This window comes from Limanda limanda, chromosome 23, assembly GCF_963576545.1.
Source record: "Limanda limanda chromosome 23, fLimLim1.1, whole genome shotgun sequence".
Taxonomy (NCBI): Eukaryota; Metazoa; Chordata; class Actinopteri; order Pleuronectiformes; family Pleuronectidae; genus Limanda; species Limanda limanda.
In genome coordinates, this window is record NC_083658.1 from 3,299,585 (window position 1) to 3,357,316 (window position 57,732).

Consider the following 57,732-nt stretch of genomic DNA (forward strand, 5'->3'; position numbering starts at 1 on the left):
GGAGTTTAGGTTTTTCAATTTTTGCAAATTTTTTTCATTGTGTTACTCCTCCAATTGTTTTATACCAACGTGAGTCTCGTTATCATTATTATTATGTCCACTCTGACAATGGGACACCACAACGTCGACCTTCACCGAATGAGACACTGGCAAAACAAAAGACTATCCAGGCCCCAGTGTTCCCTGGAATCAGGTCAAAGGAAATTGACTTCATGAAGCAGTCACACACAAGCATTTCAAATATTTGATCTGTTAACTGAAGTTTATCTGGGAAGCTTTTCACAAAACTTCCAGAAAGTTTGGTCGGCTGCTTTCAGACCTGGAATGAGCCCACGTGAGAAGACAACAGGAAACATTCACAGGGTTGATGTTTATAACAAGCGAGAGACGCAAAACTGAAAAACAGAAATAGAATTCAAATATCTCCGGATGAAAAATGTGTCATTTGTAAAAGTATAATTGTTTTGGGGCTTGAAAACTCTATGATGCATTTTAAAACTAAAACGTATTATTGTGGCTGTAGCCCAACAGCCTGCAGATTAAATCTTCAAATCTGTCTCAGCATTTGTCTCAAACTCCTCCTTTAACCAAACCAGAGGCAGGTGTGACACACACACACACACACACACACACACACACACACACACACACACACACACACACACACACACACACACACACACACACACACACACTCACACACACACACATTCACATTCCTCCCAGCCAGCCATTCAGTCCCTGGCTTCCCCCTGTGGTGTGAGGTGGGACCAGGGAAGCATGGAGTTATTCACTGTCTGCCTACTTGGTTCTAATCGTCTGGCACAGCGTGACTGACGCTGCCGCTCTCAGCCGCGATTGAGTGTATTGATCCTGAGCCGCTGCCGCCGGCGTGCTCCCTGGACGCCAGGCGGGAGGAAACCAACAATCAGATCTTTCACTGAGGGAAAAAGCCCTCCTCATCTGCCTTAATCATCCGATCGATGATTAGCATGCCGGCCCACTCGTGTCTTTCTCTCACTGACAGAGACGTCTCCTCGGCGCTGCGTTTGGCTGAGTTGTGTGAAATAACACTCAGGGAAAAAAAGGCCTTGATGCTGATGGTGTAATTCTTGGAGTGAATGTGGGGAAAGACTTGATTAGAAGGAGACGAGCAGAGGCACGTACTCTATAAAAGGTAAAGATGGGGACAGTCTGACTGCCGTTGTCGGTCGCCGTTGATTGGACAGCAAATGTCTCCCATCACCTGGCAATAGTCCAGGTCTCACCAGTCGAAGCTTTTAATCTGATCATCATCCCGGTGCTAAGCGGCCGCGGCGCAGCTTCTGTTTGCTGGAGCAAGACATTGTGGCAGATTGATCGCAGCGGCCGGCGAGAGAATCTCAGCTCCGTCGCTGTCGAAGCGTTTAAATGTGAGGATTATCAGAACTGGATCGGGTGACCTCTGCTTCTCAGGCAGCTCCCGTCTCTGTCTCTCTTCCTTTAGTTTCTTCTTCCTCAACCCAGGTCGCCTCCACTGCCAAGGTTACCCCCTGTAAAAATATGCTTTACATCTGCATCCCCTCATAGAACACAATGGAATCTAATAACGCTGCCATTCAGCGCAATTCTGACCATTTCTCATCATTTTCCGGGCAAACATGTCCTTCAGAGAGGTGATTAAACCTCAAGCTCAACATCTTCTTAAGAGTTTGTTCTTTGCCTTTCAATTCACACAAATGGAACAAGGACTTCTCTCGCATGAGTCGTCCACTGTACGCCTGTGACGAGTGTTCAAATCCATCTGAGGGTGGCACGAGCGTGTTAAGGTAGCGGCGCCATTTATCCTGAAAGCTGCGGCCAGAGAGCGCCGCAGGGACGAAGGCAAGACAGAGAGTGAAAGAGAAGGAGTATCGAGGTCGAGGCTCTCTCGGTGAGCCGTCCACTTCACGTCGAGCGGCGGCGCTCGTTGGAATTTTTTTTGTCACGTTTCAGTAAAACTTCTCAAGGCTGCTGCTCTCGACCCAACAGGGACCGAAAGCTGCCAAAGGAATCCTCCAGCAGACCTGACAGGGGCTGGGTTCCTTTTTGTTTTTGTGCGTTTGTCGAACACCGAGAAAATAGATCCTGGCCACGCGGCCCCTTTGCATGTTGAGCACAACGGCGTCTAGCACATGATTACAGCGGCCCTTCAAAATGCAACGATGAAAACGCCCGCCAGCGGCTCCTAAGTGCTCATTTTCAATTATGTTCTATTAGGAATTTCAGCATCTACTGCCCCCTCGCAGAGAAGCCACTCCGGCTGCCCACCCACTAACCTACACACACTCAATCCAGCACCTGAATGGGGCCGAGAGCCTGCAAAAACATACCGGGCGGCGGAACAATGCGTGATGTAAGTTCTGAGAGCGTCGAGAGGCTCTTCACGCAGAGAATCGGGCCGCAGCATCTCTTGAGGCGTAGTGGCGGGGGGGGGAAGACGCGGGGACAAAATGACTGTTTTTAGAAGATCCACTTCTTCCTGATGAAGAGAAAATCGTTCTCTCCCCCCTCTGTGGAAATGGCTCTTGTGGACACTGAGGATAACGAACACTAGAGCCGGGTAGTTATCGCTCGAGTAGCATTCTCTAACTTGCAAATAGCCCCTCAGATCGGCGTGGAGGGCTGTGCTTGAATATATACGCTGGAGTGCTCCCTCAAAGTAATGAAATTAGACAATAGGACCATTTGCAGAGTGCGAGAAGTTAATTCTTCGCTCGCACGAGAGCGTAAACAAAGAACTTGTGGTTCATTTTGTTTTAGGATAATTGTGGAAGTTGCTGCTCAGACGCGGGAGCAGCCGGCCACGCCCCCTGTACGTGACTAATGACTGACATCAGTCTTCACTAACGTCCGACTGACAGCCGGTCTATTCGGTGTGACACCAAACAACCACCCTGTTGTTTCACTTCCCGATTTCCGGAGGAGTTGATGGAGGGTGTTGATTGTTGTGTCGTTCCCATGACAAACAGGAGGCAGGGGAACCAATTAGTTGCAGCGGCTTTTAACATTCCCCTCCAACCAGGGGGAGACGCCGAGGTTCGTGCTAAGGTTTCCTCTGCCCGTGGCTTAATTATAAAGATGTTCTCCCAAGGCCAGCACATGCAGACATATTACTAATTCATTCTCCCAGCTTGGATACATTGAGTTTTTGCATGCAGCGGGGTTGTTGTCGGATGCATTTCCAGCCACATTTATTTGCACTGATGACCACGCACTCTGTGTACAGGCAGGACAGGAAAAACAAGAGCGAGCCCACAGAAAATCTGATAACAGGAGAATAAGAATAAAGATTTAAAACTAACAGGAACATAAAGTTGTATGACAATAGTTGCACGACTCCTTCTCTTGGTGTAATCTTCTCCTGTCCAGGAGGCTGAGGTCTGAATCAGCATATTTTCTGCTGCCAGCAGGAAAACCCCCCCCATGTCGTCAGCGTGTCACAGGGTCAGTGACAACTCTATTCACTTCAGATCTATTTAAAACCAAAGGACCAACCCTGGTACTATCTAAAACTGTTATAACGCTGATGATCCACAAACACCTCATCTAACACTTTGTCTATAAAAGCAATGTGTTTTTATGTCTTTGATATTTCAAATAACAAGTGTATGAAAAGTGTTAATTAAGTCGTGTTTCATGGATTTCCAGTTTCCTCAGCTGCTGAACCGGTGCCGTAAAGTCTAGAAAAGCTTTGCTGGTTGAAATAGAAACTCTCCCATATTTTTCTATGATTTATTAATTATATGGACGTGTTTCACGGTCCAGTAAAAATGTTTTCTTATTTGTCAGCTTTCACGAGGACTGAATGCAGGATTAATTCTGTCCGTCGATCATCTACATCCTCAGCCAGTTGTTTACCAATGTATTTATTCATTATCCGCCAACTTGGCTGCTTTTCTTTAGAGGGGAACTATTATTCTTATTTCCAGCTCTATATTTTATTCTGGGACTTGAGCAACTTTGCTTGATTCACAGTTTTATTTATCTCAAAGTGTTATGCAACCTCTCAGCTCAGCCTCTGACTGGAACAATATGAGCTCCGGGCTCTTTAAGACCGTCGACCCACCCCTACCCAGCAGCCTCTCTGGTTGGTCATCTTTTCTCAGGGATAACTAATATATACATTTGAGTCATCATAAGTACATTGTGTGTTCTTTGATTTAAACATTTTAATTCCAGTGTTAGAAAATGTCAGATGCACAATAAAATCAAGACTGAAACGTCTGGATCTTGTTGAATAGAGCTAATTATCATCAGATTAATAAAACGATCCCACGTTGTTTTGAAGAATCCACTTGATTCTGACTGATCCACAGCCTCGGCTCCCTTTGGCAACTTTACCACGTAGCATCAGCAATACAATGGAAAAATAAAATTATAAAGTAAAGACAGGGTTCTCTAAGTTTTCAGTTTGGTGGATTTTTCTCTCAGAAATCTTCTGCCGCTGACACGTTGGACTTGGCTGTGGAAAAGCTTCACCACATACGGCAGCTGCAAGCTTTCGGGCCAACTTGTTGAATTTGATGGAAACTGAAAAGGCCTTTGGGCTGCATGTGTCGGCCCCCCCCCGCCCCGTGCTTCTCTCCCTCTGTCTGCCTTTGTTTCGCCCTTCTCCGACTTAGTCTCTGTGCCTATTGATTATCAGAACTCCCTCTCAGTGCTCAGATATATTACCTCCTCTCCTCGGCGTGGCTCCGCCGCTCTGAGTGTTGGAGGTTCTCCAGCTCTCTGCGAACCCGCCTGCTCCTCAGCAGAGGTGAGCGGCTGCAGCTCGCCGGGTTCCAGCCGAGCCGAGGTGAACCACAGAGCTGCGTGGCCCTGGCACACGGTTCCTTCAGCAGGCTGCCACCTCCCTTCAACTCTCCCCTCCTCTGATGTTACCTGACAGGTGAGGGTGTGTGTGTGTGGGTGGGTGTGTGTGTGTTTTGTTTCATACAACCCCAACAACAGGATGTGGATGGAGAGGGGGGGGGGGGGGGGATGCTAGAAAGAAAAATAGGTGGGAGGTAAGTAAGAAGGAGACAAGGGGGAGCTGGGTGTATATGTGCATTGTGGATTTATGTGTGTCTGTAAGTATGTGGGCATCTGTGTGTGTGTCTATTGATTTGTGTGTGTTTGTGTGTGTGTGTGTGTGTGTGTGTGTGTGTGTGTGTGTGTGTGTGTGCCATGGACAGGGAGGGTGTGTGATGGCAGTGCCTTCAGGCTCCTCCAGGCGTAAGAATCCGTGAGCAGGTGGAGAGCACCGGCAGCGCTGTCTTCTGACGGGTCCCCGCCGTCTCCTGTTTTGTCAGGACCCCTGGAGCGAAGACTGGGGAGTGTGTGTTAGTGTGTGCGTGTGTGCGTGCATGTGTGTGTGTGTTGAGCGGTTGGGATGCACTGTGATCATTAGGATTCACAATGGCTTTGACAGCGTGGCTCTGGAGCAGCGGACACAGCATATGCCCATGGAGATAACCGGTTGGCTGACTGGTTATCTCGCCGGCTGGCCGCTGCTCTAACCGCGTCCGCCGCGCTGCTGCATCCAAACGCTTTAATTCAAACAGACGCAGCTCTGGACATTAGGCCCGACCTGCAGCCGACTGGCTCTCTGTGTGCATCACTGCATCAGATGGGACCACCAGTCTGAATTATTTGTTTGCTCTCCGAGTTGTGATTAATTTTGCAGAAGTCGTGTTTTTATTCAAGTGGATACAAAGCAGCCGAGAGAGAACGAACACGCTGTTGATTTTGTAATGTGCATATTTGGGAGCTGCAAAATGAGGCTTGTCTGCAGTAATAATTCTGAAGATGAATAACACAAAAGCATAATTTGTTCTTAGGAGCAGGCGCTGTTGACCGAGGAAGATATAAATGTACGTGTGTGTGTCGGTGTGTGTGTGTGTGTGTGTGTGTGTGACTATCCTAAGTGTGTAAGTGGCTCAGGTGGTAAAGAAAGGACGTCCTAATAATAGGCCCCTGTCTCCACACCGGTCCACAGGCTGTAGCCGTATCGATTCTGCCTCTCCATCTTCCACGTAGCCCAGCATCGTTATAGAGCAGATACTGAGGTTTAGTTTGGAGTCTTGTGCAGCGCAGAGCAGCGATCTCTCCAACCCGAGCGGGATGAAGCCCAGCGCCCCGGGGGTAGGCAGCAGTGCTTTTTAATTGTTTGTAGTGTTAGTTGGCCACGCTGGAGGCGAGCTCTCCGGGGACGGGCCTGCAGCCGGGGTCCTGACCCCGCGAGTTACACACAAACACCAGCGACAAAATGAACACACCCGTGCACACAGTGTCGGTGCAGGTACGCTGGAGCAACAGTGCCTGGATGCACACAAACACAACAACAGGCACATACTGGGGGGCACCGTGTGTATAATGAGAATCCAAATTAACATTAGTGCTGAGAATTACCCCTGAAGATCCACAGATTTAAAGATAAATCGACAACATTAATCTTTTTACCAACTTGATTTTCAGCGTCGTCCTGCTCGTCACACACTGAATTCAGGTTCAGGAAGTTTTCTGTCTTTACATCTTAGGACAGTAGTTATTATAATTATTATTATTATTATTATTATTATGGAGATTTCAAGTATAAAGTCGTCGTATTAAGATAACAAAGTCGTAAATTGAGGTAATATCAGAAGATCGTCTGTTTTGAAATGAGGAATGTGGAGCATCTTAAGTTTCAACAATAACTAAATCTTCTGTCTCATCAGCTCCACGTTATCGGTTCAGTATTTTTAATCTGGTTCAATATTTTTGAATTTCTTTTAATTTTACTCTTTTATAATAAATTAGAACTTTACTATCAAAATGTTAGATTTTGTTTCTTCAATATGGCCGTAATACTCAGTCCTTAATAAATTACTGAAGCCAAACACATTAATGAATTAACATCTCCACAAGAAGTGTTTGAAATATAATACATGTGCTAAAATACACAATAGCCGTGCTTTGATTTTTTTTTGTGTAAGTGCCTTTTAATCGTTGGTAAAACCAAGACTATGATCTACAGTGTAATTATTTGTGACACCGAGAACCCAAACGCTCTTCCCACAAAGAAAATCTCAAATCCTCTCCGCTCACATTTTTCCCCTTATCTGAAATGGTTGTTTAATACTTTGATCCACGGTACATTAAAGTAATACTGTGGGTTTGAAAAACCATTAGATGGCCTTTTGCAGGTCGGCAGGTCTCTTCTAAAAGCACAGTGAACCTTTGCACGGTTCAGGTTAGAAACTTAGTTAAAGGCACAATAACACATAGTCTCAAATTAGTCTTAAATGGTGTTAGCCCTCAAATAAGACCGTTGACTCCTGACCTGTGCTGCTGCAGTCCAATTACACCTACGGCTTTTTCCTGTTTTCAGCTGTTTAGTGCGAGACGGCGAGTTTCTCAGATCCGGTGGAGATTTAAAATATTCACAAGCTTGTGTCTTTTGTCTTTGCGCCGCCTGTCTCACTGTCCATCATGCTCCGTGTCGGTCCGTCTGTCAGGGTGGCAGGTCTTGTTGAATAGAGAGTGGGTCATCTCCCTGACAGAGCTCAACTGGTAGTTATGGCAGCCTCGCCACGGCTGGCTGGCTTCACACAGTCACCAGGAGACAGAGGATCATCAAGCCTGTCCTCCTGCTCCGCCACACACACACACACACACACACACACACACATCTATGTTACACACTCTCACGCTCGCTTTCTCACAGACACACAACACGCACCGATAACGATAATGGCGAGATAAGATTATTATGACATACCTGTCCATTTCATAACCCTGTTTGCAGCTTACAAATTGCCATACTTTTTAGTTAAACAGTGCAATTATAATATGTTGCGTTGTTATATATTGGCCTCGCAGACCCGTATTAAACCTCATAATATTTATCAGTTTTCAGAAATGCACAGAACGCAGGATATTTTCCTGAAATCTTCCGAGGAGGCTTTTTGTGAGAATGCAAGTCAGAGGTTCCCGACATTTTTCCGAACTTTTCCTGCAAGTCCTCCGGTAAAATGTCTGAGTGAGTGAGTCCATGTGGGATCAGCAAGATGTCAAGAAGACAGGTTTGACGCAGCAGGATTTAAGCGTCATGTCCCGCCTCCACATATGTGAAAACATCCGAACCAAATTAACTGGACATTTTCCAGAGATCATGTTTCAAACCGGCTTATGTGCACAAATAATTTCATGCAGAATAACGTTTGTATTATAAATAATCCATATCTAAAAAAAGAAGAGGGTGCAGTTCAAATCTATTTATTTTTGCATATATTTTTACTACTGAGAACAAGAATAGTTATAGTATATGTGATAAAAAATGAAGGAATAAAAGGCATTATACTCCCAGAGAACGTCCCAGTTATTCCATAAAGCCAACAGTGTTTTAATCTTCTTCGCCACTTAATGTCCCATTTAAATGTTCTGCAGCCTTCAAGTATGAATCATGAATATCTGCACCCGGGGGTTGGCCAGCACAGTCTATTAGAATACATCACTACCCTACCAGGGGAGCACTTTGTGCATCCCTCTAAAATGTATCATATCTCCACTGTAGAGAGGGAGACATGACTTCATGTGTCTTGTGATGTAAGTATTATTACAATTCATGAAATTCAAACACTTATGGCAGGGCCATTAATTTGAACCATAAGCTGTTGGGGAGAGATTTACAGTGGAGTTAAGGGCGATCACACCATTAAAGGACTGGGGAGGAAGACAGAGCGAGACTGCGAGAGATAACTGGTTGGAGCTGGAGCAGCAGCTGTTTGAGTTTTCTTCATGTATAAATGCAGCAATTAATATTTCTGTTTCTCTCTCTCAGGTCAAATTCGCAAACATTTCCTTCCGAATTAGAGGGGGAATAGTGGAGCTCTGAAGGTTCACCAGTTAAAACATAACCCCTGCCTTCTGCCTCGGCTCCATCTCAGTCTACAAAGTGCTGAATTTTGCATGAGCGCCTGAGCGTATAGCAACTGGAACCCTATAGCGTTGTTTACTGATACTTCCTTGAGGCGTCTCACTCCGCACAGCCCATTCTGATAAGAGTGCGAGCAGCTGAGACCTGTCTCCCGTCGCTGCTGTGTGATGGTCTTGTTATACAGCCGAGCATGAAGAAACAACGGGCAGAGGTCAGGACATGCAGACGCACTTCTCTGCTTCAAAATGACCAATCAGGAAGACTGTTCCCAGCCAATGTTCATTTCTCAGACGGAGCTGGAACAAGCTGACATGTGACGCCGATCAGAAATTGTCTGGGTAGCTCCTTTTGCTGCAAGTGCAAGAAAAAATATTTACGGATACGGAGAGATGCACCAATATGAGGAAATATGGAGCTATATCCTGTGGTGAATCCATTTGACAGGTCAATGTAAGGGTCGGACACATTTAGGAACAACCCTGATCCCATATTCTATACAAATGTGGGCCAGTTCAGGCAATGACGCCGCACTTCTTTCCTTATTGTGGTCCGTTCAAAATGGATGTGAGCCCGAATATCCCAGAACAAACATGGGCCTTGTTGGCAAACATGCTGTGCTGCAGGCAAAGTGTGATCTGGATGTGAACTGAGACTAGCCCTAACCCTTTGGCACCTTTGGTAGACATGCGGTATTGCTTTGGCTTACTTTTATTTTTAAAACAATTTAGCAATGTGGGGAGGAATGACCCTGCAAATCTCGGTCGTATCTATTACCACAGAAACTGGCCGATGATGTAAAGTCCTGGATTTACTGGGTTTTGCAGCTATTCAGTGGTTTTGTGAGGATATAACATGTTAAGTTGTGAGATTTGGTGAAAAGCCAGACTACATCTTTATGTTGAACTAAAAAAATTCATATTAAAAAAATTCATATATCTTTATTCATATTTAACAGACAGTCTCCTCTGAATCTGCAAAAAAAAGGAAATAAACATATTTCCCCCAAAAATCACACTAATGTGTAGATTGTAGTTGACTTGAAAAGCTTGTTGCAGAAATACAAATAGGTCGTCGTCCTGGAACTGGGTTAAAAGCTTCCGACCAGGAGAAAAGAAGGGAATAAATCACCTTCTCTGAGTTTCAGTTTAAACTCAGCTGACTGTAATCTTCTACCAGTGGCTCAGGCTCTGTGTTTGCTATCATTTGTCACATGGCCACAGTGTTATGGGTTCAAACTGAAATTTGCAATGGCTCATTGCACTCCAACAGCACAGTTTTCCATCCCCACTCTCCCCTGGCCCACTTTCATTATCCTCAAGGTATTCAAGGAGTAATGGCTTCTAGGGCCAGAAACCTATTGGCCATTTCAAGTCCCTTGGCTGGACCTTATTGTTCAGGAACTGTGTGTGAGTGTTAGCAGAGAGAGGAAAGAATCCTGAAAAGGTTTGTGCGACAAACTGCAGCTGGATTTTCTGACAATCCTTTTTTTTTTTTTTAAAGCTGTACATGTGTTATGAATCAGATTTTAGTGTAAGGTTAAAGAGTTAAATACATTTATTTTCAGTGTAAACTGGATTCTCTTCCACATGAACTGACAACCAGACAGCAATGACATGTGCAAAACATTTCTGTGCCGGTGACAATTAAGCAATTTAGCAGCGTAGCTTCATGTCAATGAGTCAAAACCCCTTTGTTTACATGCTTCAAATCCAGGTACTCTGGTTTGTACAAGGTAATAAAAAAAGAATAGTGTCTTTACATGTAAACATCATCTGAGAACCAGCCCGTCTTTTCTCCGAGGAGCTGCTGTAGTGTAACTTCAGCTCCATTGAACAGCACCCTTCACTGGGTTTGAGGTATCTGATTGAGTCCATCCATGTGGAGCGCTATTGAATCAAAAGAGTAAACCTCAAGGACATGGTCCACCGCACACACTTGTACTGTGTGGAAGCTTTGGAAAAAAGAAAAGAAGAAGAAGAAGAATGCCCAGACCAGCAAACTACGGCACACGCACAAACTGTATTTCCAGCAGGTGCACACACACACACACACGCACACACATACAAAACAACACACGTGTGCAGATGTGGGTGAAGCATGTTTTCTGTTATAAATACGTAAATGAAAATCTAATTTACAATCGAGTCATTGAGATCAGAATCTGTATAATGTAAAATGAAACAGACATTTTACTGTCACAGTTTATTGCATTTGACTCGGAGGCTGTAATGGAGTAGAGCAGTGATTTATCATTTAATCTCAGCATGTGTAGTCTGCTCCTCAGCAACCCTGGTGAGATGTTTTCCCTCATAATTATATTGTTCTTGATTGTCTGATTCCCGACACTGGCGGGAAGGCAGAGTCTGGATCCGTCTGGTTTGAAAGAGCCAGCAGGGAGAGGGACTGGTCAGCAACAATAACCAGTAACCACTGCAGGAGGCTCGGCTGGACGGCTGGAGACTCGGCTGCACCTCTCAAGTGGTTAATTAAATGAGTCCGCGCTCAACGCTTGGTTTACCATAAACAATGTGATTGAAGCGGCCATGGGCCAGCGAGAATGTAGAGTTGAAAAAAAATATTTCAGATCACCATGGAGATGTGTGAGGAAAAGAGGTCTGAATGCAGATAGGGATGTCATTATTACTTTTTATTCATTATTTTCATAATGACTGTCATTATGTGCGCGCTCTGATTGAATTCCATTTTGTTAGTCAGGTTTGAGGCGAGCGGAATAATTATCACTTAAGTGATATTAAGATTCATGCTGAACATTTTCATGGTCAGAGCCTCCACATGTTTGGCAAAAAGGAGAGGCTCGTCTTTGATTCAAAAAAGAAAAGAAAATAATGTTTTTGAGTTCTGCAGAAATGAGTTCCGACTGATTACAACAGGGACGAACCATTTTAAATACTGTTGAGCATTATTTTCATGTGCATGGTCGGTCTTTGCAACTCGGAGCAGGAATATTACACAAATAACACAAATCTAAATCGGCAACATGGAAAATTCGAATGCAGTCACCACACTGTATAAAACGGATGGAACCAGGTGATTGCATCATTGGAAGTGTAATCATCAGCGGACTAATTCGTTTACAACATGTGAAATATAAGCATTGATTAAAATCTGTGCAGCCATTAAAGAGTCTCTTTCCTTTTCCTTTTTTTTGCAAGATGAAGGATAATATGGATTTTAGCTGCAAAGAGACTCATCCCCAACGTGCATGAAATTTGGCCCCGATTCCAGTAGCTGTGATCAGACCTGTTTCCATCACTGCAGCTGGAGCTCGGGAAAACGTGCAGGGATTTGGGTCCAGACATTTTCTGGAATTTTACATGTGAAGAACACAAGCTCCTCGGCATATTGCTCCTCGTTTTCATTTTGACACATTTGTATTCTTTTAGATTTTTTTAACATTTTCCTGGGAACAATTGGTGAAATAGCCTGCTTCGACAATCTTTCTAAAATAATCAGCAGCTGCTGCCACATGACCTGTGTGCATCGTTCCTAGATAATAACAATAATAATACATTTTTATTCCAGAGCACCTTTCAAAATAAGTTACAAGGTGCTTTCAGGTTATAAATGAAATAAAGTAGAATCAGTTAAAAAGCAAACAATGAGAAACAATTTCAAAACAATTTCAAACCAATTAATAAGCCATTCATGTGAGAGAATGGGCAGACAAAGAGAGGCCCCACTGGAACGTTTCAGTGGAGTTCAGTGCATGTGTGAAAGCAGCTTAACTGCCAGTTTCCCAGTGTGACAACACAGCATTTCATCCCAGTGAGAGATGTGAAGCTGCTGTCGCGTCACGAGCACTCACGCACTTTAAAATATAGGGAGTGCAGATTAAACTGTTAAACTTGAGTGTTGTGTTTGGGCTCCTCTTTAACCTCCATGGCCATTTTATGAATCAAACAATTAATACTTTTTTTTGTTTAAATGAACGACAGAAAGTGACCTCTTGCGACCTCTGTTTTTGTTTTCCTCTCTCGTGCATGACTTCTCCAAAAATCCCCAGATCATTGGAGTTTTTTATTTCTTAATATTAATGGGCGACAGGACTAGCCAGATAAAACCTAAGAAATTCAAGACCGATCCAGTATAATTTATAGATTTTGAACAAGCCTATCTCTTTGACTCGTGCGTGTGGATACGTACATGTACTCACACGTGGACGAGTCTGTTTCAGGGTCTCTCTCCTGCTGCCTCTGTGTCTCTGTGCAGCAGCAGCAGCAGCAGCAGCAGCAGCAGCAGGCGGCCTGCAGCCTACCAATGCGTCCAGCGGGGGGATTTGTCCGGCCTCTAATCAATCACTGACAGATTACCTCCAAAGCCACTTCCACAGCCATTAAAGCAGGACAAATGCAGAATTGCAACCGAACAAGTTGGAGTTTTTTAAGCCAACACCAGGACTTCCCGGTTATTTGTCAAAGTCACTGCCGCTGAGCCGCATGAGTGGCTGCGTGAGTGTGTGTGGCTCGGCCGGGCGCTCGCTGTGTGTGTGTGTGTCAGGGAGAATGAGGGAGAGAGCGAGAGCGAGAGACAGTAACAGAGTGACTGAGTTATTGTGACTGTATGTGTGTATGTTTTTTATCCTCCCAGGTGTGTGTGTGTGTGTGTTTCGATGTGTGTGTGTGCACGCCGTCGGCTATGTCGCTCTCGGCCCAGTGGAGCTTACACTGAATCACATTCCCTTTATTGCCAAATTCAGCAGCTTATGCTCAATAGGCTTGAATCGGCGTCAGAGACGACTCATTCCCCTCAACGTTAGTCTCCTTCCTCTTTATCTGAGCAACTGGAAACACTGTGTAATCTTCTCCCCTTTTCCCTCCCACTGGATTTCCTGCTTTGAGGCCCCCCCCCCCCTCAATTGTCCCCCCCCCGTCCACTGGGGCTTTGTTTACATCAGGGCACACTTGATAGACGACACTAAGAAATTGGATATCATCATTTTGCCTGTATTACCAAGGGAGCGCTCTCTGAATGTATCGCACGGTTTATAAAGAGATGGACATTTTCATCCTATAAGCGTCGCTCGGCGCTCAAATTGCTTCTGACGTCCTCGTGTCTACACAGACGCGGCAGGTTAAGTGCTCATAATTATTTGGAGGAGATGAATACAAAATATGAAATGTGTCTGGAAGAGGTGACATCAAAGCGGCGGGCTCCGTCGCATGTTCCCCCCTCTTCCACCGGCGACGTGGAGCATTCGCTACCAGAGGGTTTGATTAGTGTGACGTTCAATAGCTCCTTTGATTAGGCTTTGTTTTTAGCGTGCCACATATTAGAGGAACACGCGTTTTATTTCCATTTAATAAATAACACATGAGCAAAAAAACGTGGAATCCGGCGCCTTTATTTCTCAGAAGTGCATCAGAGGAGATAAGAAAATGCATAAGAAAGTGCAGAGTTGAATGTGATGAGGGCCGACACTCCAGTCCGCAGGCGGTGGAGTTGAAATTTAGCCGATCATGTGACTGTGACTCCCCCCCCCTCCCTACGCCCCCTTTCCCCACCCCCCCAATGACCCCGGAGAGGGAGAGAGAGAAAAACTCCCCATACCAACACAGGAGGCGGGATTGTATTTGTAGGTGTGTGTGTGTGTGTCTTTGTGTGTACATCCTTTTGTGCACCGAGGGGTAGTGTGGGTGTCCATGCTGTGCGATGTGTGTGTGTGTGTGTGTGTGTGTGTGTGTGTGTGTGTGTGTGTGTGTGTGTGTGTGTGTGTGTGTGTGTGTGTGTGTGTGTGTGTGTGTGTGTGTGTGTGTGTGTGTGTGTGTGTGTGTGTGTGTGTGTGCGCGTTTCTCCGCCCCCCTCCTATTCAATTAAGAGCTTAAGCTCATTAGTGGCAGACTTACATCATTACCTCTCCAATGGCTAATGAGTTAAAATCTATTTAGATTTATGTTACCGTTAAATCTCCTCCACCACAAACACACACACAGACACACACACAGACACACACAGACACACATGCAGTTTGAGGCAATCACAAATCAGATAAAAAAAAAAAAGGGGTTGCAAAATTAAATATGAGAGTATCTTATATACATGAGGTTTTCCATATCAATGTGGGAGCCTTTTATAGAAACGCTGCATATTCAACACACTTGAATTATACCTTTGCCGTGCGTATGTAAATGAGCGGAGGAGAAAAAAGCAAACGCTGGGTAATGTATCTGCACACTCATATCACACAAAGCCCTGTTTTCCCCACTTACACATTAAAGACTCTCATTTATGGATTTCCTAATCGCTAACTAATAATTAGCGCGGCAGGACAAAAAAAAGAACGCGTCCCCGTGAAGCTGCCGCGCACGACAATTATTTCAGTTTTCAGTCCGGTTTAATTAACGCAGCCTTGATTGCGTCGCGTTGCAGGGTCGATAAATTTACCCAGTTGATGGAATTGTGAAAAAAAATAAAAAAATAAATAAATGCACAAGACAATTAATTAGGAGACACTTGAGAGTGAAGTTGCAGCTCGGGCCTGCAGGAGTGTGTGCGTGTGCTTGTGTGTGCGTGTGTGTCTCTCTCTGTGCGTGTGTGTGTGTGTGCGTGTGTGTCTCTCTCTGTGTGTGTGTGTGTGTGTGTGTGTGTGTAATGTGCTGCAGCCACTGCTCCAGCAAACAAAGACATGGGAAGAGGAGCAGGTGGAGGAAGGAAGCGCTCCCTCTGCATACGCTGCTCGCTGGTGGTGACTCAAGGACATCATGTTATGTGGAGACGTGTGGGATGCACAGCTGACCCTCCAGTGTGTGTGTGTGTCTGTGTCTGTGTGTGTGTGTGTTTGTGTGTGTCTGTGTGTGTGATTTACTTTTCCTCTCTCCAGCTTTCACACGACAATCCTCCCTTTTTATTTTGCACACTCACACACAGCTTGGCTCCCATTTGACCATATTTCCCATGCAGCATCAACTTGTGGGGTGTGATCAGGAACAATGAACCCATCTTTGATGTCTTGTTTAAACCTGCCCCCCCCCCCACCCCCCACCCCCCCGCTGATGCTTTGATAACGCGCTAACTGGGACATTTTCATTCTAATTAGGGCTTCAATTGCTAATTCCATATCGCCGCTATAATTATCACTGGGAGAGACGCTCTGCAGACACATTTCGCGCAGACGGGGGGGGGGGGGCGGGGCGGGCGGACAGATCTGCCACCACCCCCCCCCCCCCCACCCCCCCCCCCTTCGTCTCCTTCTATAGTGGGCACCCAAACTGGGACCATGCATGGTGATGGGGGGTCTCCCAATGCATTAAAGGGCTGTACGTTAATTGTATCCTTAGAATAAAACATATGCATGTTTGGTTAACACTTAATCTGTATTAACAGATTTTCCCAATCCGACAGATTTGGGGGCCTCCTGGTTTCCTACGGATGTGACGGGCCCCTCTGTGTAAACGGTGGCCCCCTGATTTAGAAAAATCCTTCTTCCGCCCCTGCTGCAGCTGAAAGGTCAGAGGTTAGTTGAGATACTTTATCTGTGCAGTTGTTTTAAGAAGTAAATTCCACATTTGCTGGATCAGAAATAAACTGATTTCACATTGATTTCAAAAATGTATAAGTGTCAACTTTAATAAGTTGTTTATTTCAGTGTAGTTACAGATTTTAAACAACAAAAAGACGTTATGACAAACCAGTGGAGTAAACACACACTTTGCTCCAACACATAAATACACTTCTTCTTCTTCTTCTTCAGGACTGAAATCTAGAATCTTCTTACATTTGATCACCTTTCATTTCTTCCGGTTGGATTCCATCTTTAAAGCCTCACTCCTCCTTCCCTCCTTCACTTCTCCGTGCATCTCTCCATCCCTTCGCCAACTCTCCATATAAACCACACTCATAATAAGCTTATGGGAATAATTGGATTTTTTTTTATTTCTAACACCCAGCCTCTTTCTCTTTTTTCCCCCTCGTGGTGACGCATGCGCAGTGGGGTGCGCACTGGTCAGTCTGAGCAGCAGCTGTTCCAGGGCTGGTGAAATTCCAACATGGCAGTGGCTGTGGTCAGTGCTCGCTGCGAGAACTTGGGATGCTTCCGTGTTGTGCACATCCCGGCGTGACACCCCTCCATCCTCCAGCCCGGGCGTGGATGCGACCCTGAACCCCCCCCCTCACACCCCCCCACCCAGCCATCCTCCCATCCTCCCCAGCAGCACCGGAGAGGTCGACCCGTCGCCAGGAGGAGAGAAGCAGGTAAGGACGGAGAGGAGAGAGTCCGCTGCTGCAACTGGACACAGAGTCAGCTCTGTGCGTGTGCGTGTGCACGCCGGACTCATGCATGCGCAATGTGCAACGTGCAACGTGCAGTTTGGCAAGTTGCGAGGTCCGTGCGCGGATTCCTCTGCGCGTAATTTGGGTTTTTTTTTTCCATCTGATCTGCAAAGAGCGCACCTGCGATCTCAGAGGAGCGCGGGCACGTAGGCTCCTCTCCCGGTGTGTCCGTGCGCGTGCGTGCAGCGTCTCATCGCACGCACGCGCATCATAACGTTAATAATAATGATAATAATACTGAGGATAGTGATAACGTGTAACTTGCAGCAGGAGGCTCCTCCAGCGGCTCGCGGTGCTGCAGCGGCTCGGCTACAACAAGTTGCCCCCCCCCCCGTGCATGCGCTGCGCAGAGCGGATCCACAGCCCCCCCCCACCCCGCCCCCCCCCCACCCCATGCATGTGTGTTCCATGTTTTTAACTTCGACCCCATTGAGCTGCACTAGTTGATTTCAGCCCCCTCCTCCTCCTCCTCCTCCTCCTCCCTCTCCCTCCCTCCCTCCCCCATTCACTCCCCCAGCAGCACCTCCTCTGCTGCCTGACATCCCGGGCTCCACTTCCTAATGAGATGCATGTGGGTGAGACTCCTCTCCCACCTTGATACCGAGCGCTGCTGGACCGGCCGCACATAGAAACAGACAAAGACAAATCGAGCAGAAAAGTATTTAGTCAAGTCAAGTTTTTTTTTTAATTCAGAGGAAAATCCTTCAATTTTTTTCCCTCAAATTAATTCCAATGCTCTCATCTCCTCTTCCTCTCCCTCTTCTTCTCCTTCTCCTTCTTCTTCTTCCTCTTCTCCCTGTTCCAGCACGACATGATCAGCAGCAGCAGCGTCTATGGTGAGTCCACTTTAATATCTTACTTCTGCACTTTGTGCCTTTTTACCTCATGCAGGATGCACAGGGTGTGTTTATTTATATTTCAAACAAATGTTTAAAGTGTTGGTTTTTCATTTATCCATAATATTACTGCAGCCGTCAGATTTCCCATCGTTATTTCAGCAGCCATGGTAAACACACGTCAGTGACAGCACCTATTTATTAATATTTGGTGACTAATAACATTTGAATTACACGTAACACAACATTACACTCGGCTTCACTTGCAGCCCTAATTGGATTTTGCTGTTTTGTTTGTGTTAAATTACAAATCTGTCGAGGAATATTACACCTTTTTTAAATCTGAAGGTTAATGATGTAGATCAGAGTGTTGTTGTTTTTGCTTATTCGTGCACACACACACACACACACACACACACACACACACACACACACTTATACACACAGCTATGTAGAGTTTTTATTTTGATTGAAGCATAAAAATAGATTCCTGAGGATTTGATTGCCCCACAGTGAACGAGGCCACAATTATTTCTTAAAAAATAATATTTCATAGTTTGGATTTTTACTCATTAGTTGCACTTTATAAATATTATAATTTAATTTGATTGAAAATGTACTCTTCGTATGGTTCTGTGAGGGGAAATGTGCGTTAACAACAAGAACAACAACAACGTTAATGACACAAACACACACATACACACACACACACAGATTCCAGGTGTTTACACAACAATCCACGTTCGGCATCGAGAGTGTTGTTGTTATTTTAAAACAGTCGTCCCACCCTGTTGATGTAGTTTTCTAATGAATGACCACGCTGGAGAGACCACGCCGTGCCGCACATACACACACACACACACACACACACACACACACACACACACACACAGAGGCTCAAGTGCCACGGTTGCACATTCTTGGTTTCCATAGCAGTTATTAGTGAGGACTCAACCTTTCACCATTGATCTCTCTCTCTGCTCTCTGATCTCTCTCTCTCTCACACACACACACACACACACAATACACACACACACACACACACACACACACACACAGTTGTTTTTGCTTCACGTCATATACCATTACCTCTTTTCTCCTGCTCGTGCACTTGTGTGTCTGTGTAAATATCTGCCCGTTTTGTGTTTACATGTATGAGTGTGTCCATGCACTCAAACTCCAGCTGTAATGAAAACACACAATAGGAACACACATCCCTGTTGCGCCTTATCTGTGGGAAATGATGTCAAATCACATCGGACCACAGCTTTGCTTTTAATGATCTTACACATTTTATTTCCATTTTTGATATTTTTAATATCATAACAACAATTGTGTCACACGTTTGCAAAATTTGATTTTTATTAGACACACACAATTTTGAGAATTGCATTTTAAAAGCTATTGTTAAAAAAAAAAAGGAAAAGGGGGAGAATTAAGTGAATAGATGAGTTTTGAAATGCAAGCCTGTGTGTGTGTGTGTTTGTGTGAGTGTGAGTGTGAGTGTGTGTGAGTGTGTGTGTGTGTGTGTGTGTGTGTGGGTGTGTGTGTGTGTGTGTGTGTGTGTGTGTGTGTGTGTGTGTGTGTGTGAGTGTGGGTGTGGGTGTGTGTGTGCTAGAGGCGGCCGAGCCCAGGCGCAGCCGCCCGTGCGTGTGTCTGTTTCTGTGTGTAATGTAAATAATGTAGCTACTCAGCGGTTTGTTTATTCCTCTTCGTCTATTTGTTTGCTACAGTCCTCGGCTTAAGATCCGTCCCTCTGCAGCCGCTGTCTGCGCGTGTTGCGGTGACAGTAGCAATAATCCCCCTCATTATACACATAACGTATCGCCTCACATCTCTGGCAGCCCCCCCGATACGGCTAATAGGGACAGAGAGAGGAGGGATAATAGGACGAGAGGAGAGAAGCTGCTTTACAAACAGGCGAAACCCTTTACTCTCCCTTTATTTATCTAAATATGGACTTTTCCCTCAAATGAATAGAGAGAGAGAGAGCCGGTTGTGTGCCTACCAGGGTGGCCGAGCGACTCCCAGCGGGACCGTATAAATAAATTATCCTGACACTTTCTATCAGTCTGTAATGTTTACCATTAAAAGCTGTTTTACCGTCCCGGAGCCACCGGCGTGCGATCCGGGCGCCGGCCCCCGTGGGACCAGATGTAAGGGGAAGTGGGGAAATATTGTGCTTTTTTACACACACACACAGGGAGAGAGAGAGAGAGAGAGAGAGAGAGAGAGAGGGAGGGAGAGAGAGTGTGTTAGTCTGCGGCCGTATCAGTGGGTTTCTCCTGTCGGCGCGGCCTGACAAAGGGCCTCTTCAAACCACATCCAGGCAGGGTTGTCATCTTTTAGCAAATATGTTAAGTGTTATCTTTTGTGCTCTGGGCTCGCCGGGCGGAGCCGGACCCCAGGGGAGCCCGTGCGCATGCAAATAGAACAAATCCCTACTCGGACCTGTCTGTCTGTTTCACTCTCTCCATTTCTCCCCATCTCTCTGTCTTCTCATCTCTCCCACCCCCCCCACCCCCCCCCTTCCCTCCATCACCAGCACTTTCTCCACGTTTGCTCGACAGTGCGTCAGCCTGTCTCTGCTCCTCGCTCTCTCATCTATTTCACTCTTTGTCCACTTATTTCCCCTCCTCTCTCGCTCTCTCTCTCTCTCCATCTATCTCCATCTTCCCCTCTTTCTCTCTCCGTCCCTGTAGACACTGTGTGTGTGTGTGAGTGTGTGTGTGTCAGCTAACTGTACTGGCTGTGTCGTCTTTGTGTGTTTCCCAGCATGCTCGCTGACAGCCCCTCCTCGCCGATCTAAGTTCCTCTCTCTCTCTCCCAGGGACGGCGGGCAGCTGTCGGTACAGCGCCGCTGCCGGAGACGCGTTCCAAGCGAACACGAGCGGACGCCAATTCCTTAAATCCTTGACACCATGATCCACTCAAACCTCCCCTCCTCCTCTTCCTCCTCCTCCTCCTCCTCCCTCTTCCATTGGCTAAAAAGGAGGTTTGGGGGTTTAGTTTTTGACTGACACTTCATCCTCATCACTTCCCTGCTCCCAGTGCTGACTGGTTATTATCCAGTCAAAATCTGATGGGGGTATTTGAGGTGAGGGGCATCCACCCAGGTCTGACTCGGGGGTGAATCCCACTTAGTTCCCTGAACGCTCTGGTGTGATATCCTAGCCAGTGGTCAGGATGTGATTTTTAAAGTTTTCCAGTTAAAAACTAACCGATTAAAAGAAATGGAATGGGAGGTTTTTGGTTGAGTCAGAGGTAAACAAGTAGGGTCAGCTCAGGTCTGTGGGACCGGGTGGAACCAAACACTGATTTGAGATCAGTGTCCACCTCTTGTTCTTCCATCCTTTCTCTTAAATCCATTTCCATGTTAATTCCAACATTATCTCCCTCCCTCTGAACCCTGAACCCCACAAAATGTTTGAAGTTCCTCCGTTTTATGCAACGCGTCATTTTCATAGGTTTTAATCAAATCAAAGCTCTAGTCTTTTTTCCCTCCTCTCCCTCCTTTTTTGCCAGCCGCTGCCCCCTTTTCTGAATTTTAAGCAGACCCCGCTCATCTCCCTTTTACTCTTCAGCGGCAATCTCCGCCACCCATGGCCCGGATCCTCCGCCAGATATTAAAACGTTCAGCGTGTGGAAGCGTTAAATATGCTAAGGACTTAGAAAAAAAAAAAAAAGAAGAAAAATCCAACTTCCACTTTGGAACATTCCGCACCATTAGACCTCGGCAGACATGGCGGCACGCGGCTTATCCTTTACACTGTGCCGTCGAATGAGAAAGCGCCGTTTCTAATTAGGTTATTGCCGTGGAAGTGTTAAGTTAAATTGTGCGTCGGCGTGTGGAGAAGCTCGCCACTCGTCTGGCCGGCTGACGCCAGCGACCAGTTTTGTTTTACAGGGGCCAGAGAAAGTGACAGCTATGAGGGAGGAAGGATCTGACTGTCATCTCTCTCTCTCTCTGGCCGGCTCTGGGCAGATGATCTGATTTTGTTAACAGCGAGCCTTGGCTAGATGGTGGCCGTCTGCCGCCGCCGCCCCTTCCTCCCCCTCTGCCCCCCCCCCCCCCCCCCACACCACCACCACCTCCCCGGCTGCAGCTGAACGTCTTGATTAGCGAGGCATCTTTGCGCCAGAGCCTCAAGTAAGTCTGGGGGACACTTTTTTTTGTGTGTCTGCAAGGCGGCAAAGGTGTGCGTGCACGTTAATGAACAATGGCTCATTGGGTGTGAGGCAGGATGTGTGTGTGTGTGTGCGTGTGTGTGTGTTTAAGCTTGGTGAGCTGCCAGGCCGATGGACACAAAGGGATGTTGAGTGGCTGGGCGTGTGGCACAGCATCACCCGGCTCCCTGTGGCCTCCGGGAGACGGACACAAACCAGGAGCAAGAGCAGAAACACCTGCTGAAGCTGAGCAGAGCTCGCAGAGACAAAATATTTGTTGTTGAAAAGATGATCGATTAGTCGAGTGATTTTTTTTTGAGTTATCAATTTAAAATAAAGTGGAAAAAGTGGAAAAAACGGCAGCCACTAATTCCGAGAGGCCGAGGAACATGAACATTTACAGTATAAGTTTCTCTTTTTTCTGTCGATCGATTGATTAACAAACTTTCCGAGACCGAGAAGCAGATTCAGACTCTTACTGGAGGAGCTGGAAACTGAGAAGTGATGCAGCCGGGCTTGTTGGGAAAGAAAGGTGTTTGTATTCTTAAGTGTGATTATGTCTGCTTATGCTTGTGTGTGTGTGTGTATGTGTATGTGTGTATGTGTGTGTGTGTGTGTATGTGTGTGTGTGTGTGTGTATGTGTGTGTGTGTGTGTTGCGGGCCAAGTTTTCCCCACTGGAAGCAGGCGAGAGCATTAGGATGTTGCGTGTACGACTCTGTTGGCAGGATGGACACATGTGGTAGATAACTAATGATAGCATGCAGCGTATAATGAGATCCTTCTCTCCGTCTGTCTCCCCTACCTGGCATCATGCATTAACCATACAAGAGGAAGAGGAGGCACGCATGGTATTGACTTTTGAGTGGGTGTCTGCTTGTCCGTTGTTGTTTTGTTTAGTACTCAGAGGTCAGCATGGCTGCAAGCGCCGCACATTTATAACAAGTGTTGTTTTTTTGTGTGTTTTACTTTCATGGCAGAAGCTCGTTTTTTTTTGTGTGTTTTGTGTTTTTTGCCGGACGAGCATCTCCCCTCATCAGCGCCCCTTGAGCTCCGTTAAATGGTCGTAAATTGATTTTGGATGTGCTGCAATGTATATGCTTAACAAGCCAAATGGGTTCAGTTTGTGGGTTAGTTTGTGTGCTCAGAAGATTATTCTATTAATGTATTCCACACACTCATGAACCGCAGTGTGCTGCGTGAGGGAGGGAGGCATTGGCAGCGCTCCATCTTCTTGCCCAGTAACATATATTTATCCTCTTCACTCCACAATCCTCTAGGCTGCTCCAATCCCCCAGGGGGTCCCGATGACATGCTTACTAATGTGTGCTTTGGAAACCGAGTGCTATTGTATCCCCTAAATCTCACAAAGCACTGTATGATTTGCCCATTGTCGTGAAATCGCTTTGCTTGTGCCAAGTACTTGCATCTCACAGAGGCTTAATGCTTTGAGGGTTTCAGGGACAGCTTCGAGTTCCTCTTTTGTTGATTTCGGGGAAATGTGCCAAGACCGCTGCGCTGAATATTGTTTTGAGCACGGAGGAGGGAGGGGAAGGAGGGCCATTGCCAAGCGACTCCATTGAGCCCCGTGAATGGGCCATTCATATTTAGGAGAATCACCCAGATGCCATATTGTTGGCTCAACAACGCTAAATATTCTCCAACAAGGATGGGATTGTAGCAGGTTTTTGAATTGTGCCAGTGCAGGAAAGGACATTGGGAAATTGGGGGGAAAATAAGTGTTCAGCCTTCAGTTTGTCTGAAAAGGATGAATAGTGAAGCAACAACCAATACAAGTGTGACATGACAGTGTGGTCTTGCAAGAATTTAAGTGTTTTCTAAAAGAAAATCTTCACAACATGTGCAGTTATTTTTTCTTCAAAACTTCTGCTTTATTGTGCTTTGGATTTCACTCTAATATTATATTTTAGATAATTTATAAGTGCAACTATCAAATAAGTTAAATATATACTTTATTATATAGTATTTATATTTGTATTCCCATTTTTATTCTTACACAATTTCCCCTCACGCTGCTACTTCCTTCATGCTGCTGCGTCATTTCTGAATCCTACGGAGGATCAGTAAATGTTTATCTTATTTATCTTTTCTTTTCTTAACACACAAACATTATAAATGGATTAAATATTGTTAATAAAGGCTAAATAGGGAAGGTCAAATTGAAATGTCCTTTAATTTCTTGGTACAATGACAGCTACAAAACCCTTAACCTTAACTAATACATAAGATAAGATCAACTTTATTGATGTGAAGTCACAGCAGAACAAATGAAAGTATAAAGCTGAATAATATTGTCAATAAAATAGAGAAATGTATATTCAATTAGAATGAACATGAACAATATCTGGAGTTAGTGTCTTAACTGTAGGTTCAGCCTGGTGGGGTCGCAGGCTAAGCTCCTTACTGCCATTAGACTCTGTGTCTTTCCTACAAAGCAGGGCGTGTTGCTCGCCATGGCGCCCTCGGGGACGGCAGGTACTGGTGAGCGTCTAACTCACCGGGGCCGGGGCGGACTGCACGTTGTCGCAGAGGCGCCCGGAATCACTCGGAACTCCGTCGTAGCTCCGGCCGCACCGAACAACCTTGAAAGTGCCTCTGTAAGCACCCGGACTCCTGTGCCCCCCCCGCACCGTCAAAGGGCCTAAGACAGGACTTAGTCAAATGTCATTGTGGTCTTTTATGTCATGCATGCACTGAGTATTAATCACGGCTGGATCTGTGCCTGAGAGGCTGATCAAATTTATTGTTTGGCTGCAAGGGACAGTAATGGGTGTTTAATTACTCAATAAAAGCCCTTTTATAGATTCCCAGGCCTCCTGTGTGTTGAGCAAATGGTATTGATCCGTCTCCGGGCTGCAACATGATAGCCTGTGAAGGAGAATTAGAGCCGTTAGCCTGCTAGCGCTTTCTCATTCATTAGCTGCATTAGCCAGAGGGTGGTTAAGACGCAGCATCGCCGTTAATACCGGAGAGTCTCAGAGGTTTGTGTGTCCGCCTTGTGCTGTAAAGCTCCGTGCACCTCATTTACACAAATATGGATTAGGTGAGCAATGAATAACATTGACCCCAGTAGGAAAGTGTTTCAATAACAATATCCAGGAGGGTTGTTTTTCTTTTTAACATTTCCCTCAGTGCCGCTTTTTCAGCGGAATGACCGACGCGTGATCCACGGGACTAAAAATGATGACGCCGAGCTGTGAGCTGCGTTAGTCAGGCGACCACGTTTAATCCCACCACTTCCCCACCTTCTAATCTGTAATCTGACGACTCCTCCACCTCCTCTTCCTCCTCCTCCTCCTCCTCCTGCTCTTCATCCTCCGAGGCCTAATTCTGGATCTCCATCTGCGAGGGCGATCTCCTCCCAGCGCAGTCTGGAGAGCAGCACTCAGAAGGAGGAAAAGGCTGAATGATAATGACAGTGAGCCTCACCGTGTCTCCGTATGGTTTTCCATTCATGCATTCATGCAGGGATACATGTTCGGTGTTTAAATTCAGGCCTGCACGTCCTCCTCTGTATTTTAGTCTCTCTTTTTTTTTTTTTGACCAACCGCATCTGCCTTGTGTTCATTGTTCTTTTATGTTCAGAGCATATTGCTGTGTCTGTGAACCGGCTCCACTCCTCTTGATGCACGGCACAGCCACGGCGATCTCTCCCTTGATGTGTCTATATCAAATGAATGTGGCCTATTACAGACGTGGCGGAGTCAGTTGGGCGGCTTTGTGGACGGAGGAGGGCCTGCAAGGGACCATGAAAGAGACATTGTCCAATATGGACCGTACAGTTCCTTTGTAGATAAATGGATTTTCATGCTTATCAACGCGCACAGTGACGTGAGTGAAAACTGTGGAAAATGTGGAATTATTCTCACTCCACGGCCGTACACATGGACAACTGTAGTTTGGAGTGTGTGTGGTCTGTCATTGTGCAGCAGAGAGCCTTTTTATATGGGCTTAAGATTCAATTAGGAGCAATGTGCACCGTTAATGTCACAGATGTGCGTCACACACAGAGTCGTGTGTATCTCACTCACTGTATTTATATTACTGCTGCATTTATTCTTAAAGGGTCACATATTAACTACAATAAATATATATTTTAACATTTTATTTATTTATTTATAATAGTTTTTGTTACGGACTAAATTTTTTACAATACGTATAATTGTGTTTATATTAGAAAAACACTGTCACATTTACGAATATACTTTTTTTCATCGCAAAACATTTGTGACTGAAAAACCAAAGCTGGTCGATTATTTCACGTGGATTTTAGATCGTGAGTTCGCAGCTCGGAAGCAAAGCAAACGTTCAGATGACATCGTATCATTATTTTTAATCTCATAACAGTAGCGTCTCTCGGGACCTCCAGCTTTCAGCGCCGCGAATTGGCTCATCCTTTTAGCCTGCTAAGCTAACACAACGTCAGAGCCGCTTAGAGCAATCGTGTTATCGTTAGCTTAGGCAGCTACAGTCGAGAGCTGTCAACTGTATTATCGAGTGTGAATCCGATATTAACACGTTGTCACATGTCGCGCTTCCGCACTTTGTCAATGATGCTGTTATCAATTAAGAAAACACTCAAATGCCAGATTTAAATCCTCTTTAATTGATTTGACAATTCATTGAGGAAATTACTAACTAAGTAAATGATTTTTTATAATTTTTGTAAAATCATATCTTGTAACTATAGTATAACTTGCCTGGAACTGTAAAATAATAAGACAACATGATTTTTAGCTGTAACCAAGCAGACACTTATATATATTTGTTATATTTAGAACATGGCACAATGAAAGATCCACAGATGTACAATAAGTAACAATAATAATTAGAGTAATAATAGCAGCAATGATCTGGACTGTGAAATACCTACAGAAGACGACAGGAGGGGAGAGATGAGAGAGCACTGGACTTCAGGAGAGAGGGGGAACATGTGTGAACGGGATATGAACCGACAGATGGACGTTCAGATGGAGGGAGAGGACGGACCTCAGTGCATCATGGGAAGTCCCCCAGCGGGTCCAGCCCTATAGCTGCTAAAGAGTCGTTTTGAGTCCTAGCTGCGTTGTGGGGAATCCACGACGACCCCCCTAAGGACCCTCCAGAGAGGAGGAAGGAGAGGAAGTAGAGAACAGGGTGGGCGCAGAATCCGAGAACAAAAGAGGAGAGTGAGGATGGCATTTATAGAAATGCTGCAAGAGGGAAGGTTGAGGTGTCATCCTGCCTCTGAAACTCTGCTAGATAGACGACATGAGGGCGCTCCACCATTATTACCCAGCCCTTGGGTCCTCATCCCCAAATAGGAGCATATCACCATTTAGAAAATATAAGCGGGAATAATGCGCGAGTTGAAATATGTGAGTTAGGCCCTTGTTTCCGGTGTGTACATATATATGCACGCTTGCCCCCACACACTCAGGCATTAAACCCAGTTCACATCCCGCTGCCTGTGGGGCGCGAATGAGAAGCGATGTCTACTCGATGCGGAGCCAGTGATCTAGGTAATCTGCCCGTGCAGTGGGACAGGTCTATTGGTCCACAAATCAATTGGCTTCATGTCCGTGCCATTAGGCTAACATGGCGCTGCCGAGGCGCTGAGATGGTAAACAGACTGTTTAATTCCCCTGGACACCGGCCAGGTGGACATTCCTCCTCCTCCTCCTCCTGCTTCGTCCCGATCCCTCCGTTTTATTTTGTTTCTCCCTTCCTCCCCTCGTTCTATCGTCCTCTTCCACTCCTTCCTCCACTCCACTTCAGTCAATGCGGTTAGTCTCAGTGGACGAGTGCTTACAGGAATATTGCTTGGAGGGATTGTTTGTGTGTGTGTGTGTGTGTGTAAAGAGGAGAGATTTTGGCCAATGAACCCTTGTTGTGCTCTGTCCTCCAGTACTGTGTCTATACTGAGTAAGTGATCCCTTGGGATGCAGTACACACATCCAGCATCCTTATCTCGCTCGCTCTCCATTCCTCTGTCTGCCTCTCTCTCCCTCTCTCCCCGGCTCTGTGTGTTTGTCTCGCTCTTTGTTTCTCTCCGTGTGAATCTGTTTCCCATTCTGTTCCTGTCTCTCTCCGTCTCCCTCTTTATATATGTCCTCCACCCTCCCTCTTCCCTCCCTGTCTCCAGACTCAGGCGGCGGACGAGTACAGTAATTTAATGGGCTGCATCAAAAACAAACACACACTCGTGATTAGAAAAAAGGCGGATTTATGTCTGAGCAGCAGGAAGTTTACCACTTCCTCTTTTGCACAGATTCGCCAAATAAAACAACACCTCTGCCCCCCCCCCCACTTCGCTCCGCCGAGCTTTTACTTTCCCTATATGGACGCGACTAATGACTTCGTTTCGTACAACGTCAGCAATGCATCTTGTTTTGTGCACATCTTTTGTGCTACACTATGGTAATTGAGTCTTGACAGATGAGTGTTGTTGGCACTATCGCTGTCGTGTGTCTCATTTCCTGCGTGCCGCTGCCGATTGACTGATAAGATAAGAGGCCCGTCGCCACGTCCGCGGCGCAACTAACAACCTGATGAGCGGCGTGGCGCTAAAGCCTGTGATTAAGCCCCGGGGAAGCAGCCGTGGCTCGGGGGCGCTCGCTGGGGTAATCTGCGCCCAGCGTGTGCTGCACGAGTGACGGGACTTAGGATGACTGTTGGACAGCGAACCATTAGAAATGACACAGTGTGGAGATCGGTGTTGTGCGGCCTCAGAGTCGCTCACCGCGCCGCAACGTTTTTGCTGTTGCTAGGAGACACTGAGGCCCTCGGACACATCTGGTCAGCTGTTAGTACAAGTTGTTGACAAGGGCTGGAGCTGCCGCGACAGCATGATACTGTTGACAAAATGAGGCAGTCTATGGACTCACTGTGGCTTGTTTCAGCTGCAGGGCTGAGGAGCAGGTGAATGGGGTTCTGTAAGGAGATGTAGGAAGTTGTGTTGGTATTACTTGTAGGTTTTAGCACTAAACCGTGACAATTACCACGAGTTTACAAAATGAGAATATCACAGCGTGGTTCTCAAGCCGTTTTGTGAGCTCCCGCCGTCCTCGGCCTTTACTCCGCCCCCTCCTGGGACCCCGGCGCTGGAATGACATTCCCCCTCCATCAGGACAGCACCGTCACTCCTTATCACAACACTCATCACTTCAATAAATACTTCACGCCCTTTTTCCCCCCGGCTGCATCCTTCTCAGCTCCTCCTCTCCTTCCTGCCTGCACCCATATCCGTCACCGAGCAGAATATGTTTATCACCCGGTGTGTCTCTTATGCCGGGGACCCAATCACAGCCTGTTTTCATTCACGAGATTTAGAGAGAGAAGCGGCGCCGAAATATCGCCCTCCTGTCAGCGCCTCCTAACGCTGGACCGTCCTTCTTCCTTTGGAGACAAGCTTTTCTTTTTCCAGGTGACAAACAACCAGAGATGATGTGTTTCCCTCAGGCGCGGAGCTGCGGCCCACACTAATAAATCTGTAATTATTTATTTAGTGGGAGAGTGAAAACAAGACTTTCTCTAACTGCTGCCGCTGTGAGAAATGTTGAGGGGGAGAATATGTGAGAGTGGATGAAGCTGCCGACACACAAACAAACATGCGCAGCAACACTGTTATCAAGGTCACAGTCTTTCTCTCTCCAGATCAGGCTGAACTGGAGGGGAAATGCAGAGCAGAGGAGAGAGAGGTATTAAATATCTGGCGTCTGTTTGCTTCTCACAGCCTCGGTGGCTTTGAGTGGAGATGCTATAGAAGGAAGTGATGTTTACTGCAGATAACGTCTATAAGGTTCTAAACCTGTAGATAAAAAATGAATAAAAGTCGTAGCAGTCTATGTGCTAAGTTTACGATATAATCAGTTTGGATATTTTCCTGACATTTTTTTCATAGTATGAGAGAACGCAAATATCCGAGTCATTTGTTCCGGAAATTTTCCAGGAAACTTCTCCGGAAAGCCCCCCCCCGGAAATTGTCCAGAAATTGTCCGAGTGAGCCCATGTGAGAATACTGCAGGAAAATGGACGTGATGGACGTGAGACAAAGATCTTCTTTATGTGAAAGGCAAACTCCTGAAATGTTCATGTCTGAAATCAGCATAAGAAATGTGATATTAATTAAATTTACCGATGACAGATGTAGTGCATCATGGGTCCAACTATTGGTCGGTCACATTTAATTTCATGCAGTGGGCGTCACTTGTATTTCCTGGATATCTGGTGCAGATAGTAACTCACTGAATATGTAATTAATCCCATCTACCAGCAATCAGAATGCTGTACGCCATCTTCAGGCCCGGGCTGAGACCCTGAGCCTGAGCCTACGCCTAAGTGGCCTCGACGGCAGAGTTCAGACTTTACTTGATAAATAAAGTAAATAGCGTGTTTTATTTTATTACCCTGAGAGCACGGCTGACAGAACGTGTCGGCCGTGGTTGTCATGTTCGCCGTGAAATCCGCAGATAAACCGCTACACGGCGTTCACGGCGCCCGGCCTCCTACCATGTTCATCGCCTGTGAATGTGATTACAGCTATTGATCGATAGACAATGACACAACTCTGGTGGATGTCACCTGAGGAGGGTGTGTGTGTGTGCGTGTGTGTGTGTGAGTGTGAGAGAAAAACAGGCGCACAGAGAGTAAAGAGAGTGTGTGTGTCCATATGTATGTGCTTGTTGGTCCATATGCTGCTCGTACATACAGTGTGTGTGTGTGTGTGTGTGTGTGTGTGTGTGTGTGTGTGTATGTGTGTGTGTGTGTGTGTGTGTGAGTGCACGTGCGTGTGCATGCGTGTTAAAGCCTGATCCAGGGCGGTAATGTGAGATCAGACGTAGCCTGTTAGCCGGAGCCTTACATCTGCTGTCAGCCACTCGCTCTAACTCTGTTAAGGACGTTATTGATTGCTCATTATTACCCCGCTCTCTGAAAGATGAGCGTCCCCTATGATCACATTAAATCTCTCCTCTGTCCAATTCTCCTGAGATGCCTTCTGCTCATCGGTGCCCATCAAATTTCTCCTCTGAGATCTGATATCAAGCAGCCTGACGTGTTTCATTGCCTCTGGTCCTCTGGTTGTTTGATTCACTCCAGATAACCGTCTCTTTTCTTTCTTGTTATTCCTTTTTTCTCTCTTTTGAATGGACGCAGTTTAGCTAATTGATGTCTTTAGTCTGTGTAATGGAAATCAGCAAACACGGATGAGCAACATTTGAAATTGTGATTTGTTTTCTTTTTACCGCACGCATCAGGTTTTCGTGTTAACTTTGTGATCCGTGTTTATTGACTTGATAGGAAACAAGAGCAGCTGACAAGAGAGTCATAATATGTACTTTATTTGTCAGACTGAGGCTATTTTAGCTCCGCGGCGTTTTATTTAAAAGGCGCCGGCGCTCGCCTGTTTGTCTGCAAACTGTCAAGCGTGTTGTCTCATTGAAAACCGACAAATTTGCCTCTGAATTCGCTTACAAGTTCGGTCCCCTGCCCTTTCAAGTTCCCTGCCCTCTCCCCGCCGCCGCACGTTGTCATTTTTGCTGACGATAAACAGTTGTTGAAGGTGTCACGCGTTCCGCCAGCCCCTGTAAAGTTTGGGACTGCTGAAATCCAGCCCTCAGCGAGAGGCCATCTCATCGGCCCCTCGCGTCCCCATGAATAATGCAGAGCTATCGACTGTGTCAGTTGAGCGCGGGGAGACGCGGCGGCAGCCAGCTTGATATTCAGCTGCCGGAGCTGACTGGATGCCCTCACTTTGAGACAAACTGCTGGCAGACTGCTCCCGACTTGCACAGACAGGACCTGAATGTGCTCCTGTGAGATGAGCAGGGCGGCGTTGGTGCGGAGGTAGTTAGTTTTGCCCCAAGGAGCCTGGTGTTGGAGTGGGTAGAGAGGCAGAGAGAAGGAAGACGGCAGCAATGTGTTCATAAATGTGAGATATTTGCAGTTTATACCAGATCCTCTCTCTCTCTTTCTCTCTCTTTATATATACACATGTGTGTGTCTGTGTGCGTCTGTGTGTGCGTCCTCCAGCCGAGAGCTCTAGTGAGAATCTCCTGCCCCCTCGACACGACCAGTTCAGTCTCAATGCCACCGATCGATGGGCGTATTGATCCGCTGTTTGACTGTTTAGACAACCTGTGTGAATTCCAGCATAATGCGAGTTGCACAGTGGATTTAGAAGACGCACGTGAGGGCCCGGCCGCCTCGTGTCCGTGCACCTGCAGGGGCGCGCACGCGTACCTGAGCGGCTGGAGCCGGAGCTGTGCAGAACACAGGCCAGATCACATGGAACTGAAGCAGCTGTAGGACGAGGCTGAGTCTCAGATCACTGCACGGCCTCCCGTTCCCCTCTCAGCTGTTTACTAGACAAATGATTGTGTCTTTAAATCAAATGTATTAAGCTGTGACCTTTAGCCTTCACCCCTGCATATTATTCTGCATATAATACATATTTTGACTCGTCTGTGCTTAATTTAATTTCAAAATTTCTTCAGTTTGCAAAACAACACTTTTTTTACCTTTTTAGCTGTGCCGTTATAATTAGCGTCATATAGAACTAAGTTCTCCACCGACATTTCCCAACCAAATTTCCATAAATCAGTAAATAACTAGTGAATAACTATTGGTGTGAATGTTTGGAGTGATGGAAATAAACAGTTCTCCAGTTTAGGTGGAGAAGAGAAGAAGAAGAGGAAGTGAAGACGTTATTCAAAGAGTCAAACTTCAAATGCGACGGAGATATAGGATTTATGTTTGTTTCTTATCTCAATGTGTGGAAGGTTACAGTCTCATTATTGGTCTGCACATATCGGATGTTTTCATCTTTAATTGGACGCGTATGCTTCATGTGTGTGATGCTTTATTTCTCCCTTGGCCAAGTCTTTTTATTATTTTAATTTCCATACGGTGTTTTTAAGCTAAAAAAGAAGAAGCACATAAAAGGAGGTGGAGAGAAAAGGCGCAGTCCGAGACTAATTCTACTTCCCGTTTTTCATTTTTCACCGGGACACAGTGTGAGAAGGCGAGAGTTGGCAGATCGCTCCAGAATCTATATGAAGTGTGCAGGGTTTGACACTTCAAACATGCACCGTGAAGGATCCTGCAGGTTCACAGGCTGGGGGTAGAGGTTATCCCAGCCAGGGCCTCCTCAGTAATCCACACATAGCCTACCCCACAGGCAGACACACACACACACACACACACACACACACACACACACACACACACACACACACACACACACACACACACACACACACACACACACACAAGCACACGTGCACCACTCGCGGCGGGCGTTAATCTCTAATCTCACTCGCTTGCCAAGTGTTTCATACACTGCAAAAATCTCAGCTTTTTTTTTTAGGTGCTTTTAAAATCCTCCTTTTAATTGTTTGGTTTCATTTTATTAAAAATAGAGAGATTTTTCTCAGAATGAATTTCCATTGGCAGATTTGTTTTTCACTTTTATGAAGAAGAAAAGATTAAGTTTAATTATTAACCTGTAAAGTTGTTCAAATGGTTTTCGCAGTGTAGTTTGTATCATAGGCAGCGAGTTGGTTGTAAACTATGAAGTCGTGGTCCAGTTGACCAAGTGCAGCCCCCCGGCCCCCATCCCTATACACACACACACACACACACACACACACACACACACACACACACACACACACACACACACACACACACACACAGACACACACACACACACACACACACACACACACACACACACACACACACACACACACACACACACACACACACACACACACACACACTCTCACACACAGTCTGCCCACAGCCCAGCGCAGACAGACACACATGCATCCACAGATGGTGACACTCCGGCAGTCACTCCTGGGCTGTCTATTTGCCAGCGATGATAATACACACACACACACACACACACACACACACACACACACACGCACAGCGCCTGGCGGCAAACAACCGCGGCGATGCATCATTGAGCATCGGCTGGTTTGTGTCTAACTGCTGAGGGGAATCAGTGTGGTGTTAAGTAACCATTCATGTGGAGCCGAGACCACACACAAACAAACATCACACCCACACTTCTAAAAATACCTGGGCTGAATAAAATAATATGATTGAATAATATGAAAGTTCTCCCTCTACACGACGTGCATGTAGGAAAATATTGACGGTGGAGCTTTCCAGCGAGTGGGATCATTGATATGTTAATAGACTCCAGCATCTCTGTTTATTCCCATGACAAATATCTCTTGTGAGCTTTCAAACTCTTACTTGGATTGTGATATATTCGTTTGTTGATGCATGGTTAATGCTTCCACTCTGGGCCGGAGTGTGCTGTGGAGGTAATCGCCCACTCTGGCTCCGCGGCGTGGCTGGTTGTGATGTGGATCTTTCCTGAGGATTGCATTTGAATAATGAGGGGGGCTGGAGCCTTCTCTTGTGCAGAGTGTCTCCGCGCCGCCGCAGTAAATGACCTCTGAATAGTTGTTTTGGATTAGCCATCAAAGTCTTCTCTCCAAGTGGCCAATAGATAGGTACTTCCAGAAATGAGTCACTTGAAAATGATCATCGCCGCCGTTGCCGTATAAGATAATGGATAACCATTACACTCCATTTTCCCCGGCTCCTCACCCACACAACGCCTGCTCTTGAAATATGATGCATCCACTGTGCTTAGTGAGCACTTAATGTCCGAAAGCACCGTGTTTGTTGAGATTTACAACTGCGCCGGCGGGGGGGGGGGAGGAGAGAGTGCGTCGTCGGCGTATAATGTTGTTCACTCAATAATTATCTCATTTTATTTACGAAGACAGACAGCTTTAGACGGGGTTAGAGGCTTCCTTTCTATTATCTCCACCTGCCACCCCTCTACCGCCACCCCCCCCCCCCTCCTCTAAATGACGTCCTTCATGTCGCCGACTTCACAAAGTTGGAAGGGGTTGGGCTATGGGGGGGGGTTTGCCCTCGGCTTGCGTGGAAAGAGTGTCGAGGAGAAAATAAAAGAAAGCAGAATTTCAAGCGCAGCTCTGTTCGCAGGATCAATGTCATTTCTAAAAGGATTAGGCCTCCTCTCAGAAATCTATTTTAATTACCGAACACACAGGTAAACAAAGTGGTGGTGGATCGCGGGTATGGATCCGGGCGTCAGAGGAGTATCGATAGTGTGCGGCCCCAAGTTAACCCCGGGGGCCACACGGAGAGATCCTGTCGACGGCCCCTCAGGCCCGAGAGGTGTTTGTGTGACTGCTGTTGTCACCGGACAAATTCTGCAGCTCAATGTTCAGCGGCGGAGCAGGATGTCAGTCCCACCAGGTGTTTACTGGACTTGACTGGTCTCTGTAAGTAGACAAACTTAGGCTGTTGTCACACATGCAGTGCAAACAGTGCTGCAGCTCATAGGGACACTGGGAAATCGCCCCGGGGGCCTGGGGGTCATTTCTGGAGCTAAATAATAAATAGATTGATCAGTCGACACGAGTTGAAATCAGGAAGCGGTGACGTGATTTTGAGTTTCTGATATGACAATGTTCACATCTAATTTAGAGTTGAAGTGATTGACTTTTTCCGCATATTCTGTTTCCTTTCATTTACCTTGAAGTCAACCCGGAATCTCCTCGTCTTTCCACGTCTTTGTTGGCGTCTTCTACGTTTATTTTCATCCTAAGATATTTGTAATCTTCCAGTTTTGCGTTAAGGAAAAGTCATCTGTGAATTTCCTGCTGTATTCTCACATCGTTTTGCAATTTACAGAGATTTTATCAGTGGCTGGCAGGAGACGGTCCGGACAATATCCAAAGCAACTGACTTGGAGATTTACATTCTTACAGACTTAGATGAACCACTCTGTGTCCGGGGTCATTTACAAATTTGAAATAAAAGAAGAAAAGACTTACTCTATATTAGTTTTATAAATGAGCTCCTTATATATAAATAATGAATGACTTTATTGGGTTATGAATCAATGTATTTTACATGATTAATAACTAGTGTATTGTCTTAATAGAACTATTACTTACAACTTCATAAACCCTAATATATTATAATTCATTCATTATTAGTTTTATTTATTTGTAATATATTAGTACATCTATTTATTAACCTGGTTATTATGTTGTAGATATACTAACTACTTAATATGAGTAATATGAACTAATGCATAATATATTAACTTAATCCTGACGTATAATTTAACGCTGTTTTAGGGATTAGTAACAAGTAACAAAAAAACTTTGATTGATAAGAAATTTGAGGGCTTTTATTCATTTTTTATATTATAAAATATGCTGTATAAGTTTGTACAGATGGAATTCATTATATTTTATAAATGTGTTTATTGATGCATAAAATGCAACACAGATACATTAACATCAACACACGTAATTGATTCCTAATGATCTTTGATTTGATAAAAATTAGATACCACAGTGAAAATAAATCAGGACATGTGGTTTGATGACGTCACGCAGGACTTGACCCGTCTCCTCTCTGACGATCTGGATTCCTCTCGGCCTGTGAGAGCTGTTTCTTTTCCCAGTGATGAAAGAGGAGATGTGCAGATGCTGCTCGGGCTGTGACACGGCTCCAGCACGCCGCTGCTCAGGCTCTTTACAGATGTTTTGTTCGCCAGATAAGAATAATCTGTTTGCCTCTGTGGGGCCTGATGTTTCTATGCATGTCGGTGAATCCTGCGTGTGGCCACGTGTGTGTGTGTGTGTGTGTGTGTGTCTGTCTTTGAGGAAGGAACCCGCGTGGAGCCGGGTGATTAGGCACGCTGCGCTAGTCACAGGAAATGGAGTCGCTGACGGACAGGCCGAGTGCATTATAGATGAATGGCGTGCGTTAGCGGCGCCGAGCCCCTGCAGAATATCTCTCAATTTCCTCTCTGAATGACAAAAGAAGCCACGCACAATTTCCTTGATCCGGAGCATTTGTTTAACGGCGCCCTACCCAGTTAACCCGCCCATTCAATCGTCTGTCTAGTAAAAGGAAATTTAGACAGTGTCAATTTATACAGCTCTAAGGGAGATGTGATACTGGCGGGCAGGGGTGACGACGATATGTCTCTGGAATCTACTGAGAGATTTATCACTGGCTTCTTCTGTGAGCTAAATTTAGAGTCGTCATTAAATACACCCTAATATTTTTTAAAAGCCTCGACGGCGAGTTTCTGTTTTTACTCTCGATCTGCAGATTTCAAAGTTTGATGGTCGAAGCTGCGAAAACTTGTCAGGAGGTCAAAGATCGCGGATTACAATGAATATTTGATTTATTTTTTTTAAAGACGCTGTCATTTGTCAAATATCCTTATTCCGCTGCTCCGAGCTGTCATCTTTTACAGATCCAACCCCCCCTCCTCTCTCCTTTACTGTCTTTGAGTTAGTGACAGCTCATCTCTCCCGGTCACTGCTCGCCGTCTAGACTTTGAACTCGGCTCTGTTTACTCCCTTATCTGTTGTTGTTGTTGTTGTTGTTTCTGTCGTTGCTTCGCGACAGACCCGGCGTTGTAATGGCGGATGAACTGAAAGGCTTCAAAGACGCCGATCCGGGCTCGTCGGATCGGCGTCTGGCGGCTTCTCTGCCTGTGACTTGGGCTGAAAGAGGAATTTAGCGATTCTGTTGACACACATTTGTCTTGTTTGTTCATCTCATTTAGTTTTGACTCAAATCGAAATGAATACAGGTTATTAGCGATTTATTTTTTGAATTTTTGATCTGCGATCGCTGACATCAACGCACAGTGAGCGTTTTGATTGTGGTGTGTGCGTTCGTGCGTGTGTGTGTGTGTGTGTGTGTGTGTGTGTGTGACACAAGTTCATGACTAATTTCATAATTAATTGCCTTTTGGAGGACCTAATCACATTATTTGACACTCCACTGTAGGTTGTGTGCCAATACAGCGTAGCCTGTGGCTTAGTCACAGTGTGCTGGACTCATTAACAAGGTGGTCCAGAGGTTGTCAAACACACACACACACAAGGCCGCCATGTGCACAAATGAGAATTCACACACACACACGCACAATAAGACAAAAGCTACATAGGACGCAGATCCAGGCTTTTTTACACGTGCAGTAATTTGGAGTTTAAAAGATGCCCTCTGGTGCATTTGATAAGGATTTGAATAAGCGGCTGGTTAGATTTCCCCAGTGGTGCGTGGAAACAGGTCTCTCTTGATGAAGTTATCGCTTGTCATGCAACTCCTCCTCCTTCAGAGAGAGGCTGGAACAGACTTTTCAAAAAAGGCCGTGACATGGTCGTTTGTTTTTGAAGGTCTTCGGTGTCTGTTTATGTTTGGAAGACAGACGTGCACGTTGGTACGTCTCATCTCAGATTGTGTGTGTGTGTGTGTGTGTGTGTGTGTGTGTGTGTGTGTGTGTGTGTGTGTGTGTGTGCAGGCATGTCGGCGTCAACATGTGAGCCGGCCTCTCTTTCCCAGCGCTCGCACGGCTTAATTATGACGTTACCAAAATGGGCAGTTTGCTCTGACACCCCGTTTGCAGAATCACACAGCGGACAGACTTAAAAGAGCTCATTAGCTCTCTCTAAAGAGCTGTTTACTGCACATACACACTCTGGCAGTAATAGGCAGCTCTGTTGATGCAGATGGACGCCGGGTGTAATGAGAATGATTATGCTTCTCTATGTGGAGGCTGGAGGAGAAGACAGAAAAAAAAAATACAAAAAAGTGCCGGCAGACTTGACGCTTCGGAAGGTGGAGAAGATTTTTGTCGGATGTTGTTTCAGCTGAGTGCACGATCTCTCTCTCTCCTCTCTGTCTCTCTCTCTCTCCCTGCAACAACACACTCACACACTTTACTTGCATGTGTCCATATAAACACTTTTGCAAACACCCTCCCTCCCAGGCCTCAAAACCCCACTGTGGACATGGAGGAAATCAAAGATCCTGCAGATCCATCTTTAGATTCTGTGCGAAAAACGGCTGCAAACCACATTTTATAAAACACATTTACTTCAATGTTAAAGTTCCGGTTAATTAATATCCTCAAGTAATATTTTCCCTTTTCATGTTTTAAATGAAAAAAGGGCCTTGAAAGTTTTTTGAGAATGCATGGCCGGCATTCACAGCACTTGATATATTACATTAACATCCAAAGAAAAAACTCTCTGCTGGTTATTTGTGTTATTTTCCATCCATGTTTCACTCCGACAATGAATCCAAGGACTTTTCTGTAACTTCCAAGGTCGTTTCAAAGTGAGTAAAGCAGAGCAGCTCGTACCTCGGCTGATTCTCCCACTCAGCCGACCCCGCCCATCCCGCTCTGCCACGTAAAGCGACTTTGCTTTGCTCATTGTCCTTGGTTTACATCACATTGAATTAGAGGATCCACCCTGGACGATACCAAAGTCAATCCTCCGCCGTCTCTTCCTTCTGTTTCGGAGAAGGAGCAGCGAGTTCAAAGCGCTCAGTTCAAAGCATCTGTCCTCATTTGAATAACGTAGCGTAATCGCTATTACCTTATTTAAATAGTGCAAGTTATCATTTGGCCTTCATTTGCATTGCAGGGGTAATCACTGCGTCTCTGCATTAACCTCATTATAGAAGAGATGAAAGCCCTGATGGAGCCTGACACACTCTTTTATATATGTTATCTTTATTAATGATGGAATTAGAAAGATTCATGTTTCTTTAAACGGAGGACACATCAGAGTTTGATGGAGTGTCAAACTCGGTGGAGGGAAGAGTGTGTGTGATTCGGCTTGTTGTATTTTGTCACATGTATTTTTTCTACTCTCTCTCTCTCTCCCTTGTTTGGTATTTCACGGCCTCGCTTCCTCTCCTCCTCCTCCTCCTCCGTCTGGTTTCTCTCTCTCTATTCCTCCCTCAGCAGATTCTTTCTCGTGTTATATCGACCAATAATTGTAATAACTTGATCGACAGCGGAAGGTCAATAGGGATGTTACTGAATGGAGGATTCCTCAATGCAGCTCTTTAAATAACATGTGACAGTGGATTCTTCTGCAGCTACACAGCAGCAAACCTTCAAGCCTCATGTGGCTGCTGCTGCACACGGGCGAGTGGATTGTAGATTAGCCAGAGAAGTCCGACGCTGATGGCTGAAGACACGGCTGAATCCGGCTTAGAGCCTCGGCCACGTGTCGCCCCCCCCCCTTGCTCAAGAACATATAATCTCGTTCTGAATTCAAGTACATATAATCTCTTGTTGCATTCAGGTACATATAATCTCATGCTGATTATATGTTAATAGGGAAAAAAGACTTTGGATCTGCACCAAATTGCAAACACTGAATAACATCACTCCCCTTAACAAGATTTTTTTCATCAAGACCCATAAATTATTCTCTGAGAAATAAATGAACATTTTGAAAAAACATCCTATCTCGTGATGTTACATGTTCACTAAACTTGAGTTTCCAATCAAAACAATATAATCCGGCTGCTTTCGAGGGCTTGTTGTAAAATTTGAATTTGACCTAATTCCTCATTTACTCTTCTTTTGTCCAGTTTTTCCTGACTTGTCGTTTTCTCCTTGAAGTGCTGCCCTTTTATTATTTCCATATAATATATTCTCAGCTCTAAAGGAGCCTTCCAGCTAATGCAAAACTTCCCTCTGCTCAGCTCTTTGTCTGAGGCGTTCCCCTGCTCACTGCACTGGGAGGGTGACAGGCTCGCCAGCCCCTGCTAGACTCCCCTCGGCTAAAATGTTGTAAATTAACACAATTAGCAGATCGCCATTCTGCTAATTAGCCACTGGCGTCTGCCGAGAGAAGGCTGGAGAGGAGAATCAGAGAGGAAATAGGAGTCTGGGGATTCCCCCCTCCCTCCTTGTGCTGTTACCAAACAAACACAGGCCCTCGGAGAAAGGAGCATGAGAGTGTGAGAGTGTGAACGTGTGTGTGTGTGTTTGTGCCCTTTTTTTGTGCACGTCTGTAGCATAAATGGATGGGAGGAAGGGAAGATTTGCTCCTCGGTGAATGGATTTCATTGTGCAGGCCTGCTTCACTCAGACAAAAACACACATAAACCAATTCTGGAGCAGGTAGGGCTCACTAGACCCCCGACTGTGGATCTCCACATGCATCCACTGCCAGTCAATAAGTCGGAGGAAGCAGCCTAAATGACACCGATATTATCCTTTATTTGTGTGCACTAAGTCAAATCAAACAGGGTTCAATCTGCCGTGCGGCTGCTGTGATTGCGCCCCGGCCAGCCTTTGATGGCGCCGCGGCTTTGATAGTGAGACAAGGATGGAGTCGCCGTGTGACTCTCAGTGTTTGCAGATGGCATTGGCCGGGATTAAAGGAAACAGTGGCTCTCCAGCCTCCTGAGGCAATAAAGGGAAAAGCCAGGTGAGTGTGTCTGAGATGAGATGGAGCAAGGGAGGGGGAAGGGGGGGGGGGGGGAGGTGAGGCGAGCACACGGGGAGTAAATAAAAAAGAGGGGTGGCCGCAGAGAAAGAGCAGAAAGGGAATGAAAAGAAGAGATGCATATCGAAATAGATGGAGTCAGAGTAAAAGGGGGTGAGGGGGGGGGGGTACAGAGGGACGTGGCGGGAGGGGGGGGTGGAAAATGGAGGACGGGAAAAAAAAGCAAAAGGGGAGAGAGTGAGAGGGAAGACAAGGCAGCGGGGGGGCGTGAGGAAGAGAGATGCAGACGGAAAGGTAAAGAGAACGGTGGAGAGAGGAGGTCAAGGTGGAGCTGTGCAGACAGGAACTAAGCCGGAGACACAATGTGTTGTAATTCATAGCTGGCTGCAGCTCCTGTGTGTGTGTGTGTGTGTGTCTGTGTGTGTGTCTGTGTCGGTCCGTCTGGGTCAGTGGACGTGTGCGTGTGCGCGCCAGCACGCTTCAGTGCAGGCAGAGAGAGTTTTTGTGTGTCTAAAAAAAGGGGGTTGTGTGTTTTTATGTGCGTTGGATGAAAGCACCATGAGCAGATAGGGGGTGGATGTGCAAGGTTGTGTGTGTGTGTGTGTGCGCGTTTGTGTGTGTGTGTGTGTGTGTGTGTGTGTGTGTGTGTGTGTGTGTTGCTTTGTGGCGCACGGCGAGGCACATTTTCAAACCCATCTTCAGCCGCCTCAGATGAGCCGGGGATTAGAGGCTGACCCTCGGTGCCTCTCTCTTATTGGTCTGGCCGGGGAGCATCGGGCTGCGGGAACCAGCCGTCCCACCGTCCTCTGTACTGCACCACACCTGCACACACACACACACATTCTCCCGATCTGCACAAATAAACGATTCCACTCTCACGATAAATATATTACGAATAAATGAAAACAAGCCTCCAGATAATATCACATTTCTAATTGACCGCCCTGCATCCCAGCCAATTTGAAGGTGTTGTCATTTTTAATTATTGTTCCAATGATCTTAGCGTGTTGCTGTGTTCACATGTCTCTCGTTCTCTTCGTCAGGCTTAAAGATGCAGTGGACCCCCGAGCACAGCCAGTGGGCCGAACAGCACTTCGACATATCCTCCACCACGCGCTCGCCAGCCCACAAGGCTGAGGCCTACAGGGCGCTGCCCGGCCACCTGCAGCGCTCCACGGCCTACCAGTACGCCTGGGCCAATGACGACATCTCCGCCCTCACCGCCTCCAACCTGCTCAAGAAGTATGCCGAGAAGTATTCTGGCATCCTGGAGATGCCGGGCGGATACTCCGAGGCCCCTGGGGTGATGAACGGGCGTAAAGGGGAACCGGAGCCCTGGCAGGACGGCGTCTACCCCATGAGCTGCATCCCCGAGGGGGTCTCGGTGAGGAAAGGGGGGGTGGCGGCGGCCTCGGACGTGGTGTCTGGGATGTGCAGCTCCCCCGGCCTGGCCTCCAGCACCCTGAGCGAGCCCAGCTACTCCAGCAGCAGCTGCGGGAGCCACAGTGCCACGGCCCTCCACTCCTCCTCCATGGCCTCTCAGGAATACGGCCCGGCGTACAGCGGCTCCTACCTGCACAGTAGCTACAGCTCCCAGTCCGCCCCCACCCCGGCCCTCCCCTCCCCACTGCACAGTTCTGGGCTCCTGCAGCCGCCCCCCCCACCGCCCTCCCACCCCACATTAGTCCCAGCTTACAACGGAGGCTCCCCCAACTTGTCTAGTTATAATTACCCCCCAGCAGGCTACCCAGCTCAGAGCTCAGTCGGGCCGGGATACAGCCCTGGCGGAGCACCCCCTCCCTCCTCATACCTCCCCTCAGGCATCGCCGCACCCACTCCACTCCCCCCCTCTTCTACTTTACCTGGATACCCATACCAGAGCCACAACCTGACCCCAATTGCCCCAACCCCTCTCAGCAGTAGCTCCTCTAACTCACTGAAGAGGAAAGCCTTCTACATGACAGGCCAAGGAGAGATGGACTCCTCTTACGCTAACTTTGCGTACGGTCAGTCTCGGAGCTCCGCTGAGAGTCCGATGTATCGGATCGCAGACAGCAGCAGTGCGAACGGAGGCTCCAACAGCTTCGACAGGAGCGCTGAAAAGTCCTCTTTACCTTTTAATCCTCAGAAACACTCCACCATGTCGTCCGAGCAGAGGAAGTACAGCAGCCAGGCAGCAGGTGGGCCACTGACCCCCCCGGCCTACGGCTCCTCCTCCCTGGGGGGCTCCCGCTCAGCAGACTCCCTCGCCAGCTTCACCTCGCCCTCCCTCAGCGAGCAGAGTGCTGAAGACCACCGTCTCCACCTCTCCCACTCGGCACCGGGGCCCACCTCCTCCTCGTCCTCGTCCTCCCGACACGCGGAGGAGCAGCTGAAGACCAGTGACCCCCACCTCCTCGACATGGTGACCTCCGAGATCGTCCAGCAGGGCCCCCCCGTAGATTGGTGCGACATCGCAGGCCTAGAACTGGCGAAGGCAACTCTGAAGGAGGAGGTTCTGTGGCCCATTCTCCGCCCGGACATGTTCAGCAGTTTAGGACCAACCCCGCGCTGTCTGTTGCTGTTTGGGCCGAGGGGCAGCGGCAGGACGTTGCTGGGCCGCTGCCTGGCCAGCCAGCTGGGGGCGCCGTTCCTGCAGCTCAGTGGTTCCACGTTGGCCACCAAGTGGTTGGCCGATGGAGAAAAGATTATCCGAGCATCGTTTCTGGTGGCGCGCTGCCGGCAGCCATCGGTCCTGTTCATCAGCGAGGTGGACATGCTGCTGTCGGCCCACCTCAGTGACGAGAGTCCCATCAACCGGCTGAAAGGAGAGCTGCTCGGCCAGCTGGACTCGCTGCTCATGGGCTCCGGGGAGGACGGAAGCAACCAAGTGCTGGTGGTCTGCTCCACAAGTCGACCCCAGGACATGGACGAGGGGCTGCGCAGGTACTTTGCTCGCAGGGTTCTGGTGCCGCTGCCCGACAGCGCAGCCCGACACCAGATTGTGACCCAGCTCCTGGTCCAGTCTCAGCACAAATACTGCTTGAGCGAGGAGGAGCTGGCGCTGCTGGTCCAGCGCACAGAGGGTTTCTCCGGACTGGATCTGGCCAGACTCTGCCAGGAGGCCCTGGTGGGTCTGCTACACGTCTCTGCACAGGGCATGGACATGACAGGGATGATGTCCAGGGGACAGATCCGGCCCCTCACCTACCAGGACTTTGAGAGCGTCTTTTGTAAATTCCAGGCCAGTATATCGCAGAAAGAGATTGACACGTACACTGAGTGGAACAAAATGTTCGGCTGCAGCCAGTGAAAAGATAGATTCCGCCCCTTGAGAAAACGAGGCATCCACAATTCCTTTCCGCAGGGCAGACGCATTGTGCTGGAGGGGGAGGCGTGCGGGAGGCCAACACGAGCCCAGCGAGTTCTCACCCAGCAGGGTGGAGACGCTCCAAGAGACCTGATCCGATGAGACAACTGGCAGTTTCGCAGTTAATGAGCAAGTTTTAATTTGAATGCTTGACACTCCAGAAAGCTGGGCATTGTTTACACACTGCAAGCGAGTCGGCTCCAGAAGAAAGATGCCCCAGTGTCTGTATATATATCGTTATGTTCTTGTTCTTGGAGTTTTGTTTGGCTATCCAAGTGCCTGAAGTGGTGCTTTCTGATTTCCTTTCTTTATTGGCCTCACAATCTACATTCATGGCATGAGCTGATGATTATTAAGAGCTTTAACACTTCAGCAGTGAGTCTGAACAACAGAGATTGACAGTGGCCATTGCTGGTGGTCAATCATTCGTTATTGTCTTGCTGAGAGCAGTAATCCATCAGAACGGCAGACGTCTGTGCCCGGACTCATCTCTTCTGATCCTTTGTCTGCAAAACAAACAAACGTTACAAACAAAACTCAGGAAAGCGTTTGTGAATTGTACAGTAGCTCGAGTTATCCTGACGAAAAAGCACTAAGATCCGAGAGGGGAGTCCACGGCAGTGTTAGGTGTACCTCAGCTGGCTAGGACAAATAGCAAAGAGATGACAATGAATGTACAAGATATGTTCTGGATTGACAAAATCGACACTGAGAGTAAAACCATAATTTCTTTCAGATCTTTCCCTCGCAGCAGCTGCTTCAGTTTCTTCGAGCAGGTTTTAGGGGCGGTGGGAGCTGTATATTTATCAAAACACCCATAATCATCACTGTTTATATTGTGCAGGCTAGACTCTATGGTTGGGCTGCAAAGGGGGGGTTCTGTCAGTCAGCTAACTGCTGCACAAATACCTCAAACAGCTCATTAGTCATGTGGTTTATCAGAGGACGATGGAGGAACCTGATAGAGAAACTCCTCCAGATGAACCACATGACAAGTTTGAGGAATATGCTCTTTTGCTTTCTTGCCTATGAAATCAGATGAGAAGGTTGTTAACTCTTTATCATCTGTAATCTTTCTATAAAAAAAAAAAAACTTAAAACCACCTCTGACAGTTTAATTTGTACCAACCTGTAGTGGATGAGCCGCGAAGCTACAGGCTGCTGATTGGCTCGTTACATTTAAAGGACATATAAGAGCTGTTTCCAATTTTGTCATCTTTTTCTGAGCAAGAAAGTAAAAAGTATTCCCTGAAATGTCAAAGTAAATTCTAATTGGATTTAAAATGAAATGTTTGGCTTGATGTCATGTAAAAAATGGAGCATGAGGGTCACTTAAAGGGGAGAGAATGGAGATTTCGAGAACTACGTCATATTATTACGTGAATTATTAGGGCCCGAGCACAGACATCAAAGGTGTCTGGTGAGACCCTATTGAAATTGTAATGATTATTATTATTATTATTATTCAGGCAAATGAATTGGCTTTTTGAGGGCTTTAACATGCTCAACTTCTTACCAAAATTTGCAGAAAGTTAGAAAGTGGTGAAAATTTACGTATTCTGAAGGAATTTTCAATGGGCGTCGCAAAATGGCTCAACGGTGCCCCCCGAGACAGCCCGAGACCCCCGGAAGGTGTTCCCATTGACCTATCTTCACAAAAATCGATATTTATGAATTGTAATTTAAGGCTACGTGTCATATCAGTGGAGAAATATCGTAAAGCTCAGTCTGTCGTCTGTGTTAAAGTGAGGAATGTGAGTTCTATAAGTTTCACAAATAACAAATGTTTTCTCCTCCACAAAAGAGGCAGTTTCCTCCATATCTGTGGTTCTGTCTTCACAATAGACTCCTGTCTCATCTGCATGATATTCAAAGTGGTTCCGAAGAAACAAGACTGATGATAAAGATTTTGGATCCAGATTAAGACCTTTATTCTCATAATATCATTATTCTCGAAATCTCAGCCCTCAACGTGTCCCTGATACTCCATCATTCATTGTGTGTATTTTTCAGTCAGACATTCTGTATTGGAAACAGAAACATCCTCAAGCAACTCCACAGTTTTGTTGAAGTGAGCTCTTGATATTCTCCCAAGTTTGATTTGAAAGGTATCTAGTTGTGAAAGTATGTGTTGCTCACACTGATTCTCTGTACTTGAATTGGATTGGTTACAGAATGGGATTCCACTCCTGTTATTTTAATCACACATCCATCCAGTGCGTGTCCCTCATGTCTATAATTTTCTACAAGTGTGGAAAATAGAAAATCAAGAGTAAATTACTGTTTTTGCCAGAGGTCAAGGGGTCATTTGATCATAGCAATTTTCACTGACCGATATTTCCTGCAGTGCATTTAGTATTATTATTGTCACAGCCATGTTATTGTCCGACCGGGAGGTACAGACGCAGTTAGCACAACCGTTTAAAAACTTTAATCAAAGGATGTTTTGTCCAGAACGAAGGCACCAGACGAACTTATCCAACTCATGTAACTTTACTGTCAGTTTTCTCACTATATCTACACAGATGACATAAGAGCACATAGTCTAAGTGCATTTTCAGTTCACTGAGAGGCTTTGTAACATGAGTGGGTCATTTTTTGGCACTAGTCTTGAAGTCCATTATACCTGAAGGTTATCTGTTGCCCATTGTATTGCATCGGAATGTATTTTTGTCTCCTCCTTGTCCAAGAAACTGTCCTTGAGCTCTTCTCTTGTGGCATGGGAGTAATTATGATAGTTTATCGTATGTGCACTAAATGAGTTTTTGTGTAATATAGAAATGTCTCGACGTCTCACTGACAGCACTTGCTTTTTTTGTTTTGTTTCCCTGAAGGAGATTCTGTTTATCCAAACCAATGATCAGCTTTGTGCATCTCTTTTCTTTCAAATATCGCTGTCAAACCAGCCACATAGAGTAGTGTACATGTGCACAGGCCCGGTCTGCGTTTGCTATCTCTGGCTTGGGCAGCGTCCGTGCAGCACCTGATGTGTGGGGGGGGAGAAAAAAAAAAGGAAGTTCTGCTGAGCGTCAGCAGAATTGAGGGAAAGGAAAGACAGCCAGGCGGCGTGGCGGCAGCACAAGGGGAAAGCAGAGTGGTCCGTCAGAAAAGCACCCTCAAAACAATCTGTACCAGAACTCCTTCTGTCAGCAAATCCTCTGGAGAGGCCGTCCCTTCAGACAGAAAACCCCACTAATGCACTTCAGAGCACACAACAGCAGCACCGGCGTTCTCTCTCCGCCCGCAGCAGACGAGCAGACCACTGCAGACACACACAACGCTACGCTTGTTTGCTCCGTGTTTTGTGGTCAGTTTGAATCCAGCTCTTATTCTTTTCTTTTTTACTTTTTGGGGAAAAAAAACCTTTTTTTTTCCTCATACGGACGCTAGAGTTCTTTGAAGCATTTCTACCTCATGGCTACAAAACACGCGTGGTATTTGATTTACGTCTTTACAAATGTCGGACATTTGTGGGAAAAAAAAATGCATCGAGAGAAAAAAACACAAAAAAAGCGAAGTAGGAGGAGTCACACCATGAAGTTTTTGCGCAGTCTACCTCAGATGACTGTAGTTAAAACAAAAAGGTGATGCTGCAACCGCAGGCGGCAGCATAGCCAAGTGTGTGTGTGTGTGTGTGTGACAACACTAACACACATGGCGACAACACTGAAACACACTCACAAGTGATTTGTGAGGGAGGAACACTCGGGGTCGACTTCACGCTGACCCCGGAAATGTATAATCCAGTACATTTGCTTTAATCTTTTGTGAACTACTGTCGTTGTGCGCGTGTGAATGTGAATATACGTGGGCACACTCTTCTTTTCTTTGTTTTTTATTATTTAGTGTGTTGAATTTTTATAAATTGTTAGTATATATAACACACTTGCACAACTTTAAACCAGAGTGTAACGTGTTTTCTGTTGTACATACCTATACATACAATACAAATGCACCACTTGTTTATATGTGTGAATATGTTGCCATACTTGCAGTCGACTTAAATGTATTTTCATGTAATCTGAGGTACAAGCAGCAACAAACGATTCATTAAAGACGTTTTCTTGGGAGATTATATCTTGTTCTTCTCGTTTTTTTCCCCCCTTGTCAACGGTCACATGAAGGTTCTTGGAGGGACGGACGGCGTTAAAGATGAATAACTGAATTTATTTATCAGTAAGAATAAATGTATTGTCCTGCCAAAAAATAGCCCATCTGAAAAATCGCCGTAATGAGCCTTGAGTTAGTCACCCTTGTGTGCAATTATAAAATCGTCCGTGTTGCGCAGGAAGCCGGCGCTGTCGCTCCGCTCATTAAAATGTAACAATTCATTTCTCTTGCTGTGGTACGAGTGGCAAGACCAAAACATTAAAGCATTAATTATCCCTCTCCATCAAAAAGAATTTGGATTATGTGAGTACTCTTAATGAAATTGATGTGCATTTGCCCGCTGCATTTCCAAGGTATATGATTATATACAGTGTGCGGCGGCGAGGTGTGGGCAGCCGGCTGTAAAGCCTCTATAATTATCTGTGAAAACTCAAAAACGCTTCGCAGCAGGTCAGAGGGCATCGCAGGGGCTGCTGCCGTCTTTATTTTCCCACTCGGAGACAAGCTATAGTTATGATCACTGATAATTTATGACACAAGTTCTATTATTCGTCAAATATAAAGCTGGTAAATGTAGTTTCTTCTCACAGATTTGAGCATTTTACTGCAGTTTTCTTTCTCCGCGCTGGTTTCTTCTCTAAAGCTGCCGCTGGTTTTGTTTCATGGATAAACCGACTTTCAGGTTGAGTCTTTAGCTTTATTCACAATAGCAATGTTTACATGCTTTCCTGTGATAAGGTGTGTACGGTGTCCTCTTCACTTTAAAGGGCCCTCGCTCCATAAGCTTCAGCCTCACACCTCTGCTCACAATTAAAATATGCTAAGCGATCACTTTTTTTTCCTTAAGTAGTCTTAAATGTGCAATCTATTCAAATATGAGAGGAAATTGCCCACAGCTCCGCAGAAAGAGGTGGTTGAACAGGGGGGTAAAGCTGGAATAAATTATGCAAATAACACAAAGGACTTTACCACTTGAAAGCCTAATTTTCCTATAATCAGCACACTGTCGCCTAATATTTTTTTCCCACCTCTTATTAAAAGTGACTGTTCTTTCGCCGATCATCAGATGGCTCTATCTGTCACTGGACTGTGAAATGACTGCAGCCTGCCAGACTAAATGCTAAAGCATTTTGCCGGAGCTTTTAGATGATGGTTACATTCCCACACAAGTAATTATGCGCCGCAGAGTCCAGAAATAAGGTTTAATTATACAGTAATCGTCTGTGATGGACACGAGGAAGTGGTGAGTACCGCCAGACTGCAATCCATCAATGACAAACCTCTGGCCAGTTTTAATTCCTCCTCATTTGCATCCTAACCTCCACACCAAGTTGCGCAAACGCTGTTAAATGTTAATAGGACCTGTCTCGCCACTCAGAACCAACGCTTAAGCCATTTTTTAGTCGCTCCCCCTCCCCCTCCCTTTTTGTTTCATCTCTTTATCTTCCAACCCGCTCCCTTCTTCTTCTTTTTCATTCCTCTCCAAAGCACGAGGCGTCTTCACGCCATCCTCTCCTCCAATCCTTCACCCGCCGCGGCCCCCTCCTCCCTCCCTCCCTCCCTCCCCACCCTCGCAGGCCTCTCCGTGGAGGAGGCACAGAGCGGTCACTGATGCACTAATTGGGAGCAACACTTACAGTTTTATCTCCCCCCACCACTAATAGCGGTCTGCACTGAAGCAACTCACCTTAGGATGAGGAATGGATGGATGGAGTTGGAGGTGTATAGGAGGTGGTGGTGGTGATGGTGGGGATGGGGGGGGGGGGGGTGGTTGGGGCCTTGAATGAGAAATTCCTCCGTGCCGACCGCAGCGCAGGCTCAGTGTGAGATTGGGCCCTCAAGCCATCGTGGTTAATCCGTATCCCGCAGGACCTCGGACTCAATTCCCTGCTTCATTAATTGAAAACGATGGCCTTTTTTTGGTGTGAGTGAATAAAACAAGGAGCCATTTACGGGGGGAAAAAAAGCATTTTGTCTGGTTTTGTTCCTGAAGTAGCTGCAATCTCATTATGCCTCCGTGCTGCATTTCGAAATGTGCTATCATCTTTGTCTTGATTGTCTCCCGGCGTCGGGCAGAGATAAATACACGCGCTGCTTTGCCGTGCTGATGCCAGGACTGTTTTTCACTGAATCATTTGAAGTCTTATCAGCCTTTATGGAAATAAAGCCTTTGCTTAATAAAGTGTTCCACAGGCTTTGGGAGAGGAGCACATAAACACCTTTTTTTTCTCCCGACAACGCCATCATTAGCGCATCTTGTTCAATGCTTTACACATAATTGGAATCAACATCCATTGTTCGTGTTCTTGACCTTCCACTTGTTTTCCAGCAGACACTCAGAAACATCGTATTACTGCTGAGAGGGAATCTTAACTAGGAGAACACATGCTAAGTGCCTTTGCTTTGTTTTATCAGGGGCACATTGCTTCACTTTGAATATAACTTGAAAACTCACTCACCGTGATTTAACGATATAAATCCCAATGTGATGCCGTGTATTCCAACATGCAATTGAAATTAATCACATTGTCTATTTTCATGATATCGTCTCCTGATGTGCAACCATAGATGTCAACAAGGCCTCCTATTGGTTCCAGTGGTAAAAACAATGTTTCATAGGTATTTCAGAAAAACACAAGGGAATAGACTGAATAACTGATGATCTTAACTCCTGCACTACGACCACAGATGTTAACTCTACGCCTCCAATCGGTTCCAGGGGTTTTGTGATTTTAAAAGAATCCTTCAGATTTCACATATTTCCCTGACGAGTGTGGAAATCAAAAACGAGCAAAAAGTAATAGAATTTTGAAACTGTGGTTTTCTGAGGTGGACCTAGTTTTACCTTCTCTCTATAATGTTGGTTAGTTTAACCAGTATTCATGCATTATATTTGATCATAGCATCATATATTTGAATCAGGGACTAGAGACATTATATACAGGACTGAAAACAAGAATATTTCCCTCCAACAACAAGTTTCCATGGTTTAAAATTCTGCACAGAGTCACGTAAGTTTAACATGTTAGAAACTCAAACCATCATGGAGTCGACTCTGGATCCATTTCATTAAAAGCAGCCGCTCTCCAGCCGCTCTGAACCGGCTGAAGACGAAGAGGTCGCAGGAATCCGAATCGTCTTCACCTTCTGCTGATGCAGGGAGATCCTGTGTCTCCCATGCAAATGCTGCTCTTGATTATGCAAATATATTATTATGTTAATGGTGTCCATCTTTAATAATGCATGGTGTTGGCATATTGATAATGCATCGCATTTATTGTCATGCAAATTCTGCGTTGGGAGCCTATTAATTGACACTTATCGGACTCTCAATCACAACGGGAATAAACCTTGATTTCATTAGAAAAAGAAATCTCAAATGTTGTGATTTCTAATTAAACTGCAAATATCAGCGTGTAGATTGAAGTACCAGCTTCCTGTCTGTCCTATCTTCACGGTATCCGTCAGTATTTGAGATCAGATAGTTCTTTAAGTTTAACAGCTCTTATCAGTCCTGAGCCGTCATTCAGATTCAAAGGCGCCAAAAAACCCGTCTCCATTTGATGGCACAGCCCGTCGCTAACAGGGGAGTCGTCCTCACTCCGATGCCCGCCTCCCCCGGTGCAAGGGAACTTAAAACAAGCCTTTTGGGGCGTCACAGGAGGGTACCTTCAGAAACACTTCTTCTTTGTGTGTGTGTGTGTGTGTGTGTGTGTGTGTGTTGTCAGATCGGTGCTGCTGGTGGAGTGTTCACAGGCACTCGGGGACGGGCTGTCGTGTTAGCGCTGAGTGGCAGACCGACCGACTGACAGCCAGCGAGCTCGTCTCGGGAGGATTCCTGCTGAGGAGGTGTCGCTGAGTGAACTATCGGGGACTGTGATGTGCATTAGGCTGAGCACCAGACCTCCACAAAGACACATTTGTTGTTTTTAGGGGGGGTGACATTATGAGAGATTCGTTAGCTGTCGACTTTTCATTACTCAAATCAGAGGCTTTCATGTTGCCAGACAGTGATGGACAGGCGGGAAGACGCAGATTTCTGCCTCTCTGATTGATTTCCATCACAGCTCATCATACTGCACCGACACCATCATGTCACCATCCTGTGATTTTCTCCTTTACTGCCAGGAAACTCCCTCGCTGCCGCACTCGTTCTATTTTCTCCTCCGTGCCTCGTGTTGGAGGTGTAGTTCCCCATGTGATTCTCCCTCGGCCATAATGCCACAGAGTGTATAACTGCCGGTGGAGACATCCAATTAGTAGCCAGTCAGGCTGTGTTAGCTTAGTTAAGAACACACACCTCCACTGGCGCACACACACACACTATCACATGTGTCGCGAATGTACAAACACACACACACACACACCCACACACAGGGAGGCAGTGGATGCACACAACCACTTGCTGTTTCCACATGAGTACGCTCCGTGGAGGTGGGGGATGGGAGGCCTGAGATGTGTGCAGGGGGGGCATCGTGGTGGTGCCGTGGCAATCTCACCCAATCATGTGAGCTGGGAATGACTTCATTAGGAGGCCCTGTTGAAGTCCAGTGCACGGGAATTGCGTTTGCGGCAGGGATTGGAGGGAGGAATGGAGCAGAGGGAGCGGCACGGATGAGTCCTGAATCCCTCTTTTATCTGGCGTGTGATGGAGAGATCCAAATCAACAGCTGTCAGTCAGGTGGGCCCCAGGGCCAAGGCCTCCGGCAGAGGGGGGAGGATGGGAACGGGAGCGGAATGGAAAAGGGAGATCTGCCGGAGGAGTGAGGGAGGGGCTGGAGACGACAGGACCTGACTGATGAGGCGAGCGTCAGGCCCGGGTTCCTCCACAGGTTGCTGCTGCTGCTGATTTACATTTGTAGACGTCAGCACTAATTGCAAAAGCGTAATTTTTGCATTTTTAAAACAGCTGAGAATCATCCTGAGAATCTGCAGAGAAGGTTTGAACAGGAGTCAAATCTGAAATACAGGAAATTAGAACATGAAGTGTGTGCTCGATGCAAAAGATTATACTCAGTTTTACATATAAGTAGTTATTTAACCTATTCAAAAAGAGAATCTTCTTGCTGCACACATGTCCTTTAAAATCAATACTGCTCATTATTCATACTAACCCTAACCTTGCATGACTAGAGGCCTAATAAGCTGAAGATGAAACTAGCACCTGGTCTCAGAAATCCATCAGTAAACACAATAAGCTGCAATGATGTAAGTCACTAAACCATCATAAATGATAAAAGTGCTCAAGTTGTGTTATACATTTGTCGACATGTTTTCATGTTTAAAATACACAATTAAACTAATCTAAAGTTTTCTCTCATTGATGGAAACATGAATAAAATACTTTTTAACCCTCCATTACTCTTGTATTTGTTTCTCCCGTCACTATCTGGCTTTACGTGTTTTTTACTGCACGTGATGTAATGACATCATCGTGTGCGTTGGGTCATCTGTTTTCAGAGAGTGAAGTGGAAAAGATGTAGGAAGTGGTATAAAATGGAAACATGACAACTCTATTTAAGTACAGTATCTTGATAAATGTACTTTTCCTCCTGCAACACAAACTTCTACACATGCATCCATGCAGTGTTTGTTTCTCAGTCCCACTGTATTCCACAGGCTGCAGCCAGGATTCTTCATTACTGTATCAAAGCAGGCCATTATGTAAATAGTACATTTTCTCATAGATCTCTGTGATAACAACCAAGCCAGACATCCGCTGCTGCTGGCGACTTGTGCTTCGGAGACGAGGGGGAGTCGATGCAGAGAGAGAGCGAGGTGAGTGTGTCTGCGCCGCGCGAAGGTCACGCCGGATTGAGAAGTTTGTCAAAATGTGATGACATCAGCAGTCTGCGAGCCGTTATTGGCCCAGGCTGAGCGTCGGCCACGTCCGAACTGTGTGAAATTACAAAAAGAGGAAAAACACACACTCGCACTGACCGCCAGCACTCTGCCAGAAATGATTGCCTCCGAGGTTTCTTTTTTTTCTCTTCCCTCAGCATCTCCGCTTGTTCACCCATGCCTTTCCTCCTCCTCCTCCTCCTCCTCCTCCTCCTCCTCCTCCTCCTCCTCCTCCTCCTCCTCCTCCTCCTCCTCCTCCTCCTCCTCCTCCTCCTCCTCCTCCTCCTCCTCCTCCACCTCCTCCTCCTCCTCCTCAGCACCAACAACACAACTCACATCCCCCTCCCCCGCTGCCTTGCTCTCACAGGGCTGCGGGGATGTGTTGCTCCTCCAGGAGGTGGAAGGAGCCTGATCTGGATTTAATGACATTAAACATGGTGTTTATGCTCAATAAGAGGCCCGTAGTATGTTTGACCCAAGACAGTCAACACTTTATCTCCACACGAATGGAATCGTCTGTCACCGAGTCTATTGAGTCATCAATATCGGCTGCAGTTATTTGTCTTTTTCCCCCCCCTCTCCTGGATCGTTTACAGTGAGTAATCATCTGTCTGGTCGCCTGCGTCTCAGGGGTTTGATCGGATGGCGCTTTTGAACACCGGCGGAAACCTGCCTGACAATCCAACAAGCCACTCAGCGAAGATTGAGAGGGCCCCATTATGTCGGCTGCCTGTGGCCATATCAGAAGGCTTTTCTTCTCCCTCCTCTCGCCTCTACATAACACGCAGCGGTAAATAAATCACTGCTCCGACTCTGTTTATCGATCGTCCCTCGCTCCGAGCTCCTTCTTTTTCTCGCCCCCCCCCCCCCCCCCTTGTCTGCTCGTTCTCCTCCGCGGGATGAATTGTTGCTTTGTGTATTGCGGAGGGCGAGATTGTCAAAACAAAAAGGAGGAGGAGTACTCTCTGACTGCGTGACCCAGTGTGACGCCGCGTAGTTAGCCTCCATTAGGGCTCCATATTAATCGAAATCATTTCAATTAGTGGCAGAGTTTCTCTTGCTCTCCTGGAGGGGGGGGGGGGCTGGGTCCTGCTGGGAGTTCTCTATCGGTGCCATTGTTTCAGGCTAGATCAATTAGTTACAGAGAAGTAATTGAGCCCAATCTGAACACTTATTTAACCAAGACAAGCACACAGCTCTATTAGGCTGAGCAGGGAAATCCAAGGTGATTTGCTTTCACGCAGGAGGTTCATCCCACAAAGAGAGGAAAATTATTCATCGTTAAACAAGAATGGATTTTTCAGGGCCCGATGCCAATATTAACGGGTATAACATTACCCTTATGAAAAAGAAATGTAACTTAGGCTTGATATTTAAACATAAACTTTAAAGATAAATGAATATAATTAAAAGGGAAACACACATACAGCCAAATATATAGAGGTTAAACCAAGAGAATACGTTTTGTTTTGTAAGTAAAATTTAAATAAAAATGCCTTGTTTTCTGTTGTCATAGATTTGTCTTTGAAACTTTGTTCAATTCATTTTTTGTGTTTGGACTGGTCTTTTATTTTTGTGTTCACGTCTCTGTTTACATTTTGATTTGTTACTTCCTGTTTTCCTTTGAGATGTCACTTCCTGTTTTGATCTGGTATTCCTGCCTCCCACCTGAGTCCAATGCTCCCTGCACCTCCTCAGAGTCGATCATCTCTCCGTCTCTCTTCCTCCAGGATTCTCCTGTTCTTCCTTTTGCTTTCTGAAGTAAGTTCTTTGCCAGAAACACAGAACTTGACCTTTCCTCCACCACTGATCGTGGTTTCTTTACTGGTCGCTGGGCAAAGAGCTTCAGCCATTGTTGTGCTTACGAGACAAGAGGTTATAAAATGTCCTGTTGCTCCACTCACGACATTTCATGAACCGGTAAGAAAACAGCCTTTAATTCCAACGCTGGCTATGTAGCTAGCTGAACTAGCAAATAGAGAAATAGCCGTAAAGTGGATCTACCTGCTCAATCCACAGGTACAAGTTAGTATATTCTATTACTTAAGGTAAAGCTGAGATTTGTGTATGAAAGTTGCTTCCATCTTGAGTGAATGTGGCGTGGAGCCGCATCATCCAGGTCTCGACCAATCAGGAGTCATGCTCAGATGTCTGTCATGTGTTTATAACATCAAAAAGATAAATAAAACCAACCTTTTCAGAGAAATGGGCACTTTGAGGAAACATCAGCGTGATGAGAACTAACTCAGGTGATAGAAACCATCATTGAGAAATGTATTTGACGTGTTCTTTGAGGTTTGGCCCATCCACTAACACGGAGGAGGCGGGATACTTCATATTTACATACAGTCTGTGATGCAAAAATAAATTAGCAGGCACATACAACTGATTGTGCATTTTAATTTAATTTATATTAATTTAAAATCTAGTTTCTTATACTAAAGCCAATACAATAAATCCTCCTTCACAATTTCCATCTTTTGTCAACGTCCAGTGCAAAACACATAAAGTCCTGAGCTCTGTGTTTGGCCCGGTGTGCAGGTGGAGGTGTGGACGGACGTGCAGCTGCAGAGAGTTTGTGTTCTGCGACAGATCGGTGACACAACTCAGATTATTGTCGAGCAGGAGAAGTCAAAACGTTGTCACTGAATATAATCCAGGCTTTGACAGAATTCTTCACAGGGTCTAAAGTCTAAAAGCTGTGAATTGGATAAGGATCCAGATTTGACAAGCGGAGCCGATACTGGACTCAGATGTGATAGAATGAAATCAAACCCGAGTTCTCGTCGTGCTCCCGCCCGGTGCTTCCCTGAAAGGGTTAAGTAAGGTGGGTTCCCGAGGCAGGAACAGCCCATGACTAGCAATCAGCTCTAATAAG

The 57,732-nt window shown here is 46.2% G+C and overlaps 1 pseudogene; it reads left to right on the forward strand.

Moving 5' to 3' along the window:
- The first annotated feature begins 16,857 nt into the window (after positions 1-16,857).
- On the forward strand, positions 16,858-44,846 carry LOC132996914 (fidgetin-like; annotated as a pseudogene).
- Positions 44,847-57,732: the final 12,886 nt, after the last annotated feature.